General features: G+C 38.5%; 2 protein-coding genes across 2 annotated transcripts; both read left to right on the top strand.

Moving 5' to 3' along the window:
- Window positions 1-26,209: 26,209 nt before the first annotated feature.
- LOC149174071 (uncharacterized) lies at window positions 26,210-26,989 on the top strand. Its single transcript, XM_089420731.1, has one exon. The coding sequence runs from the start codon at window positions 26,210-26,212 to the stop codon at window positions 26,987-26,989; it is 780 nt and encodes a 259-aa protein (XP_089276857.1).
- Window positions 26,990-39,398: 12,409 nt separating this feature from the next.
- On the top strand, window positions 39,399-41,804 carry LOC149174072 (putative LRR receptor-like serine/threonine-protein kinase At3g47570). The gene is made up of 2 exons (XM_089422525.1): window positions 39,399-41,230; window positions 41,341-41,804. The coding sequence occupies exons 1-2, from the start codon at window positions 40,450-40,452 to the stop codon at window positions 41,787-41,789; spliced, it is 1,230 nt and encodes a 409-aa protein (XP_089278651.1). The 5' UTR covers window positions 39,399-40,449; the 3' UTR covers window positions 41,790-41,804.
- Window positions 41,805-72,089: the final 30,285 nt, after the last annotated feature.

Consider the following 72,089-nt stretch of genomic DNA (forward strand, 5'->3'; position numbering starts at 1 on the left):
AGAAGCTTGGCTCTCAAAAGCCTGCTCTATGAGTTATGAGATTCTATTTGTAACAAAGGGTGGGGTTACCCTTGACATTCCCCTTTGTGACTTTTGGACTACCCTCATGACTCTTCACATTACATAGTGACTGTTCACATTCCACTAGTGACACTTGGAATTTCACTTACAACATGTTTACAATAATATACATTTTCCACATGTACCCATGTGAGACAAAATGAGCTCAAGACAACCTAACAAGACAAAACAATGTGACTCTGAGGTTTGGGGAAATACCAACCCGACAACACCCACTTGATGCTTCTCAGTTATGTACTTATGCCAAGCTTGGTGTTGTGCTGTGATGTCCCAAAACTGCTTGATGTTATCTTGCTGAAAGCGGATTCTTGCCCCATGGCTTCTGGGCATGTGGTATTGGAACCTATGTCCATCTCATCTTGAAGTATGTGCTACATTGTCATGAGTAAGGCTAGACCACCGATGTGCTTCTTGATGTTGTCTATGCTTAGCTACAAGTCATCACTAGTGGCCGTGCACATCAACTACTCCATGTACCTATCGACATCTAACCGGACTTGGTTCTTATGCTTAGCTTTGGTAAGGGAACTTACATTTGTTCACTCTCTTCCTTAGTTGTTGGTTGTTTCGGATTATCCACATGTATTGTCATTGTTCGCTCCGTCATTGTGCCTTGCCTTTTGATACAGGAGCATTCATCAAGGTTATACGACCTAGGAGTCTTATCACACATTTACTAAAGGGATTCGGTTCCCTCAATTATTTTGTTTATGTTTCCTAAGTTTAGTTTGAAGTTCTAAAGAGATTTAATGTAATTTGATTAATGAAGAATATCTCGTGAGTGTAGAGATCTTAGGGATGAGTGAGTAATCTTAGGAAGAGTGAGGCTTTTGTGGAACTATAATATCTTATGAGTTTTTAAGGAGGATTTTGTGAATCTGAACCAGAATCTGGTATCAGAATCCTTTTCTTTAATAATGCAATTTGAGGAGAAAATGAGGGATTAGATAGGAGATAGAGGAGAGGTGTGTGTGCACGCTAGAGGCTTTAGAGCCAAGTATTGGCTTATAGCCAAAATGGGCAATTAATGTGAATCAGGCTGGATTGGCCTATGTAAATCTGTATGTTATTGATATGATATTGAATTCAATAAAGAATTCCAGTGGACTGATTACGTTAATGCCTATATGAATTTGAGATTAATGGACAAAGTTTTAATGGTTATATGATGAATTGCAAGTTTTCTATGTTCCATTTAATTGGTTGCTTTGTTAAACTGTAAAATTGTGAATAAGGGATCGGTAACAACGTTGGCAACTCAGGGAAAAGAACAGCAAGAGAATGTGCGAGGCATGCTAATTCTTTGCCAGAGTCATTAGTTGATTTAGGGTTGAAATGAACGGATTGCATGGAAGTTAATCTATTCTATTCTTTAGAGAATGCCACAGTGGAAATCTTACCAACGTGATCAAGGGTTGTTGGGAGAGGAGACCATCCACAGTTTCATTCATGTAAATGAATCTCCAGGGGACATTGAACTAGATTATTGTCATTGCAATTAGCTCAGGAATATGATAGCGCTAGAATCATAACAAGGGAGTCAAAATTCGTTCAGGGAAAGAGGCATTGCACAACAATGGGGTTTTTTCTTGTTGAAATCAGCTAAGGAAATGAGATTGCAAGACCTAAACTCATGATACAGAGCATGGTCTTGTGACGGTCTTCGTCATTGTTTCCTCTGAATAATGACAATGCAATTTATGAAAAACCAGTTATGAATTCCCATTGGGTGGGTGTTGTGGAGAAAATTCAATCTCTTTGGGAGTTAAATAGGTATTGAATTTAACATCCAATTACCAAGGGCAGCGCCGATCATTGAGTTAAGTGCTAGCGATCGAATATATTTGAGTTACTGCCTAAATTTTGAGTCTGTTGAAGATATGAGCCTGCCTTGAAAGGCAGAGTATGTTGAAGATATGAGCCTGCCCTGAAAGGCATTGGAGGAATACTCAGTTTTACCCTCTTTCTAGTAAACGAAAAGTTAGATTACCAGATTAGTGATAGAGGTTTTTATGTTAACGTTTTAGAGACCAGTCATCCTTGAGAACCTGTGTGTACATTCTATCAGAAAAGTCATCCTTCTCAATCCAATGTAGAGAAGAACGATGCAGCTTGAAATCAATGATTAAAGGTTGAGTAAAGTTAAGAAGTTATGTGAAGGAGATCTCCTACTCATTGGTGTTTTTAAAAGGTTTTATAACAAGCGGATTACGCGTTGAAGCACGTAGAAGGCTTTATAAGGAGAAAATAGCTTTCGTGATTATGGAAAAGTCGTGGGTAGAGAATTTGATTGTTGAATTGGGGAATTGTGGCCACATGGCTGCATCATTTTTGGTATCAGAGATTGACTAGTGCTCTTTGGGGTTTTTTTGTTGTTCAAAGACTAAATTTATTCTCAGTATTTGTAGAATTTGCATTGGTAATAGATCCATATGTAGAGGGTTATGATATGAAAGGAATTGGTCGTTGGGAGATCAGAACACAAAATATTTTATGAAAGGAAGAATCCTGAAATATTGTAGGCAATGAAGACTTCAACCATTCCATTCAAGGCAGACTGCGGAAAAAGGTTTGAGGAAGACAAGATCAGGGAGGGATCTTGTAGGTTTTAAAAACTTTAATGGTATATTTATGAGAATGCAAGTAGAAACAAGAAATTGTAGCCAGGGAGTTGTGACAGAGGACAAGGGAGCAAGTGAAGAAATTGTAGTAAGAGATGTTGTAAGGCAGTGAATAGAACATGGATATTCTCAGAAGGAAATGAAAATTAGCTGGAAGAAGAACTGAATTGCAGACAGTGAAAAGTAAAGCAACATGTTTATTGTCCAAGCCAGTGAAAGCTTAAGGAGATAAGATGATTGGAATATCTCTTAGGTATGAGTTATATTTGATATTTGGTCTAATTTGAATTATTTTCATAATGAAGAGAATAATAGCAGCAAGCACACAACAACAGACTGTGTAAAGGGAAGAGAAGTTATGTTAGTGGAAAATTCACCAAAGGAGATTGCTATAGAAAGAAGAGAATAACAGAATTTTCGAAACAAAGAGAGAGGCAGGTGAGCATTGGTTACATGATCCTGACAGCATTGAAAGCTGAGGAGAAGGAGTGCTCAAAAGAGGTTTTGTTGCAGAAACCCAAGGAAATATACCAAGATGATGACTTGGTGAAGGTGACAAGTAAAGACTTGTTACAAAGAAATGAGAGAGGATTATTGTAAGCTCACAGTGGGCAAAGGGAGTCCACATAAAGAAGCCAAGATGACTATTAGAAGTCATGAAAGAAGCCACAATAGAAGAAAGAAATATGCCAAGGAAAATGGAAAAGGAAAGAAGATGAGTTAAGAAGTACTTGACAAAGAAATTGCTAAATTGAAAGCAAGTATTGATGCAATAATAATGTTGCTTGAAGAGTGTGAAAGGGGCCAAAGGTATGGTTGGACTCTCAAAAGAAAGAAGATAAAATGGAATTTGTTACAGAAAGAGATAAAGAGGAGAATGTACATCAGATTAAGAGAGGAACTCAGAGCAGCTGAGTTAAAGGTGAAAGATGGCTATTGTAGACCTAAGCAAGAAGTTTACTTTGATGAGGAAGGAATTATTGATGATTTTTTGAATTGTTGGACAAGTTTAGATTAGTAGAGAGATATGATGATTAAGACATCAAAGGAAGAGGAACCTTGTATTTTTGAAACTGATGCTTTGTGTATGTTTGCAGGTGATGAACAATCTTTAGACGATGTGTTTATGCAAGTTGATGAAGAAATGAAGCTGTTAAAAGAGATGGTTGTAATAAAACAGTTCTTAATTGAACATGTGTTCAAAGACACTAAACATGGACAATTGTTGAAGACTACTGTGGAAGTTGAAGATGATGAATCTAGTAAGATTTGGCAAAAGGATGGTAGACAGTATGAAGACAAAAGGAAATTGTAGATTGCAAAAGAATAAGTAGAAAAGCGCTATGAAGATAGCCTTATGACAGGATCAAACAAGAGTATATGTACAGTCCAAACACTAGAGGTAATGGGATTATCTCTTCAATTTTTATTCAAAAATTCTGAACCTGTATTGATAGTTAATGGGCAAGAAATTGTCTCAAAAATACATAATGGAGCATTAATGGAAAGTGCTCTTGCTAAAGATTGCACTATGGAAGATGATAGAACAGAAATTTATAAGGAGAATTCAGTCCAAGGAGGTACAGTTAGTCCAGAAAAGGCTATGAAGAGGAAAGGAAAAGAGGATAGTCAAGAAATTAAGAATAGGTTGGCAAAGGCTGATGCACAACAGAAAATTGAAGACAATGTTATTTGTACAAATTGCAAAAAGAGTAAAAGTGAATGTAATCAGCAAACTGAAAAGAGACAAGCAATCTCAGAGGATGAAGGCAAGGATGCTTTCATGAACTATGCATTTGCAGTGAGCAACAAAGGGGTTCAATGGAATGTGATATTCATGGTGTTAACAATAATTTTTACTGTTGTAAAAGGGACGTTACATTGGAATGGAAAATTTGTTGCATATGGTGAAGTTGTTTCCTGTACAAAAACAAAGAGAACTTTAGCTTCTAAAATTAGAAATTGGCAGATTTTGATTGAAAAGAAAGAGAAATGGAAAAAGAAACTTAGTGGCTTACAAATTTGTAAGGAAGAAAAGGGAAGAATGAAAAGAAATATGAAAGGAAGGAAGGCCAAAGAGAAGAACAAAGAACATAATTTAGAAATTAGACAGCATTCTGAACAAAGTGAAGAAAAAGAAGAATTTTCTAAGACAAGACAACATGAAGGAGGATATGACAAGTTTGACATGTCATATGCACATCAAGAGGATGACAAATCAGAGAAAACTTGGAGCAGAGTTATTGAGGAAAGAGATGGAAAATGTAATATGTTTTCTGATTTTGAATTATTAACTGTTGAATGTGTTTTACAGGATGAAAGACAAATTGTTCTTGGAGATTTATTTGTCGATGCAAATATAAAGGAGTATGTAAGTTCTGGAAATGCAGAAAATCAGTTTTCCTTACGGAAACAAGAAGATGGGAGAAAGCAACTAGTTGGCTCAAAAGCTTGGAATAGAGGAAAGAGAGTTGATATAACTCTTATACAAGTCATTGCAGAAGAGAAAGAAGATTGCAAAAGGTGTGAAATTACATTCCATGAACAAATTTTGTTTTTGATACAAGGAAGATTTGAATGTCAAGAGTTTATCTTGAGTTTGCAATTGGAAAATTGGATGAACAGTTCAGTTAAATTTAATATGAATATGGAGACAATTGAACAAGGTTCAATAACTAAAAATTTTGCAGCTGATGGACCGTATTTAGTTGAAAATTCATATGTTCTTGTATCAAACAAGGAACAATCTTCTTTTGAAATTGAGAGGATTCTACTCAAGGTATTGGATAAGTGGATGATGAAAACAACAAAGGTGATAGGTATGAGAATTTCTCATAGTCAAGAAGTCAAGAAGAGATGGAAGGATATGCATTACAGTATAAAGATGAGGATGCTGATGATAGGGTTAGAAATCAAAATATACAGTCAGGTACAAGACAATGGAACTAGTGGAGAATACATGAAGTTGAAGTTCAATTTTGTTGAGATGATGACAAGTCAGCAACACACAAAGGTACAAAAATTTATGTTGCTTGAGGAGATGCTTATGTTGGATATCAGTATCAAAACACTATGCAGTGGAGATGCTCATGACAACAGAGCAAAAGGACATCCACAATACAGGGTTTGGCATCCAGGAGAAGGAGAGAATGCAGAAAATACACCTACAATTGGAAAAGGTCAGACAACCAGTTGGAAGATAAAATATGATGAAGTTAACAACAGAGGAAGTTGGAAAACTCATGAACAGGAGTCCATGAATTATTTCAACCTAAGGAGTCTGATGCAGGAGAATTCTTCAAGGTTTATAAGACCTAGGAGTCTTATCACACATTTACTAAAGGGAGTGGGTTCCCTTAATTATTTTGTTTATTTTTCCTAAGTTTAGTTTGAAGTTCTAAAGAGATTTAATGTAATTTGATTAATGAAGAATATCTCGTGAGTGTAGAGATCTTAGGGATGACTGAGTAATATTAGGAAGAGTGAGTATTTTTTGGAACTAGAATATCTTATGAGTTGTTAAGGAGGATTTTGTGAATCTGAACCAAAATCTAGTATCAAAATCCTTTTCTTTAATAATGCAATTTGAGGAGAAAACGAGGGATTAGATAGGAGATAGAGGAGAGGTGTGTGTGCATGTTAGAGGCTTTAGAACCAAGTACTTGCTTACATCCAGAATGGGAAATTAATGTGAATCAGGCTGAATTGTCCTCTGTAAATCTGTATGTTATTGATATGATGTTGAATTCAATAAATAATTCCAATGGACTGATTACGTTAATGCCTGTACGAATTTGAGAATAATGGACAAAGTTTTAATGTTTATATGATGAATTGCAAGTTTTATGTGTTCCATTTAATTGGTTTCTTTGTTAAACTTTAAAATTGTTGATAAGGGCTCAGTAATAGCGTTGGAAACTCAGGGAAAAGGACAGCAAGAGAATGTGCCAGGCATGCTAATCCTTGGCCAGAGTCACTAGTTGATTCAGGGTTGAAATGATCGGATTGCATGGAAGTTAATCCATTATGTTCTTTAGAGAATGCCACAGTGGAAATCTTAGCAGCATGATCAAGGGTCATTGGGAGTGGAGACCATCCACAGTTTCATTCATGTAAATGAATCTCCAGGGGACGTTGAACGAGATTCTTGTCATTGCAATTAGCTCGGGAATATGATAGTGCTGGAATCATAACAAGGGAGTCCAAATTCATTCGGGGAAAAAGGCATTGCGCAACAACAAGGTTTTGTCTTTTTGAAATCAGCTAAGGAAATGAGATTGCAAGACCTAAACTCATGATACAGAACATGGTCTTGTGACAGTCTTCGTCATTGTTTCCTCTAAATAACAACAATGTGATTTATGAAAAACCAGTTATGAATTCCCATTGGGTGGGCGTTGTGGAGCAAATTCAATCTATTTGGGAGTTAAATAGTTATTGAATTTAACATCCAATTACCAAGGGTCGCGCTGATCATTAAGTTAAGTGCTAGCTATCGAATATATTTGAGTTACTGCCTAAATTTCGAGTCTGTTGAAGATATAAGCCTACCTTGAAAGGCAGAGTTTGTTGAAGATATGAGCCTGCCTTGAAAGGAATTGAAGGAATAATCAGTTTTACCCTCTTTCTAGTCAACGGAAATTTAGATTACCAAATCAGTGATAGAGGTTTTTCTATTAATGTTTTGGAGACCAGTCATCCCTGAGAACCTGTGCATACATTCTATCAGAAAAGTCGTCCTTCTCAATCCAACGTAGAGAAGAATGATGCGTCTTGAAATAAATGATTAAAGGTTGAGTAAAGTTAAGAAGTTATGTGGAGGAGATCTCCTGCTCATTGGTGTTTTTAAAAGGTTTTATAACAAGAGGATTACGCTTTGAAGCATGCAGAAGGCTTTATAAGGAGGAAATAGCTTCTGTGATTATGGAAAAGTTGTGGGTAGAGTATTTTATTGTTGAATTGGGGAATTGTGGCCACATGGCTGCATCACCTTTTTTCTTCTTCTCGTTTCTTCCCGTCAATCATGGTCAACCATTGTCCAATATCACATTGTGACAAAAATTGTCTTAATATGAAAATCAACCATGCTCATCCATCCTCGACCATGGTAAATGATGGTCAATCATGGTCATATTCTAACGAAGATTGTCTCTTCATCCAACATCACATTATGACAACGATGGTCATCCATGGTCAACCATGGTCCAACTTCACATTGTGATAAATATTGTCTCACTACAAAAATAAACCATGGTCAACCATAGTCCAACATCACATTGTGACAAAGATTGTCTCAATATGAAAATCACTCATGGTCAACCATGGTCCAACGTCGCATTGTGACAAAGATTGTGTCAATATGAAAATGAACCATGGTCAACGATGGTCAACCATGTTTATTTTAGGGTTTATATACCTTAGGTTTAATATTATTCCCTTGGGTTTATATACCTTGGGTTTAATATTATTCCCTTGGGTTTATAATACCTTGGGCTTATTTGTCCCTTTGGTTTATAATATCAATTCCTTGGTTTTATTAGTCTAAGGGTTCATATTCTTAGGGTATAATATTATTCATATGGTTTATAAAATTAATCCTAGGGTTTAATATAAATCCCTTAGGTTTATAATCATGGTCAACCATGGCCCAATGTCACGTTGTGACAAAGATTGTCTCAATATGAAAATCAACCATCTTAAACTATCGTCATTCATGGTTAACCATGGTCCAACATCACATTGTAACAAATATTGTCTGAATATGAAAATCAAGCATGGTCAACCATATTCAATCATGGTCAACCATCTTCAATCATGGTAAACCATCTTCAATCATGGTCAACCATGGTCAAATGTCGCATTGTGACAAAGATTGTCTCAAAATGAAAATCAATCATGGTCAACCATGGTCAATCATGGCTAATGATCATCAATAGCCATGGTCACATTGTGACAAAGATTGTCTCATGGTCCAATGTCACATTATCACAACCATGGTCTACCATGGTTGAACGTTGCATTGTGACAAAGCTTGTATATATTAAAATCAACCATAGTCAATCATGGTCAACCATGGTCCAACGTCACATTATGACAAAGATTCTTTCAATATGAAAATCAATCATGGTCAACCATGGTCCAACATTGCATTGTGACAAACATTGTCTCAATATGAAAATCAACCATGGTCAACCATGTTTGTTTTAGGGTTTATAATATTTATCTTAGGGTTTAAATACCTTGGGTTTACAATATTAATCCTTTGGATTTTCAGTATTAATCCATTTTTTTATTAATTCCTTGTGTTTATAATATCAATCCCTTGGTTTTATTAATCTAAGGGTTCATATTCCTAAGGTAGAATATTATGATAGGGTTTATATATTAATCCTAAGGTTTAATATAAATCTCTTGGGTTTATAATCCATTGGGTTTATAATATAAATTCTTAGGGTTTATAATATTAATCATAGTGTTTATATTCCTTGGGTTTAATATTAAGCATAGGGTTTACAATATTAATCCCTTGGGTTTATGAGTTTTAGGGTTTATATTCCTAGGGTTTAATATTATTCCCTTGGGTTTAAAATTATTCTCTTAGGTTTATAATATTAATCCCTTAGGTTTATAAATTCCTAGGGTTTACAATATTAATCCCTAGGGTTTATTAGTTTTAGGAAATGGTCGAACATGGCATTGTGACAAAGCTTGTCAATCCTAAAATCAACCATGGTCAACCATGGTCAATCATGGTCAACCATGGTCCAATGTCACATTATGACAAGATTATTTCAATATTAAAATCAATCATCGTCAACCATGGTCCAACATCGCATTATGAAAAATATTGTCTCAATATGAAAATCAACCATGGTCAACCATGTTTGCTTTAGGGTTTATAATATTTATCTTAGGTTTATATACCTTGGGTTTACAATATTAATCCTTTGGATTTTCAGTATTAATCCTTTCTTTTTATTAATGCCTCGTGTTTATAATATCAATCCCTTGATTTTATTAATCCAAGGGTTCATATTCCTAGGGTAGAATATTATGATAGGGTTTATATATTAATCCTAAGGTTTAATATAAATCCCTTGGGTTTATAATATAAATTCTTAGGGTTTATAATATTAATCATAAGGTTTATATTCCTAGGGTTTAATATTAAGCCTAGGGTTTACAATATTAATCCCCTGTGTTTATGAGTTTTAGAGTTTATATTCCTAGGGTTTAATATTATTTCCTTGGGTTTAAAATTATTCCCTTAAGTTTATAATATTAATCCCTTGGGTTTAAAATTATTCCCCTCAGTTTATAATCCATTGAGTTTATAACATTATTCCCTTAGGTTTATAAATTTCTAGGGTTTACATTCATAGAATTTAATATTAAGCCTAGGGTTTACAATATTGATCCCTTCAGTTTATTAGTTTTAGGAAATGGTCGAACATCACATTGTGACAAAGCTTGTACATATTAAAATCAACCATGGTCCAACATCACATTGTGACAAAGATTCTTTCAATATGAAAATTAATCATGGTCCAACATCACATTGTGAAAAATATTGTCTCAATATGAAAATCAACCATGTTTGTTTTAGGGTTTATAGTATTTATCGTAGGGTTTATATACCTTTGGTTTATAATATTAATCCTTGTGTTTGTAATATCAATCCCTTGGGTTTATTTATCTAAGGGTTCGTATTCCTAGGGTATAATATTATGATAGGGTTTATATATTAATCCTACGGTTTAATATAAATCCCTTAGGTTTATAATATAAATTCTTAGGGTTTATAATATTAATCATAAGGTTTATATTCCTAGGGTTTAATATTATTCCCTTGGGTTAAATATTATTCCCTTAAGTTTATAATATTAATCCCTTGGGTTTAAAATTATTCCCCTTGGTTTATAATCCATTGAGTTTATAATATTAATCCCTTAGGTTTATAAATTCCCAGGGTTTAATATTAAGCCTAAGGTTTACAATATTAATCCCTTGGGTTTATTAGTTTTATGGTTTAATATTACCCCATTGGGTTTAAAAGTATTCCCTTGGATTTAAAATTATTCCCTTATGTTTATAATATCAATCCCTTAGTTTTATAAATTCCTTGGATTTATAGTATTAATCTCTTGGGTTTATAATATTTATCGTAAGGTTTATAACATTAATCTTAGAAAGTAAAATATTCCATAAAAATATTGCTCTGGGAAGCAGTTTCGAGATTGGAAGGCGAAAGAAAATGGCGGACTCGAGTTTCTGACAAACCCTTACACGGCGCAGAGACAGAGCAAGGAGCCTCTCAGGACCAAGCAGTATTGCTGCTAGTGTAGGTTTGTTGCATCTGGTAGCCAAAACCAATGAACACTCCGATGGGGGAGGCATCAGCGCCTCCCCCCAAAGACTGCAACAATGGAGACCAACCACTTGAAGGCAGAACTGAGAAGACTTCAAATGAGAATGCAGAGCAGCCAGCGGTACAGCCTGCGCAACAACAGGAGAAGGACGACCAAGTGGATCTGGAAAAAGAAATAGGAAATAACCCTGGAGCATCTGAGCAACTAAAGAAGGCATCGTCGTCCACCTGCAAACTCATTTCAATAGAACAACCCAAGATTGAGCTACCCAGTCACAGAATCAATGCACAAATACAATACATGAAAGACCATGCACTGATAGGCAAATTTATAAGCTATTGGCCAACCTAAAAAGCTTTGCAAGGATGGATTACCTCAAAGTGGAAGCCCAAAGGACATGTTACCCTACAGCTAGGCCCCAAAGGCTTCTTCACAACCATCTTTAACTACATTAAAGACAGAAATCACGTCCTAGATGGAGGACCCTATTTCTTTAACGCAGCAGGTCTCTATTTACGAGATTGGGTAGAAAGATTCAATCCAGACAAGGAAGACTTTAGCTAGGCGCCAGTTTGGATCCGCATGTACTCCTTACCGCTGGAATACTGGGATGAAGAATCACTTAAAGCCATTGGTAATGGGTTAGGAGAGTTCATAAAGATAGCAGAGGAAACAAAGCTTTGCTGGTACACCTCCTATGCTCATATCTGCGTTTACATGAAACTGGGCAAGGCGCTTACGGACTCGATAAGTCTCCTTCACAATGACTTTGAATGGATTCAACCCATAGACTATGAACATGTACCTTTCAGATGCAGGAGGTGCCATGCCCATGGACACCTATTCCGTGACTGTCCTTTAAACACTCCTCCTAAATCCACAGACAATGGGGAAAGTCTGATCCGAAAGGGTTTACCAAAGTTGCCAGTAGAAAGAAGCATACCAAAAAACCTCCCACAACACCAAAAAATGTTACTTCATTCTCCGATGTGCCATCCTCAAGCAATAGCTTTGACATTTTGTCAAACCTAGATATGCCTGAATCAGATCCCCCCTCGATAGCAAAGACAACCTCCTCTGCACCATCAACCAAACTTTTTTTTGCACCTATCCATAATGAAGCCAGTCAACCATCGATAGTTAACATCTCTAATCCGCAAACAACAACCATGCAACCTATCCCCAACCATGATCACCACAAAGTCCTCTAGTCCGCTAAAGTAATGGAGATTGATAATCTGTTGACAGACCCTCTTCAGTCAATACCCCACATGGAGGACAGCAGTCAACAAAGTTTAATGGAAGAAGAACCTGAAATCTTTGATCTAGGTGATATAGACATTTTTAGTCTAGAATAAGCATGCAAGAGGAAAGAGTTCGACACAATACCGGATAGGCAACTTGAAAATCTGGAAGTAGTACTATCAAGAGTGCATCAGCACAGCACACTGGGCATACAACAAGGAGGAAAATGGGATGGGAAACATATCACCAAATATGGGAAGAAGAGAGGGAGAAAGACAGATCTACAGCACACCATCCTCATTGGGGAAATGCTAGTGGAGTCCGGAAGATGCTCCAAGTTGACTAAATACTACCGTTCCTTACCCACAGGTCAACCATGAAGCTCATCTCATGGAATGTCAGAGGACTTAACGATCCTGGGAAATATAGGATGATAAAGAACATGATTCAGCAAGAACAACCACACATTCTATTTATGCATGAAACAAAACGTAATACTGTTACTTTAGCTTCCATATCATCTAAAGCCTGGGTGGAATGTCAAACTGTTATAGTAGATGAAACAGGTGCTTTAGGAGGGCTTTCCATAGCATGGAATACTCAGTACGTCTCCCTAACAGATTTCCATGCTTCACACCATTTTATACAAGCAACTTTCCACCTCATTGGAACCAACATACATGGCCACTTGACCAATGTATACTTCCCTCAAGATACAATGCAAAAGAATACGTTGCTAAAGACGTTGGAAATTCTCAATTCTACAAGAACTTATCCACTTTGGATCACAGGCGACGACTTCAACATGATCACTCGGCTGGAGGAAAAACTTGGAGGCAAAAGGAAGCTGGACAATGAAAGCAATAGCTTCAAAGAATACATTCAAAACAACTAGCTAATTGACTTACCATTTGATAATGGTACTTACACATGGAACAATAAATGGACGGGCTCTCAACAAATCTCCTCCAGGTTGGACAGATATCTAATCTCAGACAACTCTATTCATTTAGGTGGTGATATATGCGCCTCCATACTCCCCATTTCTGGCTTGGATCATTGGCCTATTTCCTTGCAATGGAAGAATCCTGGAAATTCAAACAGGAAACCATTTAAATTTGAAGCTTTTTGGCTCACTCACCCTGAGTTCAAAAATATGGTCAAATTAGCATGGGAGAGCTTCATTCCCAATGGCAGCTCAACTATGTATAAATTCCAGCAAAGACTGAAGCATATCAAAAGGAAAATCAAGACCTGGAATTACACTACATTCGGCAATATATTTCAAGAGCAAAAAGTCCTCGAGCAAAGTATGAAAGAGCTACAGCAGAAGATCATTACAGGAGGCAGAACAGAGGAACTAGCAAGTCAAGAACAAGTTCTACTAACACAATTGGAAGAAAGAAGGAGACAAGAGGAACTGCTCTGGACACAAAAGACAAGAATCAGATGGCTAAAAGAAGGTGAAAGAAATACCAAATTCTTTCACTGTACAACTATTCAAAGAAGAATGAATAATACCATCTCGCATATTCAAAATCCACAGGGAGACAAAATGGAGAAACAAGAATATATCGAGAAAGAGCTCACTAATCACTTCAAAACAGTACATCAAGAGCTGCCTACAGATAGATAGCCTGAAACAAACCAAATACTTTAGCATATTCCCAGAATTATAATAGAGGAGCATAATCAGCTTTTGCTAAGACTGGTCACTCTGACGGAGGTAGAAGAGGCTTCAAATCAATTGAAAGTTGGGAAAGCTCCAGGACCTGATGGTTTCACCTATAACTTTTACCATCACTTTTGGGACTTAATCAAACTAAAATTCTGGAATGTGGTAGAAGAATCCCAAGCTATGCATTGGCTACTTCCATCTCTCAATGTGACATTCATTGCACTCATTCCCAAAGAAGCTCAGCCAAGCACTCCAGAGAAGTTCAGGCCCATTGCACTATGCAACGTCATATACAAAATCATCTCGAAAGTAATTGCCAATCTCCTCAAACCGCTCCTCCCTCTTCTCATTTCACCAGAACAATCTGGATATGTTGAAGGACGTCAAATCTTGGATAGCATTATTCTGACTCATGAAATCATCCATTCCTTAAAGAGAAACAAACAGGTAGGTATGCTTCTGAAAATCGATCTCTCTAAAGCCTTTGACAAACTTAGCTGGTCCTATATAAAACATATGCTAACTACCTTCGGATTTAGTTCGACCTGGGTTAGATGGCTTATGAATCTCATAACCTCCCCCTTCTGCTCCGTTCTAGTTAATGGAATCCCCTCCAAACCCTACTCCCCTTCCAGAGGAATCCGTCAAGGTGACCCATTATCCCCATTCCTCTTTATTATTATGGCAGAAGGTCTGGGTCGTCTTATAAAGCAGGCTGTTCAATCTCATGACCTTAGAGGCATCTCTATCCATGGAACCTCTGCAATCACACATCAACAATTTGTTGATGACAATATGCTTTTTGGACACCCCTCTGTAAGTGAAGCCCGCACCTACAAAGCTCTTCTAGAAACTTTTTCAAAAGCCTCTGGAACCACTATAAATACTGCCAAATCACAAATATTCTTTTTCCACACTCCTGTAGCCACTCAAAGAATCATAGCCAGAATCATTGGATTCTCTCAAGCCAAACTCCCATCTCATTATTTGGGTACTCCACTGATAGACTCAGCCTTAAAGCATACATGCTGGCAACAACTCATTGAGAAAATTGAAAGCCGCCTATCGTCATGGACATACAAAACTCTTAACATGGCAAGAAGGCTTGTCCTAATAAAGGCAATCTTACAATCCATGCCCCTCTATCTCTTCTCGATTCTTGCTGCGCTGAAATAGGTGCTAAAAAAAATCAAAACTCTCCAACACAACTTATGGGGAACCACAGGGCAAAACAGAAAATGGGCGCTAGTAAAATGGGACATAGTTTGCACACCAAAAAAGCAGGGAGGTTTAGGATTACATGACCCACAACATAGCAACACATTAATGGGAGCACGAATATGGTGGCAATGGGTTTCAAGCCCACAAAAACCATGGGCACAACTTTGGACTGCAAAATGTGCAAACAATTGTCTGCAGCAAGAGCTGATAAGAATCACTACCACGACTACAGGATCTCTAATCTGGAATGCGGCAAAACAGCACGGAGAGATCATCCAAAAACACAGCTTTTGGGAGATACGTGAAGGGAGAACTGCATGTTTCTGGATGGATTCTTGGGAACATAGACCAAAAATTGCAGAAATTCTACCCTACACAAATTACAATGGAAACAACATCAACCAGACTGACCATGTAGCACAATTCTGGACTCACAGTACCAATCAGGGTTTCAGGCAATGGAAACCTACTACATAGATAACACAGCAAGAAACTGAAGCCTATAACTCGGAGCTACACAAAGAACTCACCAGCAGAAGAATCAGATGCAATACTAGAAAAGATGTTCTAAGATGGGGATATACACCGAAAGGAGTATACACAACAAAAGAAGCCTACCAGCTGATGCTCCAAACACAGGAACCAGTTGATCCTGCTTGGAATCACATATGGACTACAGGGATATGGCCAAAAATCTCTACTTTCACATGGCTGCTATATCATCAAAGAATTCTCACTTGGGACAACTTAATCAAGAGAGGATTCCAGGGACCCTCCTACTGTCCTAATTGTCAAAATCATGAAGAAAATATTCAGCACCTCATGGATTCCTGCCACATGGCTAACCAATTATGGGAAAAACTTACTTTCCGCTGTCAGTGACCATGCAGAATCTTAGGGGATATAAAGGGCACCATTCGCAACTGGACTCCAGAGCCATATAACAGCAAAATTCTCAATAAGCTATGGACAATTCTACCGGGCTTCATTTTCTAGACAATTTGGAAGGAAAGAAACAAAAGAATTTTCAAAAACCAAAGAACTACTTTAGAGATCATATGGACCAACTTATGTTAGAATATTCAAGAAACTCTAGCTCTCCAACAGTGGAGTGCTGAGGACTTTCCCACCCAGGCACAGGAACAGAGCATATGGGAAAATTGGAACTTCAAGCTCCAGCAGGCACAACTTGATCCCAATAGACTAAGCACTATCACCAAGCAGCTCTCACATTGGAACCCCCCACAAAAAAGGTGATAAAGCTAAATTTTGATGGGGCCTCCAAGGGCAACCCAAGTAAAGCAAGACATGGCGGCATATTTAGAGACCATGAAGGCAGACCTTTGCTAATATACTTCGGCTCCATTGGTTGGGACACGAACAATTTCGCAGAAATGGAAGGACTATGGCAAGGTATGAACTTAGCACACCAACATAATTTTCATCCCATCATAATAGAGGGGGACTCCCAAATTCTAATAAATATGGTTACTCAAATACAACAAGGAAGCACTGCTTCGAGAGTTGCTAAAAGTTGGAGACTAGTGGCCAGGCTTGAACTAATAGAGCAATGGATGAAAAATAGGAGAGCAACCACATTTATTCATGTCAAAAGGGACAACAACAAGGTAGCCAATCTCTTGGCAAATATAGGAGTTGAATAGGATCAAGTCCTACATTCTGGCACATTCAACATTCTAAATGACCAATCTCAATTACAAGCTTGCATTGACCTGGTGCACAAGGACGCCCATCTCTAGGATGCAGGTGACAATCAAGGATAGTAAGGTGGCAGCCAACTGGGTTGGCGGGTGGCGAGACCACATGGCCTCCCGCAGGTTGGCACAGTGGTCCAAAAATGGCATTTACAATTGCCATAAATGCACCTTATGCGAGCGCTGCCTCCAATCTGTTAACCGCCATCAACCTCGGCTCAGTGCAAACATGAATTCTCGGGAGAATTTCACCTCTGCTTCTGCCCATCAACCTCTGCAACCTCTGCCACTACAATGCCTCTGCCCTCAAGCCATGACTGTACCCAGCTCCCACACAACCACTGGGAGACGCTGCCACCTCCTTTGTTGCATTGATTTCGGCCCATGCATCCACTTCACCCATAGCCTAGATTGTCATTTTATCTTCCCTTCGGCCTTGGCTGCTCATCCCTCTACTGAGCAATCCACAAGCTCAATTGTGTCGTTGCACCCCATTGTGCCCAATTCTGGAAGAAATTCTCATATGCCTGCAGACAGTATCGTGCTAAACCGTATGCGTAGCTATAGGGGCGGGAGCCGAGGGAGCCTGAGTCGCCCCCAACACTCTCCTGCTTTGGATACCACTTCCTCTCTGGCTGAGCAAATCCCTGGATGTTACCCAAATACACACAGTGGAAGAGGTCGCCTCCACTCGGTGGCCTCTGCCTTGCCTCCCAGCAGCTTCCCTTCCATTTCTGCCTCGTCTCCTAGAGGCACTCCACCCCTTCCTCAACTGCATTCCCAGAATGCCCAATTCACCTTCTGCTCCACCCTGAACAAGCCCCTCATCACGACCACCATAACCATTCTCTTTCACAAGATGGAGCAAATCAATGAGGAGTAGGACACAGAGGTTGGTGGACGCACCAATGTAATTAAGGAGCAAGGAATGATGGGGGGTGGCAGCACCAGGGCAATTGGGGTATCGGACATTGCTGGTGGTGGGCGCACCACAGCAGGGTGCAGCCACACCAAAGCCATACCAGAACTGGCTCAGACGAGCATCCAAGGAGCAGGGGAGCGAAACCAGGAGCAGAAGACAAGATGTGCAGGGAAGGAGGTGAACGAGGCTCAGCATATAGACGAGGTAATGGACCCTTACTGTTGTCTCGTCGAGGAAGAACACTTGGCATTGCAGGCTGGCAACACGGAGACCTCGCTTCTGGCAGGTGGTGACATGGAGGAGTATAGGTGCTTCATCATGGAGGAACACCCTCCGTCTCTGCCACGTCCCTAGTCTGCCACCTTGATGCCACGTGTCCGCCTCATTGTCTGCCACCTTGCTACCACTCAGCGCACCACGCGTCCGCCACACAGTCTGCCACTCAGCATGCTACGTGTCTCAGGTTTTTTGGGACTCTGTTTTTTAGTTTTTTGTTTCAATGGGGTTTTGGTGAAAAAACTATGAGTTTTCGGCTCTTTAGTTGGTTTTTTTTGTCTCATTAGATACAATGATAACAAACTAGATGCTTTGTTGGTTTCCCCTGCATGGGTAGCAAGCTAATTCTCTGAACTCTTTTCTGTTACGGACTGGTTTCCCTTCTGGGCAGTTCAGATCTAGACTTTGCTGGTTGTTGCCATTCCTCTGGCATGGTTAAGTACAGGCTAAGGCCTCAGTGTATGATATCTTTTTTTCATTAATAGAATTAGTATAACTTAGAAAAAAAAAAAAACATTAATCTTAGGGTTTTTATTCCTAGGATTTAATATTAATCATAGGCTCTAATGTTATTCCATTGGGTTTATAATCCTTTTGGTTTTTAATATTAATCCAATGGGTTTATTAATCTCTTAGATTTATAATATTGATCCTAAAGTTTCTAATATTAATCATAGGGTTTATATTCTAAGGGTTTAATATTAAACCTATGGTTTATAATATTAATCTTAGGGTTTAATATTAATCTCTTTAGTTTTTAATCCCTTTGGTTTATAATATTAATCTTAGGGTTTAATATTAATCCCTTTAGTTTTTAACCCCTTGGGTTTATAATATTAATCCGTTCAGTTTATCAATATTAGTGTTTATGTTCCTAGGATTTAATATTAAACCTAAGGTTTAATGTTATGTCAACTGTGGTCCAATGTCGCATTGTGACAAAGATTGTTAATATTAAAACCGACCATGGTCAATCATGGTCAACCATGGTCCAACGTCACATTATGACAATGATTCTTTCAATATGAAAATGAGTCATGGTCAACCATGGTCCAACATTACATTGTGACAAATATTGTCTCAATATAGAAATCAATCATGGTCAACCACATTTGTTTTAGGGTTTATAATCCATTGGGTTTATAATATAAATTCTTTGAGTTTATAATATTAATCATAGGGTTGAATATTAAGCCTAGGGTTTACAATATTAATCCATTGGGTATATTAGTTTTAGGGTTTATATTTCTAGGGTTTAATATTCATGCTAGGGTTTAATATTATTCCCTTGGGTTTATAATATTAATCCCTTGGGTTTATAATATTAATCTTAGAGTTTATATTCCTAGGGTTTAATATTAATCCTAGGCTCTAATGTTATTCTCTTGGGTTTATAATCCTTCTGGTTTTTAATATTAATACGATGTGTTTATTAATCTCTTAGGTTTATAATATTGATCCTAGGGTTTCTAATACTAATCATAGGGTTTATATTGCGAAGGTTCTGTCAGTCCAAGAGGTAACTCCTCAAATGAATTATGTTTATTCATTAAGATTATTCATGGTTATATACATGAGGGAGTGACTCTTGGGCTTCACCTCCCGATGACTCTTCATTTTCCATTATTTACTATTTACATTATTTACAAGTGTTCACCCAATCCCAATGATTAGGTGTGAACATTCCCCCCCTAATCTGAATGGATGTTGGTGAGTCCAAGCATCGTTCTGAATCTTTCAAAATTTTCTCTTCCAAGAGCTTTGGTGAAGATGTTTGCAATCTACTCATTAGTGGAACAATGGCATAGATGGATTGTCTTGGCCTCAACATGATGTCAAATCATATGGTATTTTGTATTGATGTGGTTCATTCGATCATGGAACTTTGGGTTCTTGGCCAACTTTATTGCAGAGGTGTTGTCAATAATGAGTGGAGTTGAATGTACTTGTTTTACCTGCAAATCTTCTAGAAGTTTCCTGAGCCATATAATTTCTTTTGTTGCCTCAACTGCTGCCACATATTCTGCCTCTGTTGTGGAATCTACTGGAACTGATTGTTTGCGTGATCTCCAGGAGACAACTCCTGATCCAAGACTCATAGCATAACCTAAAGTAGATACCCTAGTTTCTTTGTCCTCATCGAAGTCTTAATCAGAGTATCCAGTCAAGATGAAGTCGCCCACCTATGTATACTTGAGTCCAAAGTCTTGGGTTCCCTTCAAGTAGTTTAGAACTCTCTTTGCATCAGACCAATGTCCCTCACAAGGCTTTTGCATAAACCTGGAGAGGATTCCAACAACAAACAAAATGTCTGGTCTGTTAGTAGTCAGGGAATTGAGACTTCCTACAAGTTATTTATACTTTGTTGCATCCTCAAATTCTTTTTCTTCAATGGATGTGAGCTTTAAGTTTTTTTCTGTTGGAGTAGTCAGAGAATTGTACTCAGCAATGCCTCACCTGTTCAGAAGATCTCCAATGTACTTCTTTTGAGAGAGGAATATAGACTCCAGATGTTGAGTTACTTCAATACCAAGATAGTAGTGAACATAGCCCAAGTCAGTCATTCCAAAATCTTTCCTCAATTCCTTTTTATGGATGAAATGTAGCTCTAATTATTCCCTGTCATCAAAATATCATCTATATATACCAAAATATATACAACTATTTTCCCAACTTTATTGACAAACGAAGTTGCATCATTAGGATCATAATGTTTGAAGTTGAGTTTCAGAAGATGCTCAATTAAATTTTCATACCAGGCTCGCAGTGCTTACTTGAAACCATACAAGGATTTCACAAGTTTGCATACTTTATGTTCATGTCCCTTCACAACAAATCCTTTTGGCTAGGACATAAAAACATTTTCTTTCAGATCTCCATTCAAGAAAGCAGTTTCTACATCCATTTGATGGACTTTCCAACCGTTCTGAGTTGCTAAAGTAATGAGTGTCTGAATGGTAGCCCATTTTTCTATGGGGGAAAAGTCTCCTCATAATTGACCCCTTCCTTATGTGCAAAATGATTTTCCACAAGCCTGGCTTTGTGCTTGTCAAGTGAGCCATCAGCTTTATACTTGTTCTTGCAGACCCACTTGCAGCGAATTGGTTTGGCTCCCAGTGGAGGATCAACCAACTTCCAAGTGCCATTCTTTATGAAGGCATCATACTTCTTTTGCATCACTTCATTCCATTCATCATGAGAAGTGGCTTCTTTGAAGGAAGTTGGTTCAAAATCTATAGACAAATTCAGTTCACAATCATAAGAAACATCCATATCAATAGGTGAATCAGAATCATCTACATCACCTCCATTTTTCCTGGTTGAATTTCTTGTTCCTGTCTTTCCAACCTCATCAAGATGAACACTTTCAAGTGTCTTTGTCAGCCACTTTGGGGGACCTTTCTGAGATGGTCTAGGTTGCTCAGTTGACAGAGTTGGGACTGAATCAAGATTGAGTCTCCCAATTATGTCAATCACATCACTCAAAGTATCATCAGTGGTTGGAGTTTCATGTGGGGGAGAGAGTGATTCAGAATAAGATTCCACATATTGATCTAGTATAGAAATCCCCCCTTCAAGATGTGGAATCTGATTATCAAATTCTTGAAATGATTTTTCATGTCCGAATCTATCCAAGCGATCAATTTTTCACTCAATAACATTGTCATGTTTGGGATATTCAAGAAAGATTACATCTCTAGATACAACAAACCTTTTATTAACTTCATCACAAAGATTTTATGCTTTGGAGGTATTTGAATACCCCAAGAAGATACACTTACGACTCCTTGCACCAAGTTTGTTTCTATGTACCTGTGGTATCAAGGCATAATAGGTGGAACCAAAGGCCTTGAGATGCTTTACTGAAGGAATGTGGCCATAGCACATTTCATAAGGAGTCTTGTTTCTAGTAGCATTAAATGGACATCTATTCTTTAATTCTCAGGTCATGGTGCGTTCAGGGCACAACGGATAGTGAAAATATAATACATCAGTTATTAAAAAAATACCATAGGGATAGTATGACAGAGATCGCAGAGAGCGGTAGAGAATAGAGGGACAAAATATGGCAGAAAACTGATCCCATGAGTTACACAAAAGATAATTTTAGGAGTTGGCTCTGATACCATGTTAGGCAAGGAGGTAACTCCTCAAATGAATTATGTGTATTTATTAAGATTACTCATGGTTATATATATGAGGGAGTGACTCTTGGGCTTCACCTCCTGATGACTCTTCATTTTCCATTATTTACAAGTGTTCACACAATCCCAATGATTAGGTGTCAACAAGTTCAATATTAATCTATGGATTATAATATTAATCTTAGGGCTTAATATTAATCCTTTTAGTTTAAAACCCCTTTGGTTTATATTATTAATCCCTTAGGTTTATTAATATTAGGGTTTATATTCCTAGGATTTAATATTAATCCTAAGTTTTAATGTTATTCCCTTGTATTTAAAATTCTTTGGGTTTTTAATATTAATCCCTTAGTGTTTTAATATTAATGCCTTGTGTTTATAATATCAATCCGTTGGGTTTATTTATCTAAGGGTTCATATTACTAGGGTAGAATATTATGATAGGGTTTATATATTAATCCTAAGGTTTAATATAAATCCCTTAGGTTTATAATCCATTGGGTTTATAATATAAATTCTTAGGGTTTACAATATTAATCATATGGTTTATATTCCTAGGGTTTAATATCAAGCCTAGGGTTTACAATATTACTCCCTTGGGTTTAAAATTATTCCCTTAGGTTTATAATATTAATCCCTTGGGTTTAAAAATTATTCCCCTGGGTTTAAAAATTATTCCTCTTGGTTTATAATCCATTGAAATTATAATATTAATCCCTTATGTTTATAAATTCCTAGGGTTTACATTCTTAGGGTTTAATATTAAGCTTAGGGTTTACAATATTAATCCCTTGGGTTTATTAGTTTTAGAGTTTATATTCCGAGGGTTTAATATTATCCCCTTGGATTTAAAATCCCATGGGCTTAAAATTATTCCCTTAGGTTTATAATATTAATCCCTTGCGTTTAAAATTATTCCCCTCGGATTATAATCAATTGAGTTTATAATATTAATCCCTTATGTTTATAAATTCGTTGGATTTATAATATGAATGTCTTGGGTTTATAATATTAATCCTAATGTTTATAATATTAATCTTATGGTTTACAGTCCTAGGATTTAATATTAATCATAGGCTCTAATGTTATTCCATTGGATTTATAATCCCCTGGGTTTTTAATATTAATCCAATGGATTTATTAATCTCTTAGGTTTATAATATTGATCCTAGTGTCTCCAATATTAATCATAGGGTTTATATTCTAAGGGTTTAATATTAAGCCTATGGTTTATAATATTAATCCATTTAGTTTTTAGCCCCTTGGGTTTATAATATTAATCCCTTCGGTTTATTGATCCCAGTGTTTATGTTCCTTGGATTTAATATTAAACCTAAAGTTTAATGTTATGTCAACCATGGTCCAACATCGCATTGTGACAAATATTGTCAATACTAAAACCAACCTTGGTCAATCATGGTCAACCATGGTCCAATGTCACATTGTAACAATGATTCTTTCAATATGAAAATCAATCACGATCAACCATGGTCCAACATTGCATTGTGACAAATATTGTGTCAATATGAAAATCAATCATGGTCAACCATGCTTGTTTTAGGGTTTATAATATTTACCTTAAGGTTTATATACCTTGGGTTTATAATATCAATCCCTAGGGTTTATTAATATGAAGGTTCATATTCTTATGGTATAATATTATGATAGGGTTTATATGTTAATCCTAAAGTTTAATATAATTCCCTTGGGTTTATAATTTGTAATATTAATCTCTTGGATTTATAACTTCTAATATTAGGGTTTATAATACTAATCCCTTGGGTTTATAATATTAATATGTTGATTTTATTAATCCCTTCACTTTATAATGCTAATAATTAGTTGAGTTCATTAATCCCTTGGGTTTTTAATCCCTAGGGTTTATAATATTAATCCCTTGGGTTTCTAATATTAACAATTAGTTGGGGTTATTAAAAATTTTGTGCGCGCTCTGCTCTGCTCTGCGGCGTTGGGATTGGGTCTGCAGCCGCCGTCGAGCTCTGACGCTGCCATGAGCGGTCCTGGGGGTGGGGAGTCCACTCCCACCCCACCATCATCTGCTGAAGACGCATTACGTAGCCTATTAACGCAGAAAGGGAAGAAACGCCAGATCTCTGAAGTGCCGAAATTCATAAAAACGCTCGAAGAAATACCAGAGATTGCACTTCCAGAGGAACAACTGATTAAAATCGCTCTTGCTCTGGTTGACAAAGGCCTGGTAGGGCAGTTTATGGGCCGCTGGCTTTCCACAAAATCCACGGACGATTGGATTCAGCAAAACTGGAGACCTCAGCTGAAAAATAACGTGATTTTTTATGCTGCTGGAAGAGGCTATTTCATTTTTGAATTTACCTCCAAAGAAGATCGTGATCTGGTGTTCAGAAACGGACCGTATTTTATGGGAAATCAGGGACTGTATCTTAACAAATGGAGCCCCGATTTCGATCCCTCTGTCGATGTCCCTAAGGAGGCGCCGGTCTGGGTTCGTCTCCCTAACCTCCCGATACACTGCTGGAGCTATCAATCCCTGCAGAAGATTGGTAATGGGCTGGGTCGTTTCATTGACAAAGCTGATCACAAGGGCCAATATACCTGCGCTAGAATCTGCGTGGAAGTCGATCTGGAAGCCGGTCTGCCAGAAGCGGTCAAACTTACAGTTGGAGAATGGCAGCATTACCAGAAGTTGGACTACGAGCAGTTGCCTTTCAAATGCCGAACCTGTCATGAGCATGGACACTTCCAGCGAAACTGCCCAAAAGCTCCAACAGGGAACACGGTTGAAGAAGAAGGATGGAAAGAAATTAAAAAGGGAAAGGCTGTTCCAAAGCCACCGGGGCAGAATAACTCCGTACCATTGGGGAAGCCACAATCTAATACAAAGGCCACTGCTACTTCTAAAGATGGCTCCTCCTCAGGAGAAAAGGTGGATGTCATGGAGACCCAAGAGGAAACAGAAAATAAGTTGAAGCAAGTGAAAGAAACTGAAGTCGAATCAACTGTTCCACCAGTTGATGATTGTCAGAGGGGAAATGAAGGCAACGAAGAGCACATCAGTCTCGCCTCCGATTCTGAGGGAGAATCAGAAGAGAGAGATTCTGAAACTGATAACTCGCAAGTCACTCCTATCAAGACGACTAGGGGTCGGAAGTCCAAGAAGAAACAGAGAGAGGAAAAAACTTATCTAGATGTCCTCCAAGGCTCCCAAAAAACCCTCAAAGGAATGATGAATACCAGATCTGGGCGCAAGAGTAACAGGGCTCCAAAAGGAGCCTCAACCCCCCAAGTCAGTAAATAATGAAATACGTCTCCTGGAATTGCAGAGGTTTAGGTAGCAGGTTGAAAGAGGAAGCCTTGAAAGACATAGTGAGAATATACTCGCCTGAAATCCTCCTCATCCAGGAGACAAAGCTGGAGGATCTTCTTCTCCTCCAATCTAGTAAAGTTTTTTGGCAAAAAGGTCATGGAAGAGCGGTTAGTGCAAGAGGCGCTTCTGGTGGAATAGCCACCTTTTGGAACAGCGCCATATATGATCTTATTCAAGAAAAAAGTAGCCCCCATTGGCTCTTCACTCAGCTCCTCCACAAAGATTCTGGTCAACAAGTAAGTATGTTTAATCTTTATGCTCTGGTATTGCCAAGCGAGAAAAAAATTTGTTGGAATTCGCTTCAATCCTTTCTTTCAGAGCAAAATCCAGGAAATATCATTATTGCAGGTGACCTGAATGTCACCCTTGCTCTTGATGAGAAAAAGGGAGGCTCCATTGTCAGGGACCCTGCCAGAGAATGGGTTGAAGATATTATGTTGGGCTGGGATCTGGAGGATATTAAACCTTCTTCAGGGAAATACACCTGGTCCAACAAAAGATTAGCCCCCAATCACATTGTTGCCCGTTTGGACAGATTCCTTGTCCACTCTTCTTTCCTGACATGCGGTCTTATGGCCACTTCTAAAATTCTACCAAATCTCACTTCTGATCATAAGCCCATCCTCCTCGAGCTTTCCCTGGATGGTAATCTAGGCCCCATCCCTTTTCGTTTCAGTCCTCTGTGGATTCAGCAAGAAGGATTCCAAGAGGTGGTTTCTGAAGTCTGGAATAGGCCTGTCCATGGTTCTCCATTCTTTGTGTGGGAAGAGAAAATCAGGGGCCTAAAAAGAAGTCTTAAGGAGTGGGCTAAAAGATTGAAAACCCCTTCTGCCAAAAGAAAAGAATCTATTAATAGTCTTGCTGCTCATCAATTAGCTATGGAGCATAGTCCTGTAACACAAAGTCTTCTCCAAAAAGAAGTCGAGCTGCAAAAAGAGGTTCACAGATCTAGCAGGGAGGAGGAAGAATTCTGGAGACAGAAGTCTAGGAATCTATGGTTACAGTCCGGAGATAAAAACACCAGTTTCTTTCATAAGCAAGCCGAAGCTCGAAAGCATTTCAAATCAGTTTCTGAGATACATTACCAAAACACTGTGGTTAAGGATTTCGATGGCATTAAGAGAGCTGCTTACTCCTACTTCAAAGATCTTTATTCGGCTCCTGAAGAACCCCCTATTGATCCTCATGCCTACCCGATTGACTTAATTCCCAAGTGCGTTCAGGAATCGGATGCTCCGATCAGTATGGACGAGCTTAAGAAAGTTCTGGATTGCATGGAGCCTGATAAAGCCCCAAGCCCTGATGGGTTCTCTGTCAGGTTTCTCTTGACTTGCTGGTCAACGATCTTTTGAGAATGGTCAGAAAGTCCCAGAATTGTGAAAGCTGGGCGGTGGCATCAACTCAGCCTTTCTAGCCTTGATCCCAAAAGAGAAAGGCGCCATCGACTTCAGCAGATTTAGGCCCATTTCCTTGTGCAATTCCAGTTACAAGCTGGTCTCCAAAATAATTGCCAACAGGCTTAAGAACATATTGCCAGCCATCATTCCTGAAAATTAAGGCGGATTCATAAAAGGAAGAAAGATATTGGACAACATTGTGCTGGTGCAAGAAGCAGTTCATTCTAGCTGCCAAAGAAACGAGAAAGGTATGGTGATTAAGCTCGATCTGGCTAACGCATTTGATAGGGTGAGACATGAATTTTTGTTCATTGTGATGAAGAAGTTAGGCTTCTCAATAGCCTTCATAAACTGGGTGAATGCCTGTATTGCCTCGCCATGGATCGCGCCACTGGTCAATGGCCGTTCTACTGACTTCTTCCAAGCCTCTAGGGGCCTTAGACAAGGATGTCCTTTGTCTCCACTCCTCTATGCTGTTCAGGCCTCGGTGCTCAGTTTCCAACTCGATCATAACCAGCAGATTCAAACCCTGCCTGGCCTCAGAACGACTCACAAGGTGAAAGACATTAATCATGCCCAGTTCGCCGACGACACCTTGCTGCTTGGAGGAGCCAGCATAATCTCTGCCAGATCCTTCAAGAAGGAGCTGGACATTTACAGGTTGTTCTCGGGCAGCAAAATTAACTATCGAAAATGTTCTATCTATGGCTGGAACTGCTCGATAAAGGAGCTGTCAGATATTGCAAGGCTTTTAGAAATGGATGGAATTTGAAATTGGGAGTCATTTAAATATCTAGGGATCCCAATCTTCAAATCCAAGCCCAAAGTTGCTCATTGGCTGCCACTGCTCGATAAGCTAAAGAACAGAATCCAAGCTTGGGGAGCCTCTTGGCTGAATAATGCAGGGAAACTCATCCTTATGAAATCGGTCCTTATAAGTATGCCTCTATATCAACACTCCGTTCTCCTTGCCCCCAAAACCTTTCTCAGTAAAATGGACAGTCTGTTGAGAAGATTCCTGTGGGAAGGTGGGAACAACAATGATAGAAGGCTCCATTTAGTGAATTGGGAGACTCTCAAGAGACCTCTTCTGGAAGGAGGCCTCCATCTGCGTAACTTGGCTGCTCAAAACCTTGCTTTGGGATCCAAGATCCTGTGGAATTTAGTCTCTGGAAATTCTAGCTGGAGTAAAAGAGTCATTTGGAAGAAATACTTCCAAGGGCAACGCCTGAGATGCTTGGATAAGCCCCCAAGATCTTTAAAAGGATCTCCGATCTTCAATCTTTGCAGTTCTGCTATGGAGCAATTCAGCCATTATCTCTACTGGATCCCTGGTAATGGGAGAAAAATCAAAATCTGGGAAGACTCGATTCTGGGTGATCAACCTTTGATTCAAGTGGAAGGTCTAGCAAATATCAAAGCTTGGCTTCAGTCCTGCAATTTGTACACTCTGTGGGATATATCTAACTGGAAGGATGATCCCGATAGACTCTGGGATTGTTGGAATCTGGGGGAGGTTCCCCTTATGTTGCAGGGGGAAGCTTCATTACTGTTAGATCTGCTTCAAGGAAAATCTCCCTCAAAGGCCACTTCTAAAGACAAAAGAGGCTGGGGCTCCCTATCAGGCTCTTACACTGCTTCCGAAGGTTATAAAAGAATGATGGTTGTCCCATATGCTCCTCCTGACCCAGCTCAATGGAAATTTATATGGGATTTCCCCTCTCTCCCCAAAATTGACTTCTTCTGTTGGACTGTTGCGCACCAAAGCATTCTTACCAGAGATAATTTGCGTAGACGAGGGATGGAAGGGCCTTCCAGGTGCCCTCTTTGCTTGTCTGATGAAGAAACTGCCAATCATCTGCTGTTGCTTTGCCCCTTTGCTCTGGTAGTCTGGAGGGGAGTTCTGATGTTAGGTCCAGCTAAACTTGACCTCCCAGACAGCATTCCTTCTCTGCTCCGAACTTGGGCCAGCTTATCTCCCTTTTGCCTTACAAAAAAAAGTCTTCTTAAAACAAGTTGGATGTGGATCCCTAAATTCATCTGCTGGAAGCTGTGGTTGGAGAGGAATAATAGAATTTTCAGAGGGGAAAGCTGCACTTCTACAAGAGTTATTTCTAAAATCAAAGCTTTGCTGGGCGAGGCTTTGGAAGCCAATACTTCCTCAAGGAACGAAATGAGTCTGGTCAAAGAGGAGGAGCATTGGCTTAAAGAACTGGTTCCGAATCTGAAGGAAAGGTCCATTCCTCCTGCATTGGCCCATGCCAACTGGGAGATTAGGCTGGAGGAACTGGAGTTTATCAAGTGGAGATCGGCCTTGGATGATCACTGTTTATTCTTCGATGGGGCCTCTAAAGGAAACCCTGGGGTTGTTGGCAGTGGTGGGGTTCTTCTGCGTCCTGGAGGTTCATCGGAATTGCGGTTCCATTGGGGTCTGGGCATCGAATCCAATAACAGAGCGGAGGCTCTCGCACTGTGGCAGGGGCTGAATCTGGCGATTAATAGAAATATCCTCTCTCTCTCTGTCTTTGGAGATTCTAGACTTATCATCCAGGCGTTGACCTCTCATAAGACCTCCCATCAGGTTCATTTAGCCACTATTATCAAAAAAATCCGGCTCTTATTGCCCAAGTTCAGTAAAATCTCCTTCTTCCACATATTAAGGAATCTCAACTCTCAAGCTGATATGGAGGCCAATCTTGGCTCCCTCTGTAAACGGAGATCTCTGGTGGTCAATTCGATTGAATCCTCCTGTTCCATTCCTTAATGTTTCTGCTGATCGAACTTCCTTTCCTAATTGATCCTAGGGCTATCACTCTACTCCTCAATACCCTGCTCTTCGGGATCTCACCTCATTGTAATTTCAATCTATTTAAAACTGTGGTCTCAGGCCTGTTCTCATCTCCTGTGTGTCTTCCTTTCAATGGCCTCTGTTTCCTGTCGGTGGCCTATTTTACAAGCGTCCACAAAGAACCTTCAAGATGCCATCTCAGTTCCAGTATTGACTTTTACTCTGCTCTCAAATCTGAAGCCCATTTACATTATTATCACAGTTTCTCATCTCCGAAAGGCTGCAATCTCGACATGTATTTCTGTGCGAAGCAAAAATTGGGCCCTGCGCTGGAGCTTCTCCTCTACAGTAGCAGCATCTCCAAAGTAGACGCGGATCATCACTACTTTCTACCAATCAATTGCACCGTTGATCCTATGTATTGCACGAACATGAAATGCCCAGGGAAGTCTTCTGGCCCTTGTGCGATGCTTCGCCCATTGCCCTACAGCACCTCACTCAGCTTTGAGGGACATTCTCCTGTCAAAATAGGCGAAGCGAGGCGAACCTTTCTCTGCTATCTGTCTTCTGGTTTCTTTGACAGCAATTCCAAACAGCTATCCACGAGAATCTATCTCTGTCATCGCTGTAATGTAAGAGCATGCGGCAGCTAGTTTGCCGCCCTAAATAAAAATAACCGTTATTGTCAAAAAAAAAAACAATTAGTTGGGGTTATTAATCCCTTGGGTTTATAATGTTAATCCCTTGGGTTTATTGATCGCTTGTGTTCATAATCCCCAAAGTTTATAATATCAATCCTTGTGTTTATTATTCCCTTAGGCTTTTAATATTAATCCATTGGGTTTTAAATATGTTTGGTTTTTAATATGAATAATCCCTTGAGTTTATTAATCCCTTTGTTTTATAATATTCATCTTTAGGTTTATAGTATCAATCCATTCGGTTTATAATATTTATCCCTTTTACGAACAATAATTATAGTAATTATTGATAATAAATATTTAATAATTATTAATTATTAATAATTAATAATTAATAATACTAATTTTAGGATTATTCATTTTTAATATCAATATTTATATTATTTTTTATTTTTTATTTTTTATTTTAATTATAAATATTTATATTTATAATTAGGTGATTAATACCAATGTCATATTATCGCATTTATAAAATTAATTCCTTCGGTTTATAATAGTAGGGTTTATAATACTAATCTTGGATCTAACACTAGGGTTTATAATCTTGGGTCTATAATATTAATTCCTTGAGTTTATTTCCCCTTGGGTTTATAATATTAATCCTTTGAGTTTATAATATTGGGGTTTTTAATATTGGATTTATAATATCGCATCTAGTGTAAGGGTTTCAAATGTTGGATTTTTTATACTAGGGTTTATAATATTGAATTTTATAATTTTAGGGTTTATAATATTAATATTAATATTAATCCTTTAGGTTTATTAATCTATTGGATTTACTAATCCTAAAGGTTTATAATATTAACCCATTGGGTCTATTATTCCCAAGGGTTTATTTTTTATCAATCTTAAGGTTTAATATTCTCTTAAGGCTTATAATCATAGGGTTTATATATTAGTCCCTTGGATTTCAAATATTAATCCCTTAGGTTTATAATCTTAAGGTTTATAATTGTAGGGTTTATAATATTAATCCTACGGTTTTTAATCTCTTGGATTTATAATATTAATGCTAAAGTTTATAATGATTTGTGCTTACAATATAAATCTTAGGGTTTAATATTGTTCCCTTGGGTTTGTTAGAAATATTTAGGAAAAAAAATTTTCACGGAGGGGCAGAGAGTTATGATTTTCCCAAAGCTACTTTCGCACACCGCGGAGCTAATTTCGTGCAACTACCTTCGTGCACCGTGGAGCTATTTCACAGACTTGGATTTCGCAGACCTGGAGTTCGTGGAGCTATTACACATACTCAAAGATAAACAAGATAAGGTTGAAGCAACACAATAAAAACTTAGTATTGAATTCTAAAACATGAAAATACATTCATATGAGGTTGCGGCTCATTCACCAAGTAAAAACAAAAATTTCATGCGAAATAACAGACAGCAAAATACAGTAACTGTTGTTTTCACGCGCCCACCAAAATTTGCTCCACCATTTTCTCCTCAGAGACTTGCACTCTTTTTTTTCCAACTCTCTTACTCTCTAACCTGTCAAAATGAATTTTTACATTCATATTTAACTCAACATACAATTTTACATTTAATTCATGACAGAGCGAAATTAATATGATGTTGTTGTTGAGTGTGATCAGAATCGCATAGGTGTTTCTGGAGTGTGGGAAATAGTCTCTGAATGAATGCTTGCCCATATCTATTTACCAAATTACATTGACTGCTTTAAATTCCTTGTTGAGTTTCAAAATGGTTCATGTCTGGCTTCAGTCGTTCCATCTTCAAACAGAAACGCAACTTGCAAAAATACGTCTGACAAGTATGGCTTCTGTCAGGCTGTTTATTGCGGTGGTTGGGATTATTATTTCCAACACTTCGCCTTAATCACAATTGCACCATTAACAATTCCCAAATAGTTTCTAAGATAAACAAAACTTTCACATGCCAATGGCTTTGTGAAGATGTCAGCAAATTGTTCCTGTGACCTACAGTGTTGCAACACAGTTTCATCATTGTTAATCAACTCTCTAATAAAATTATATTTAGCATCAATATGCTTGGTCCTCTTGCGGAAGACAGAATTATTTGACAATGCAATTGTTGAGGTGTTGTCGCAGAAAATAGTTGTCTCTCCCTCTTGGTCATGACGAAGATCCCTCAACATCCTTCTCATCGAAACTGCCTCACATGCTACTGTTGTTGCTGCGACATATTCAGCTTCTGTTGTTGATAGTGACACTATTGGCTGCTTCTTGGAGGCCCATGAAATGGCTCTAGAACCCAAATGAAAAACATATCCTGACGTGCTCTTTCTATCATCGACATTGCCTGCCCAATCACTGTCAGTGTAACCAACCAGCCTGAAATCACTTGTTGTTGTGTACAAAACGCCATACTGTTTTGCCCATTGACATACCTCAGGATCCTTTTCGCTGCTTGCCAATGTGTCTCCTTGGGTGCCTCCATGAACCTTGACACCAAACTTACTGCATACATTATATCTGGTCTAGTGGCGGTCAAATACATCAAGCAACCTATCATGCTTTTGTATAATGTCGGATTGACATTATTGCTAGAATCTTCTTTGCTCAACTTCAACCCTATGACAGTTGGAGTTGGTGCGCGGAATTGTTGTTCTACATTTTAAACCTCTCCAAAATGTCTGCCACATACTTCACTTGAGAGATAAAAATGCCATTTTCCATTTGCTTCACTTCTATGCCCAAAAAATATCTTAACAGCCCCAAGTCAGTCATTTCAAATTCACTCTTCATGACTTGTTTGAAATCAATGATGAGGAAATCATCACTGCCTGTAAAAATCAAATCATCTACATATAAGACGATAATGAGAATCTTACCTTCGATCTCTTTGATGTAGAGAGCAGGCTCACCGTCACATTTGTCGAAACCATTGTCCAACAAGTAGGCATCTATCCTGCTGTACCATGCACGCGGTGCTTGCTTCAATCCATAAAGAGCTTTCCTCAACCGATACACTTTGTCTTCTTGGCCTTCAACCTCATAACGAGGCGGTTGCGCGACATACACTTCCTCTTTCAGCACTCCATTCAAGAACGTGATTTTACGTCCATCTGATACACTGTCCATTTATGCTGCGCGACAATCGCCACAACTGTGTGCACTGTCTCCATACCCTCGACTGGCGCGAACGTCTTCGCGTAATCTCTTCCATGTTGCTGCTTGTATCCTTTGGCAACTAGTCTTTCGTTGTGCCTTTCAATCTTTCCCTCAATGTTGCTTTTGGTCTTATAGACCTACTTCACTCCAATGACATGTTTTCCTTTCGAAAGGCTCACTAACTCCCATGTGTCATTCCTTTCTATTGCTTCTACTTCTTCCTCCATTGCCGCAACCCATTTTTCTTCTTTGACTGCATATTCAAAGTGGATTGGATCATCTACATGACAAAATAATGCAAATAAGGAATTCAGACCTGCGCTACTATCAACTTCATCACGCTCATAAATTTCATTTAAATTTCTAAATTTTGGTCTTCTTGTGCTTGTTGAAGATGGGCTTGACATGTCACTTGGTGTCGCACTTCACAGTGTTCTTGGAGAAGCACTTGCTTGGCTGCACAAAACTGTCCTATTATTTGTTGATGGCGTTGCTTACTGCCTGCTTTGTTGTGCTTGAATAGGAGTAGAGGGAGTCACTGTTGAGGAATTACTTGCTGCTGTTAATTCCTCTTTGTCCTCATGTGGTATACATGCTTTGACATTGACTGTCTTTTCTAAACTTCCATCCCATGCTTCCTCTTCTACGAACTGCACATCTCTGTTGATTATGACTTTCTTGGTTAATGGATTGTAGAGTTTGTATGCCTTGGACTCATCACTATATCCAACAAATATGCATTTCTCCCCCTTGTTGTCCAACTTCTTTCTCAACTCATCCGGGACATGTGCGTAAGCCACACATCCAAAAATTCTAATGTGAGTGACACGATGCTTTCTTCCACTCCATGCTTCTTCAGGAACTATGTTCTGGACACTTTTGGTTGGACATTTATTCAAGATATACGCTACACAAGCGACAGATTTAGCCCAATAATCATTTGGCAAATGCTTTGCCTTCAACATACTCCTCGCCATTTCCATAATGGTCCTATTCTTTCTTTCTACCACACCATTTTGTTGCAGTGTATATCTTGTTGTAAATTGCTTATGAATTCCATGCTCCCTACAAAAACGAAGGAAATCATTTGAGATGTATTCTCCACCTCTGTCAGTCCTAAGGACTTTGATGTAATGTCCGCTTTGCTTCTCAACAAGAGCCTTGTATTGTCGAAAGCGCTCAAACACTTCACTTTTCTATTTTAGGAGAAAGACCCATGTCTTCCTTGTGTAGTCATCTATGAAGGTCAATACATAGTGACTGCCACCAATTGATGGTGTCTGCATTGTTCCACATAAATCTGAGTGGACAATCTCCAAAGGTGCCTTTTCCCTCACTGACTTTCCTACTGGAAATGTCTCTCTATGTTGCTTGCCCAAGATACATCCTTCACATATGTTGTCTGGTTTTTCTATGAGTGGTACACCCTTCACCATGCCTTTCCTATGCAGCAAATTCAAACCCCCAAAGTTGAGGTTTCCAAATCTCAAATGCCATAACCAGTCTTCATCTTTTACCTCTGCTTGAAAGTTTACTTGTATGACAACTGCCTCTTTTCGCGCAGCTTCTTGTGAGTTCATTGAGAGTTGTGCTTGTGCACCTTCTTTCTGCAAATCTGATATTATTTTTAAGGGAAACATTCTATTGATTGTCATTTGAACCTTTGCAATCAACTATCTGCTTGGAGGCCTATCCAAAATTATGCATACATCATTCTTAAAGAAGACATTGTAGCCCTTTTGCATGAGTTATCCAATGCTCATGAGATTATGTTTTAGACCGGGGACAAAGTAACCATCCAAGATGTATTTCTTCTCCCCCTTCTTTGTTAGGATATTAACTCTTCCTTTTCCCATGATAGATACTTTGCTATCAGTCCCTAATGTCACTTCAAATTTCACACTTTCATCTAGATCATAAAACATTTCTATGTTTCCTGACATGTGGTTGCTACACCCTGAATCTAGATACCATATATCACTCTGCTTTTTTTGCTACATTAGAAGCTAAAAACATGCTATCATGGTTCTGATTTTCTCTTGTGAAATTTACACTTGGTTTGTTACTAATATCATATTGCTTCTTTTTACATTCATTTGCATAATGACCATACTTCTTACAGTAATGACATTGAACTTGAGATTTATCATACCTCTGACCTTGTGCTTGATTTTGGCTTGGGCCTTGACTTGGATTTTGATTGCTGCCTCTTCCATTTGAGCTTGAAGGGCTGCTTCTTCCACCTATGTGTGGGCTTCTTCCTCTTCCTCTAGCGTATGATTTTCCTCTGCCTCATCCTTGACCAAATGATACTTGTGTCTTGAAGGAATGCTCCAATGAGGAGCTTGCTGCTCTATTCAATCTATGTTCATGAGAAATCAGTGATGCATTAAGCTCATCCACTCAGAATTGTGAGAGATCCTTTGTCTCTTCTATGGCCACAACAATGGCCTCAAACCTTGCTGGAAAACTTATCAAAAATTTCTCAACTATTCTTCTTTCCTCAAGTATCTCACCATGAGACCTGATTTGAGTAACCAACCCACTTATATGTGTAAAAAACGAGTCTATATTTTTAGACTCTTTCATACAAAGTGTTTCAAAATTTCTCCTTAACATTTGCAGCTTTGATGTCTTGACTTTTGTCATGCCTTGGTAGGCTGTCTAGAGAGTGTTCCATGCTTGCTTGGACTTCGTTGTTGCTGCAACCCTTGGGAAAATACTTTCATGAACTGCTTGGAAAATATAAAACAGGACTTTTGAATCCTTCTTCCTGTTGTCCCTTAACACATATTTTTCTTGTTGAGATAAGGCATTGTATGTTGTTGCATCTGTTGGTTCTTGAAAACCATTCTCCACCAAATCCCAAATGTCTTAGAAGAAAACAGGACCTTCATTGTAATAGCCCAATAATCATAATTTTTGCCATTAAACTGAGTTATTTGAGGATTAGTCAAGCTTGTGCTTGATGTTGCCATTTCTGAGCATAAAAAAAAAACTTTCTACTTGTTGGTAAATATGCTAAAAACATTCTGCCCTCAAAACAATTCTTATTGCTAGTAAAAACACTTGTTTTTACACTAACAATATTTAACCCCCTCTGATACCATGTTAGAAATACCATGTTAGAAATATTTAGGAAATTTAATTTTTGCAGAGGGGCAGAGAGTTATGATTTTTGCGAAGCTACTTTCGCGCACCGCGGAGCTGATTTCACCCAGCTACCTTCGTGGACGTGGAGCTATTTCATAGACTTGGATTTCGGGGACCTGGATTTTGCAGAGCTATTACACAAACTCAAAAATAAACAAGATAAGGTTGGAGCAACACAATAAAAACTTAGTATTGAACTCTAAAACATGAAAATACATTCATATGAGGTTGCAGCTCATTCACCAAGCAAAAACAAAAATTTCGCACGAAATAACACACAGTAAAATACAGTAACTGTGGTTTTCACTTGCCCACCAAAATTTGTTCCATGATTTTCTTCTTACAGACTTGCACTCTTTTTTTTTTCCAACTCTCTTACTCTCTAACCTGTCAAAATGAATTTTTACATTCATATTTAACTCAACATACAATTTTACATTTAATTCATGACAGAGCGAAATTAATATGATGTTGTTGTTGAGTGTGATGTGTTTCTAGAGTTTGGGCAATAGTCTCTGAATGAATGCTTGTCCATATATTGACTGCTTTAAATTCTTTGTTGTGTTTCAGAATGGCTCAAGTCTGGCTTCAGCACCCTGCAAAAATACGTCTCACAAGTATGGCTGCTATTAGGCTGTTTATTGCGGTGGTTGGGATTATTATTTCCACCAGGGTTTATAATATTAATCTGTTGAGTTTATAATATTATTGGACCTTCGGTTTATTAATCTCTATTAATATAATTAATATTATTAATATACTATATTATTTATATATGGGTCAATATTATTAACATTGTGATTATAATCTAAGTATATATAAAGAATATTGATAGTTATATTAATATGTTAATAAATGTATATTAATCATTAGGATAATGATGAGAAATAAATAAGTACTATTAATAATAACTGTACACTATTATTATATTATGTTAATTTTGTTATTGTTAAATATATAAATGTTTGTTTATATATATATATATATATAAAGGTTGTTACTATTTATATAATTATTAATAAGTATGAATAGTCATTTTCTAATAAGCAAATTAACACTATACATCTAATAATTATTAATGTAATTGATAAATATCTAGAAAACTATATAATTACTTTTAATTGATTTTCTTAAAAAGCAATCTTTTTGCTCACTACTTCTGAGAATGCTTTTTAATTTATTCAAACTTCCAAAAGACGGCAAGATTTAATTAATCTCTTGAGTGCGGTCTTTCTTTTTGAAAATGAGAATGCTTTTTCATTTATTCAAACTTCAAACAGGTGACAAGATTTAATTAATCTAAGTGAGGTCTTTCTTTTTGATAATGAAAATGCGGTCTTTCTTTTTTAAAATTACCAGCGGAGAAAAGATTTTTGATAATGCAAGGACGGTCTTTTCGTCACTAAATTTACTCCCGTGGTGATTAATTTTATTTTATTAGTGATATTCTTTCTTACTTTTGCGGAAACTGGGTATTTACCATCATTGTTTATAAGTCACTGCCTACTTTATTCAAACTTCCACACAAAACTGGGTATTTACCGTCATTGTTACCCAAAAATTCGACGGACTGGACGATTTCGAGACAACTTTATTCCAAGTTCGAATTTCTATGAATTCTAAATTCAAAGTTACAAATGTATCTATGCGTCTATATAAACAATCACAATTTGGTTTTCTGAAGCATTGTGATTGTTTGTGTTTCACAGAAGGAAATGATGGATACCTGTTACGTCCCTTCTCTTTTCTGGTGCTGCCAGCTTTTCCTCTTTTATTCCATTCTCTTTTTCAATCCTCCTTTTGTCTTTTCCACACCCATCGCCCATTTCCCTCACCATCCTCCTCGTCTCACCAATGCTTCCGATCAACACGCTCTGCTTGCATTCAAGTCTGCAATCACATATGATCCGTACCAGTCCTTAGCCACGTCTTGGATGCCAAATGTTTCATTCTGCCAGTGGAGGGGCATCATATGCAGCAGGCGCAGGCAGAGAGTCGTTTCCCTAAATGTTTCAAGCATGGGATTACAAGGTACAATCTCTCCCCTTCTCGCCAATCTCTCCTTTCTTAGAGTACTTAGCCTTTGCAATAACAGTTTCCACGGCTACATTCCCTATCAATTGGGAACCCTCTCTCGCTTAAAGATGCTTCGCCTGTCTCTCAATCAACTCCAGGGTTCCATTCCGCCCACTCTGGGTAGCTGCCACAGTTTACTGAACAGGAAACATTCCCCCACAACTATGTGTTCTCCCCAGGCTAATAACCATGTTCTTGGGTGAAAACAATTTGATGGGAACAATCCCGGACTGCTTGGGAAACATATCCTCTCTGCAGTACTTAGACTTGTCTCGAAACAACCTTCAGGGCAGTGTTCCTTCTGAATTGGGTATGCTAAGCCAGCTCATCGCTTTCACGGCAGTGTTCCTTCCGAATTGGGTAAAAACCATCTGACGGGACGCATTCCGTCTTCGTTGTCTAACTGCACCAATCTTGAAGTATTGCAAATATCTTTTAACCGATTAGTTGGCCACATTCCGTCGGAATTGTGTAGCAAGAAGACCACCCAGTTAATGGGACTCCATCTAAGTGCTAATCAGCTAAGTGGCAGCGTTCCTTCATCCCTCTTCAATTGTACCAAGCTACAATTGATTGAGTTAGTAGGGAACCAGCTGAGCGGAATAGTGCCTATGGAGTTGGGTAAATTGACACATCTGCGGGGCTTCTGTTGGGCGGCAATTACCTTATTAGCGGCAACACCACGACATGCCCCATTCTTACTGCTCTTAGTAACTGTTCCGATCTACAAGAAGTAGACTTGGATGAGAATAACTTCACTGGGCAATTGCCGTTTTCTATAGGCCACCTCTCTACAAAACTCTACTACTTAGACTTGGGTACCAACGAATTCGCTGGGGAAATACCTCCGGCTATTGGAAATTTAAGTAGCTTAACATTCCTTAGTTTAGAAGGTAATTCTTTTACAGGGTCAATCCCTTCTTCAGTTAGTATGCTTCAGAAGTTGGAGAGGTTATATATGGATTCCAATAATTTACAAGGAAACATTCCAATGGAAATTGGGCAGCTAAAGAGCTTAGGTCTTTTATATCTCTTTGGAAACAATTTGTCTGGAAAAATACCTGATTCTGTGGCCAACCTCCAACAATTAAGATATTTAGATCTTAATCATATCAGGAAACATACCTGCAAGTGTAGGGAAATGTGTGAACTTACTAGTGCTAGATCTATCGTACAACAAGCTTAGTGGGCACATACCTCCAGAGGTTTCAGGCCTTGCAAATTTAGCCTTCTATTTCAACTTGTCAAACAATTATTACATGGCCATGTGCCTTTAACACTAGGAAAGTTCAATAAGCTTCAAGCTATAGATATTTCTGCAAATCAAATAACTGGCTACATTCCAAGTAGCCTTGGAAGCTGCCAAGAAGTAGAATATCTGAATCTTTCTAATAATGCACTTGAAGGTCCAATTCCAGTGTCAATCAATGAACTTCTAAGTCTTCAAGACCTAGATCTCTCCTCCAACAATTTGTTAGGGGGAATACCCGTATCACTAGCAAATCTCACATTGCTCCACCACTTGAATTTTTCTTTCAACAAGCTATCAGGAGAAGTCCCTAAAGGTGGAGTTTTCAAAAAGATTGGCACCACAGCATTTATGGGAAATCTTGGTCTATGTGGACCTTGGGTAAATCTACCACCATGCTATGCTCATAAACATAAAACTGTTTCGAATCTCAAAAGAGTTATCATACCTATTGTTGTTGTAGCAATTGTTGTATTGTGTTTGTTTCTTGCAATCTTGTGGAGACGGAATTGCAGGAGAAATATTCAGAGAGAGATCGGTCCATCATTAAATGTGGGGCATCGAAGAATCTCCTATGCAGAGCTCGCCATTGCAACAAATGAATTTAGTGATGCAAACTTGTTAGGAATTGGTAGTTTTGGAAAAGTGTACAAAGGGATTTTGAATGATGGCACAATGGTTGCTGTCAAGCTTCTCAATCTACAAAATGAAGGGGCTCAAAAGAGTTTCGATAAAGAGTGCAAAGTTTTGGGTAGAGTTAGACACCGAAATTTGATTCGGGTCATAACTTGTTATTCAGATCTCCAAATCAAAGCTTTGATATTTCCATTAATGCCAAATGGAAGCTTAGAAAAGTGGTTATATCCCGATGATGGAGAACAAAGTAGTTTGAATTTGATTCAAAGGTTGAATATAGCAATAGATGTCGCCCAAGGCATGACATATCTCCATCACCATTGTTTTGTGCAAGTGATTCATTGTGATTTGAAACCCAACAATGTGTTGTTGGGTGAAGATATGACTGCATATTTAATAGACTTTGGCATTGCTACTGTATGTTTTGCAAATAATGAAGATGGGGATATCACTTCCACAAATGCACTCAAAGGATCTACAGGGTACATTCCTCCAGGTATTATTTAAACTACATACCATATTTTAATTAATCTTGTGATTTTTTTTTCTAAATTTTTATTAACCATTGTGAATTAAAAACCTTAAGATGATGATCTATGAATGCAGAATATGGAGTGGGTGGACAAGTCACAACAAATGGTGATGTTTATAGTTATGGAATAGTGCTATTGGAAATGCTCACTGGAAAGAAGCCCACCCACGACATGTTTGTCGAAGGAATGAACTTGCAAAAATGGGTGGGTAGCAGTTTTCCAAACCGACTAATGGATGTGGTGGACTTGGGTTTACTAAGGAGGATGGGTAGTTGTACTGAGGAAGATAATGATCTCAATTGTCTTAGTTCATTAATAAATGTGGGATTGCTTTGCACAAATGAATCTCCTAAAGGACGTCCTACTATGATGGTCATTCTAGGCATGCTGCAAAACATCAGAGACACTTTTTTGAGCCCTGGTGCCATTCCCAAATTGCAATCAAATATAACACATTTATTGGGTAGTACAAGCACTACTCTCAACAACATTTGTGAAGGTCAAATTTCTTCAACATCTTAGTCTATTGTAATAAACTTGTAGTTGTGTAGCTAAGCCATGAAGTAAATTGAATCTTATTTCCATTTCCTTCTTTGTACATAAATTGTTGTTGTTAATTACATGTCATTCCCAAATTCCAATAAAATATAGCACATTCGCTGGGTAGTACAAGCACTATTCTCAACAACATTTGTGAAGGTCAAAGTTCTTCAACATCTTAGTCTATTGTAACAAACTGGTAGTTGTGTAGCTAAACCATGAAGTAATTTGAATCTTATATCTCTTTTTTTTTACTGTGCATAAATCGTTGTTGTTAATTACATGCAAACATGAACAACAAAGTTAGATCCACTATGAATGCATCCCGTCTGGTTGTATTTTTGTTTTTGGTTAAAAAAATTTGACTTTTAATTTTGAAGTTTTGAAAAAAATAAATATGAAACTGAATATTTTGAAAATTAGAATTTAATTTTAAAAATTTTTAAATTTGAATTTCTGTTTTCTGATTAAATAATTAATTTTATGTAATTTAAAAGTGAATGTTCAGAATTTTTTTTATTTAAAAATAAAAAATATCTATATGCTACCAAATTTCATAACAATTATTAAACAATACACCTATCAAATCCGAATATTCTCATATGATTTTCTATATACAAAGAACGATTTGTGTCATTAATTGTCCGCTACTGGCAGTGTAGAGAGATACATACACAAACCGATTGATTGCTTGAAGAAATTAATGCTATGTAACAGATCTCAGATCTCATTTATGACATAGGAGGTATGGACTGTGAAGGAGATTTGGTTCTCCTTAATTGCCTCCACCTATTTACTAAATCACTTGGCAGATTCTGTGCATTACCCAATCCAAGAACAAATAATAATAGATTTTGTGCCTGTGTGTGGTTTCAATGTTTTTCGCCACTATTATGGCAGGGACGAGGCCATGGACAGCCGTAGGGGCACCATGACTGGTGTTGTAACTGAATCTTGTAAGCCTGAAATTTCAAAACTTCTCTTAGACAAACTTGTATTAAAAAAAAATTCACTTGCAAAAACCTGCTTGTCAGCTTAATATAAACCTGCACTTGCAAAAAGATCTTTTATTCCTTATCAAATGTGTAGTCTGTCCAACTGTAGGTTGTCAATATTTCTGGTCATTTCAAATTGGGTCGGTATACTTCTATTGAAGCTGTAGGTACAGTTGTAGAGACTGCTTTGTTGACTGAGATTTCAAACAAGGATCATAACATTATTGATGAACTTCATGTCATGGAAAATGAAGCATTTTAAAAAAACGCAGAGTTATTCAGACAGCGAGTTTTAAATGAACATTCTGAACAAATGGAGTAGAAATTTAAAAACCTGCGACATGGGTTTTTTTGGCAAAGCGATCCCAATTGTTGTCATAGCGGGCAGATTCGAAAAATTGCACACCATTTGAGGGATTTTGCTGGTTCTCCCAAGGGGCGATACGGAAGCCAAACGTAAAGTGATTTGGAAATGAAGCCAAAAAAGGATTTCGATGGTAAAAGGAAAACCTCAAGGGAATAAGCATATTTTCGATCTCACCTTTATTTTCCGCGGCAATGCATGCTACAGGTGACATATAAAAAACTTGCAGACTTTCTCCATTAAAATATGGGAGAGCACCCATTTCATTTGCCAAGGCCGCGAATTGAACAGAGGCAGGGAATTTTATTTGTATATACTTCTAGTTCTCTGTCGAAAACCATCATGATCAATTGAGTGGGTGTTCCATTTCCTCTTCTACTCCTAAAATCTGCCAGAGTGTCTTTCTTCCGTAATAACATAAAATCCAGAGACCTTGGGACACTGTTTGAAGCCAAAATTGTCTGCTCAACAATACTTTTTCAATGTTAATATTCAAGTCGGTCTTGCGGAATTTGGGCAATTGTTACATAAGATGCTACAGGTTGTAAAGCCTTCCTCGAACTATGATCACAAAGCATGTACATTTCTTTTTTGGGGAGAGGATGAGGTTTCAAAGATGAAGAAGTAACAAAAATGGTGATTGTTGTCAAATGTGAAGTTGAATTGAAATTTTCGGCGCCACTTTGCCGTCTATGGCGAAAGTTAGGGCAGTTTGCAGCTGAATCTACCACACATGACTTTTACATCTAGCTAATTTTTATCAGCTTTGTGCTCATCTATAAAGAAAGCCAAGGCCAGACCTTCCATTAATGAAAAAGCTTATATTGTGTGTTCTCCATTTTTATTTGTGATCTCTATCTTCTTGTCCATTTGTCTGTGCTCCTCTGCTATGTTTGTCTATGCTTCTATGCTCACCTCTAATCCCATCAACTAGTATCAGAGCTAACGAAAGCGCTGTGAGGGATCGAACCCTGTCCACAAAACTTTCTGTCTATTGGCTTCCATAAAGGGTAATTCCCGGTATTCTTCTAATTTCACACCTGTAAGGAATAGTTGACACCCCTCTTTCCAATTCAGGGAAGGGATGTACCTCTGGTCTCGGATGTTGCTGTCTACAAATTTGGTGTAATTTTGCCCTGGAAACATTTCAATCACGCGGAACAAAAGCCTGCAATATTTTTTCGGCAACCAAGACGTAGAGTCCACCAAATGTCAGAGGCTATTCGCAATGGCCCCTGGCCATATCTAATAGACCTGACTACTTGCTCATATGAAATGTTTCACCTTTTCCACGATTGAGTAACATTGGGATATTAGGGAATGGCATTAGACCTTAGTCATTGTATTTGTTTTCTACCCCATTTGCGCTTTCTTAGATTAGATTTATCTTTCGAAATTGGAATTAATCTCTAGCACATATAGTGCAAGTATGCCTTGCAAGTCCATGGACCCCAGGTTGATAATTTATGTTAGTAATCTAATGGAAATTATTTTGCTCAACAATTACCACTCCTCAAACTATCAAGATAGAAGAACATATCAAGAAGAAAAAGTTAATAGTGTTGATTGATTCAGGAAGTACCCATAATTTTATTCATTGTAAGATAGCCAAGGAATTGAATTGCTTCCTATATCCAACACCAGAGTGTTAAGTGATGGTTGCAAGTGGAGGAACCATAAATTACTTTGGAAAATGCCATAATATCAAACTATCCATGGGAGAATATGTATTAAATAACCTAATGCTTTTCATTCCAATGGGTGGTGTTAATGTTGTACTAGGAGTCCAATGGCTACAATCCTTGGGTACAATAGCTTTTAATTTTCAAGAACTTTTCATGAAATTTTGTGCGGAAGGAAAGGAAGTTGAATTAAGAGGTATTGCAAGGAAACCAGAAAAGATAATTAGCTCTAACGGTATGACAAAGCTTCTAAAGAAGGAACAACGAGGCGTAATTGCACAATTATGTTCACTAGAGGTTCCCACATCGAAATCATCTATTTCTCCAGATCTCCAAAACGTCTTGGACAATCATTCCAAGGTATTTGAGACTTCCAAAGGCCTCCCACCTATTCATGATCATGATCATTCTATTCATTTGAGTCCAGGAAGTGTTCCTCCAAACGTTAGGACATACATATATCCCTATGCCCAAAAGAGTGAAATTGAACGTATGGTTGCAGAAATGCTAGAGGCTGGTATAATTCAACCTAGTCAAAGTTCTTTCTCTGCTCCAATAGTATTGGTGCACAAGAAGGATAGATCATGACGAATGTGTCTAGATTATAGGGAGCTCAACAAGCTCAGTATTAAAGATAAATTTCTTATTCATGTCATTGATGAATTATTGGATGAATTGCATGGATCAATTTACTTCACCAAGTTGGATCTTCGTTCAGGATATCATCAAATCAGAATGAAGACTGAAGACATTCCGAAAACAACATTTAGAACTCATGAGGGTCATTATGAATTTTTGGTCATGCCTTTTGGTCTTACCAATGCACTTTCTACATTTCAAGGTTTGATGAATTCCATTTTCAAACCCTTCCTCAGAAAATTTGTGTTAGTATTTTTTGATGATATACTAATCTACAACAAGTCTTGGAAGGATCATGTTGAACATGTTGACAGGGTGCTCAAACTATTGAAGGAGAAACAATTATATGCAAAAAGCTCCAAATGTTTCTTTGAAGTACAGGAGGTGGAATATCTGGGTCATATTGTATCTCATGAAGGTGTTAAGGTAGACCTTAGCAAAATTAAAGCCATTAAGGAATGGAAAATCCCCACATCCATAAAGCATCTGCGAGGATTTCTCGGGTTGACAGGGTATTATCGCAAGTTTGTTAAGAATTATGGGAAAATAGCAACACCTCTAACAATATTATTGAAGAAAGATGCATTTTCATGAACTCCAAAAGCAACAAAGGCCTTCAAACATCTTAAAGAGGCAATGTGCCAAGCACCAGTCTTAGCTATGTCGAACTTCACAAAAACCTTTATTGTGGAATGTGATGCTTCAGGAAATGGAATTGGTGTTGTTTTAATGCAAGATGAAAGATCCATTGCTTTCGAAAGTCGTCCAATCAAAGGAAAGTATTTACACAAAGCTATTTATGAGAAGGAAATGTTGGCAATACTACATGCACTTAAGAAATGGCGACCCTACCTAATGGGAACACACTTCAAGGTAAAAACGGATTACGATAGTCTTAAATACTTTTTAAAACAAAGATTATCCTCTAAAGAGCAACAAAAATGGGTCACAAAGATGTTGGGTTATGACTTTGAAATCATCTACAAAAAAGGGAAGCAAATGTTGTGGCAAATGCACTCTCAAGAAAGGATGAGGATGTGGAAGCATTGTTGTGCACCATTTCTATTATCCAGCTAAATTGGATAAACGAAGCAAGGGATGAATGGAAGAATGACGAAGAAGTGTGGGCACTCATCCAAAAGTTACAACAATATCCCAGTGCATTTGATACATTTAGCTGGAAAAATGATTCGTTGTGGTACAAAGATCGCTTATACCTATGTAAGAATTCCCAACTCAAACAAAATATTCTTATGGAATTGCACACTTCTCCCTTAGGAGGGCACTTAGGATTTTTAAAAACTTACCACAGGGTTAAGAAGGAATTTTTTTGGGATGGCCTTAAATCTGATATTCAAAAGTTTGTGGTGGAATGTTTGGTTTGCCAACAAAATAAAGTTGAAAAAATTAAGACCTCAGGTCTATTACAACCTTTATCCATTCCAAGCCAATGTTGGGAGGAGGTTCCAATGGATTTTATCATAGGTTTACCCAAGTCCGAAGGAAAGAGTGTCATCATGGTGGTAGTTGATAGACTTACCAAGTATGCACACTTTTGTGCATTATTACATCTATTTAAAGCTAGTACAGTTTCTACTGCATTTATGGAAACAATTCAAAAGCTACATGGAAACCCAAAGATTATTGTAAGCGACAGAGATCCCATTTTTACTGGAAATTTTTGGACATAATTATTTTCTTATCTCAGCACTCAGTTAACTCATAGCTCATCTTATCATACTCAATCTGATTGGAAAACTGAGATAGTAAACAAATGTTTGGAAGGATATCTTCGTTGCTTTGTATCTGATAAACAAACACAATGGGTCAAATGGTTGCCTCTAGCTGAATGGTGGTATAACGCTTCCTTCCATACTTCAGAAAAAATGACCCCATTTATGGGACTTTATGAATATCATCCACCATCCATCACATCATATTTAAGAGAAAATTCTAAGGTTCAAGCAGTGGAACATCACATTGAGCATCAACAACAAGTTCTCCAACTCTTAAAGAATAACCTCACATTGGCGCATAATAGAATGAAACAACAGGCAGATCAACATCGCAGTGAAAGAAGTTTTGATGTAGGTGACTGGATATTCCTATGGCTACAACCATATAAACAAATGTCCCTCAAGCAAGCTAGGAAGGATAATAAATTATCACCAAAGCATTATGGTGCGTACAAGGTGTTGCAAAAGATTGGTACTATGGCATACAAATTGGAGCTTCCTACAACTTCCCGAGTGCACCCAGTTTTCCATGTTTCATGTTTAAAGAAGGTTATAGGTGACAAGCTCCCAGTTCAAACAATATTGCCAGAACTTGATGAGGAAGGAAAAATCATATTGTAACCGGAAGCAGTGACAGAAACAAGAACTCGACAGCTACGAAATCGATCAATTTCGGAGTATCTCATCAAGTGGAAGAACTTATCCGCTGAAGATTCCACATGGGAGGATGAGAATTTTATACAGAAGCATCTAGAACTACTCAAGCATTGAGGACAATGCTTTTCGGAAGAAGAGGGGCATGTTAGGTCCCTATAATACTAATGATTCCCCCATTACTATCATCCAAGAATTGTTCATTTGTGTAATGTAAAAGAGGTTGCCCCCTCGAAGAGGCTGAATTCTAAAGCGTTGATCTATCTTTTCTATCTTTTTGTGAGCTAGTTTCCTAACATAGGCAATGTGCACAGCCACGTGTGAGGCTATTTGGTTGAGGAGACTTCTCCATGATGCTAAAGAAGAACAAAAAGATGAAATAGAAATTAGATGTGACAATCAAAGCTCAATCAAGCTAGCGAACCCTGTGTTTCACAAAAACACAAAACATATTGATACTTAGTTTAATTTTGTTAGAGAGAAGGTTCAAACTAAAGAAAGTTTTATTGAATATTTTAATACTTGTGATAATGCAACATATATTTTTACTAAGCCCCTTGGGAGGATTAAATTTGACATGTTTAGGGAGATGTTAGGAGTATAGATGAACCCTTTCTCCATTAAGGGGGAGTGTTGAAATTAATGGAGAATATGTATTATTGGAGAGAATTTGTTTCACAGTTGAGCGTGTGTCATAGATTAGGATTAGTTCCTATTTTCTAGGTGTTAGTTCGAATTCTCTCTATTATGGTGTAAACTTATATATTCTGATTTTAATGATTAATTGAAATAACAGTTCTGCTTGGGCAGTATCCAGGTGCAGTGTGCTCACTTGAGAGCTGCTTGTTTTCATCTACCCAAATCTATAATGTCCAAAGAGGATATGTTTACCAAGCAGGCCGAGATTGTACCAGTGATATTGTTATCTTCTAAGTTAAGGAATCATAAATTAAAGAGAACACATAGTTCAGAGGGAATGTTTCCTATGAGATGGTTAGTGGTCATAGATAAGTTTTTTAAACTACGACATATAGGAAGAGTGGGGGGAATATAACCTTGGAGTTGATTCATAGACATAAAAAGCATATTCAAGCGAAACAAATTTCCCAATCAATAGGGAATGTGATCATGAAAACTATTATTGCTCAAGTCAAGTATTCTAAGAAAGGAGAGATTGTCGAGAAGAGGAGAGATTGTACCTCGCAATCCCATGATTAAAACATTGAGTGAAACCACTCTCTATCTGCGCCGGCTGCATCTGATCCTCTCCACTCATAGAGAAAAACATTAGGTTTCCAAGAAGTGGTTAATGAGTGTTATGGATCATATGTGATTGTAAATATGAATCCAAACATAACCTCTCTATGAGAAGCATTACTGAGATGACGATGATGCTAACGATTAGATGATTGAAGTGCAGAAGGCCCAAAAGGAATGACAAAGAGATTCAAATAAAATAATGTCATAATATATGAGAAAAGAGAATAGATTTCCATTACCGCTGCAAGAGAATAGTCTCTCAAGGATAACAATCGAGAGGATGGAGTTTCTTCATACTCCGTGTAGTTAGATAGCAACATGGATTATTCATGTGGAAGAAATTTGAACTTTGAAATACTCAAGTCGCTTAGTTGTCTGTAAATATTTTCAATCTGGCGCCTACCAACACTATCGAGATCTGAATTCACCGCTTCTATTATTGCGTCGAGAGGCGCATTCTACAACCTAGTATGACCCCGATGTGTAAGTATGTCACTTCTTCAAAAAATAATAAAAATAATTTTATTAATGTCGGCCAAAACATTAGTTTGAATCTTAAATTATATATATAACTTGAATCTTTAGATTATATATAACTTTTTGATTTTATTAATGGATTAAGTTTAATCATTAAAATACAACTATGTATTATTATATATAATTTGAATGGATAGTAAATTATCTCATGCGTTTAATAGTTCCTTTTATCATATATGTGAATTTGAATGGATGATAAATTTATCTTTAACAAAAAAAGTTACCACATTGATGTAGGAGCATCCAGCTAAGGGCACCATGACCGGGTGTTGGTCTCCGCCAAGGTGGAAAGTTTATCAGTGTTTGGTTTCTTTATGTTTAATTATTCAAAACAGAATGTAGGGACTTGTTGTTTTCTTTTTAATTTCATGATTAGTTAGGGAACAATACAGTTAGTTAGGGTCACTGTCACAATTGTTTGTCTTTTAGTGAGTAATTGTCTTATAACTGTTTCTTCCATTTTAGAAAAAAAAAAGACAATCATGTCAAATGTAAAATCTTGCAGCGCAAGAAGAACCAAATGAATTAACAATTATGTAACTAATAGAATAAACAACTGAAAAGTAACTATGCACAGTTTAGATAACTGTGGACAAACAAGTACAAATACAAAATGTAAATCATTCTGAGGGGTTCAGCATACGAGTACAGTAATAGAAGACAGAGAAAATTTTTCTTTCATTTCAAATCCATCTGTAATAGTCATTGACATGTTTATCTACGTTTTCCTAGTCATTGAATAACCCATAATAAGCAGATACAGTGCATGCATATTCTTTCATTTATTTTCTCTTCTAAAGAACAAAAGGCAGACAAGGGAAATTGCACGAGAACTCCTAACACAAAGGCTGGCAAACAACAAACGGAGTCGACGACCGAAAGAACCAGGCATGTTTCGAACAAGTTCAATCCAGAACGAGAAAATAAATGCCAAGTAACCACATTCAGAACAGAGGTAACAAATACAATTGAATTCCACTGTAATTCCTTTCATTCCAAAAATGAAATGTTTGTATACATATGACAAAGTCCAGGTATAACCTAACGAACAACCAAAGAACCAAATGAACCCGCAGAACCCTAGGTGAGGGTTTCAGATGGCCTAACTTCTATACAGGACTTGAAAATTCCAGAACTGCGAAATACAACCAAGGGCTTGTACCAAGATCCAAAACAGTGTTTAACCATTACACAACTGTGGATTGCAAACGAGGGTTTGTACCAAACTAGTCGGGTCGCATAGCGACAACACAACAGTTCCAAGTAGACAAGAACTGGGACTCGGTCCACAGAAACGACAGAACCTATTAATAAAAACAAGTTGAAACACTTGTAGAGCCTACCGGAAAAGGAGCCGTGGCGCTCACACCAACCACGTCAAGGAGCAAGCCCCTGACCTATGAAATCAAAACAGAGCAAGACTGTTGTAGGAATTTACAGGGTAAGTTCCACAGAAGAATACCAAAAGGACACCGCTCACAACCAGATCTCAAATCAATACACCAGTATTTTTGACGTGGTTAAAACCCTCAGAGTGCAAGGAGGGAAACAGTCCACGGCCTGTCCCAACGTGGGTACAGACAATTTATTAATCAAAGAATGAAAATTTACATAAGCTTCTCTCATGCACGGATGACCCGAACAATGACCCTCCATGCGCTTTAAATAGAACTCATGGACCAATCGGGTGTCAAGCCACGGATCAAGTGTCGGTAATACCGAGGTGAGAGTGAACCGTCGGATCACTACATATCGTGACCGTCGGATTGTAAGTTACAAAATGTACAACGGTAAAGAAACACACTTTACCTAACTCTAACCTAACTCTATACTAGACCAAGATGAACTTAACTATATCCTATGTGTCGGAATATCCTAACATCCCCCCTTAAGAACAACTTGGGATAGGATTGAAGGATTTACAAATATGACACAATAGGAGAAGGAAGGAGGCACTAGAGCCTATCCCCCCTTAGTGACAACTTCCTGAACTCCAAGCATATATCGAAGTTTAGTGAACTTCGCCTCTGTGAGAGCCTTTGTGAAGATGTCTGCAACCTGATCATCCGTTGGACAATATTGCACTTCAAGAACATGGTCAAGAATGAGCTTTCTGATGAAGTGCATGTGTAGTTCAATGTGTTTGCTGCGCTGATGCTGGACTGGATCTTTGCATAGCTGAATGGCACTTTGATTATCACACCAAAGTGTGGTTGGATGCTGCTGCTCAAAGCCAAACTCTGATAGGATCTGACGAAGCCACAAGGCTTCCTTACTAGCTTCCACGGCACCACGATACTCTGCTTCTGCTGACAAAAGAGAAATGGCAGCCTGTTTCTTACAAGCCCATGTAATAGGTCCTGAACCAAGAGTGAAGACATAACCGGCAGTAGACTTCCGATCATCAAGGTCACCAGCCCAATCAGAATCAGTGAAACCAACTAACAGAGGAGCTGCTTTGGCACTGTAATGAATCCCAAACTGTATTGTACCTCGAACATAACGAAGTATTCTTTTAGCTGCTTTCCAATGACTTTCACGGGGGTTTTGCATAAAACGAGCAACAAGGCCAACAACAAAGGAAAGATCAGGACGAGTATGGGTTAAATACAAGAGTTTTCCGACAAGTTGACGGTATAAGGTAGCATCAACTTCAGGAGAAGTACAAGAGACTGAAAGTTTGACTCCAGACTGAAAGGGAGAAGGGGCTGGCTTACAGTCTTCCATGTGAAAATGACGAAGAATATCACAAGCATACTTGGACTGGGAAAGGAAAATACCCTCTTGGGATTGCAAGACTTGAAGACCGAGAAAATAGTGTAAGTGTCCTAAGTCTGTCATTTCAAATTTCTTTTTAAGGCTGGACTTCACATGGTTTATAAGGTTGGGATCACTACCAGTAAGAATAAGATCATCAACATAAAGAACAAGGATGATGAGAGAGTTGCCCACTTTCTTGGTGTAGACAGTATTGTCAGAATGACACCTAGAAAAGCCAGATTCTAAAAGAAAGCTATCCATTTTGGCATACCAAGCTCGAGGAGCTTGCTTGAGGCCATAAAGGGATTTCTTAAGGCGACAAACGAGGCTGGAGTCTGTTTGTATGAAGCCAATGGGTTGTTCCATATAGATTTCTTCCTGCAAGTCCCCATGCAAGAAGGCAGATTTAACATCCATTTGATGTACTTCCCATTTTAAAGAGGCAGCAAGGGAAAGAACAAGGCGGATAGAGTTCATTTTGGCAACTGGAGAGAAGGTTTCAGTGTAGTCAATGCCTTCAACCTGTGAAAAGCCCTTAGCAACTAGACGAGCTTTATGTTTATTAACTTTCCCATCTGGTCCATACTTGGTTCTGTAAACCCATTTGCATCTAACAAGTTTGCGTCCCTTTGGTAGAGGAACAAGATCCCATGTATCATTTGTCATCAATGAATGATATTCTTCATTCATAGCTGTTTCCCAATGTGGATGGCCTGAAGCTTCTGCAAAAGTGTCAGGATCATGATTCACTGGAGCTTGAGCCAGTAAAGAAGAGGCTCTTTCAAACTGAGAACGTGTACGTCGCTGATCTGTAGGATCACCGGCAAGATCACCTGCTGCATCCCGAGTAGCACGGACCCATCTTGGAAGTTGAGGATCCTGAGAAGGTGGGGAAGGATTATCATCCTCGCTTTCATCATCAGAAGAAGAAATGTTCTCAAAGATAGAAGAGATGGGAAGAGGTGGCACATCCGCCGGACTAGGCTCGCAGGCCGATTTATTTTCATCAAATTTTACATCTCTTCTAATGATAACATTTTTGGACTTAAATGGAATAAGTCTATAGCCTTTTACATCTTCAGAATATCCAACAAAAGTACATTTCTCACTCTTAGGTTCTAAGGCTTTATGCTTTTCATCTGGAATATGGGCCCATGCTTCACTTCCAAACACACGAAAGTGACTTACATCTGGTTTAATGGAACTCCAAGCTTCTTCTGGAGTGATATTCTCTAGAACCTTAGTAGGAGTGCGATTGATTATATAATTTGCACAATTAATTGCTTCGGCCCAAAAACTAAGACTGAGTCCTTTAGATTGCAGCATACAATTAGCCATTTCCTTTAAAGTGCGATTTTTCCTTTCAGCTACACCATTTTGTTGTGGAGTGTATGGAACAGTATGTTGCATTTGAATTCCATTTTCGGTGCAAAAGGTGATGAATGCATTTTTAACATATTCTCCACCATTATCAGTTCTTAGCTTAAGAATTTGATGTCCAGATTGTTTTTCAACGAATGCTTTGAAGGCCAAAAAGGTGGTAAATACTTCGCTCTTGAGTTTTAAGAAGTATACCCAAGTGCGTCTAGAGAAATCATCAATGAAAGTTAAGAAGTACTTGCAGCCAGAGAATGAAGCAACAGGAAGAGGACCACATAAATCACTGTGCACAAGCTGTAAAGGGGCTGAGGCGTGCCAAGAGGCACGTTTGTCAAAACTGTCCCGATGATGTTTTCCGAGTACACATCCGGAACAAACACCATCTTTGCAAGATACCATAGGAAGACCTGTCACCATGTTTTCTTTACATAGATGCTGAAGGGAGCGATAGTTTAAATGACCATACCGCTCATGCCAAAGTTTGCTCACTTCATCATTATGAGCAACAAATACTGAGGGAAGATGGGATGACCCAAAGTTGTGAAACTTATACAACCTTTTGGAATCATCAGCAAGACCAGTAGCTAGAATCTGTTTAGGATCTTTTAGATCCTTGATTACAACATCATGAGGTGAAAATTCAACGATTTTACCTTCACCTGAATGAGTTATCTGATAGACAGATAGAAGGTTGCAGGATAAGTTTGGAACACATAATACATCATTGAACTGACCATTGTCTAGATGAACAGTTCCAGTCCCTACAACATTAAGAGATCTATCATCACCAACATATATATTTTTGGTGTTACAATCATTTAAAGAAGAAAACATGGCTTGGTTTTTGGCCATGTGACAAGAGGCTCCAGAATCAATGAGCCACTCATGAGAATGAGAAGAAGAAGAAGATACATTTAATGCATAACTAGACTGAGATGATTGACGATGCATGCAGAAAATGCCGTTCCGGAAGTTGAAGTTGAAGTAGGCTCCAAATGGATGTTATGTTTCTTCATTGCGGCTTCCAAGGCTTCCATCTTCTTAAAGCATTTAGATTCTAAGTGGCCATCTCGATTACAAAAGTTACAATGTCTTTCAGTCTTCTTCCATTTGTTTTTATTGGGCTTATCATATTGCTGAAATGATCTTTCATCTTGAGGCTGAGTTGGTTTAGGACCATTCCTTTGAGGATAAGACTTCTTAGGATTCTTTGAATTTGGATACTGCTGGGCGGCTAACGCTTTTGTGGAAGAGTTTCCAAGATTAAGAAGACCAAGGTGTAAGAGTTTTTCTTGTTCTCTTATTAAGGAATCACAAAAGGAGTCAAAGGAAGGGGGCTTGTAGTCTTTGCCTTGACAAATGAAAGCTTCCCTGGTAGAATGGAAAGTGGAAACAAATACAGAGTAGGCTGGCCCTAACTTAGTGAGGATGGAATAAATAAGGTTACCATCATCTTTCTTAACTTTAACACCTTCCAAGAGATATCTAAGGTTCTTGAATTTTGACAAGAAATCTTCAATGCAAGAAAAATTATTAGGATCCAAAGTAAGCAGCTCATTTTCAAGTTGATGGGATCTAATTTCATTTTTAATCCCAAAAACTTTAGCAAGTTTTTCTAATGCTTCATGAGGAGTTTCAATTTCTGCAATGTGGAATCTAAGATCAGGAGAGACAGACATTCCTATCAAGCCACGTGCTTGATCTTGTCGATTTTCCCATTTTTCGGCCTTGTCTTCATCTTTGGGTTTCTTCTCTTGGTCTGTGGCTATTCTGAAGAGACCTTTACTTCTAAGTAAATCTCCCATGTAGGCGACCCATTGGAAGTAGTTAGTGCTGTCAAGAATGACTTGGCATGGACTTTCCATTTTTTAAAAACAACTGAAGCTAAAGATGCTGAAAGTGAGTGGTCCAATGGATAGATCTCGAAAAAATAGGCGGTTTTAAAAAAAAACGGCTCTGAAAAAGGCTTCCGGATGAAGAAGTTATGGCTTTTTGAAAAAAAATTGTTGACGTTGCCGGCAAAGTGCGCGAATGTGCGGGAATGAAAAAATCCGCCCCCACAAAATGGAGACTTGAACCCAAGACCTCTACTCTCTTAAAAGGTCTTTGAACCAATTGATCTATACAAAAGATTTGAGAGAGAGAGAGAGAGAGAGAGAGAGAGAGAGAGAGAGAGGGGGGGGGGGGGCCTCGATTTGCGTGCTTGCCTTGGGAAGACTCTTTTCCCCTACAAAACACAAAACACAAAACCCAACACGAATATCCAAAGAAAAACGAACCTTACGGCTCGAAGTTAGCTTTAGCCAAAAAACTAGAAATTTTAAAAAAAATCTCAAAGTTAGCTTTTAGCCGAAAAACTAAATATTTTCCTCAATGTTTCTGATTTTCCGAGATCACACTAAGGTGCAGGGAAAAGAGCATACGCATGAGAAAAATCCTTTCTTTCTGTTTCTGATTTGCCCAGATCGCACAGAGTCGCAGGGCAAAGAGCATACGCAGAAATGAAAGGTATAGATCCGGGAAAAAAAAATAGGCTAAATAAACCGAAACCGAAATAAGCAGAGAGAAAATGACAGTAAACTGCAAAAAAAACACTGTATACCTCCCGATCTGAAAAATGACGCAGCTAGGGCTACCGGAAACCTTTTCGCGTGAAACGAAAGGGGTTCCTCACTGAAACAGATGCTCCGAATGCAACAGAGCAGTCCTCTCGGCCCGAAAGCAGTCAGAAACAGCAGATCTAGGAAACGACAGCCGCATGCAGTTCTACCGGCTTCAGATTTGGATCACCAACGGACGCGGCCCTCAAATAGCTCTGATACCATGTAGGAATTTACAGGGTAAGTTCCACAGAAGAATACCAAAAGGACACCGCTCACAACCAGATCTCAAATCAATACACCAGTATTTTTGACGTGGTTAAAACCCTCAGAGTGCAAGGAGGGAAACAGTCCACGGCCTGTCCCAACGTGGGTACAGACAATTTATTAATCAAAGAATGAAAATTTACATAAGCTTCTCTCATGCACGGATGACCCGAACAATGACCCTCCATGCGCTTTAAATAGAACTCATGGACCAATCGGGTGTCAAGCCACGGATCAAGTGTCGGTAATACCGAGGTGAGAGTGAACCGTCGGATCACTACATATCGTGACCGTCGGATTGTAAGTTACAAAATGTACAACGGTAAAGAAACACACTTTACCTAACTCTAACCTAACTCTATACTAGACCAAGATGAACTTAACTATATCCTATGTGTCGGAATATCCTAACAACTGTCAGCCCGACTGTCGACAGTGAAAGGCAAACGAAGGGTGATGAACTGTATACATAGTGGAAGATATTTACCTGGAGGTTTAGCTGCACAAGAAGAATGAAATCCAACTGAGCCACAAACCATGGTGACAACCTGAGACCAAGGAACAAATTTTGTTAGATCCGGAAAAAAGACAAGGAGGAAAATAAATCATGGAGTGAAAGTTTACCTGGAGCAAATTACGAGCAGGAGGAGGCCACCGCAGCTGCGCCCTGTAGCATGCACACCATTAGTCAAACTTAACAAGCAGTAGAACCACAAAGAAACGAGACAGCAGAACAAATATCAGTTGAATAGCTGAACAGACAATTACAGTGGTCATTTTTTTTTACACGAACGAACAAACCACCATTATGTGCCAAGGAGCCGAGCAAACCAGTGACCAGAACAAGCAACAAAGCCACACCAGCAAGTAGCAGAGCCCATAGCCGGCGCAGGCAGAGCCTGTGGCTCATTTCCAACCATCCACAGCCAAAAATTCACTTACAGACCAAACCCTCAGTGCAGCAAAGTTACAAATGCAAAAATGAACAAATGACATGGTAAATAGGGTTTTGGCGTAGACTAAGGAGCGGGAGAACAATAACCAAGGCAAGGACCGCCAACACAGTGAGAGTTAATGCTATTCATAAATGCCACCCAAACGAAGTCTAGAACCATCCAACAATTAACCACTAATCACCATTGTTAAGCCATAAAATCACTGTTTAATCATTTACTTATTGATTAGTGCATTATTGTGCTATTGATTAACATTATTGCGTGGAACTACGGGCTAGTCCCATCATAGTGGTATCAGAGCAGGATTTAGTGTTTTCCTGAGAAATGGAAGTTGGAAGACGAGGACGTGGAAGAGGTGCTTGGAGAGCAACAGATGAAGGATTGAGAGAGGAGATCAGGATCCTTACTGCCCGTTTGGAGGCAGTTGAAGTAGGAAGGAGAAGGGATCCAGAGGTAGGAGATGATAGCGAAGAAGAAGTCGTAGTGACAACAGATGGATCGGATGAAGAAGGGCCGGAAATGAGACTGTTGAGGTCAGTCCTATTGGCGAGCAGCAAGCCTAAACCAGAAATCCCAAATTATGACGGCAGCTTGTCCACAGAGGTTCTGTTGGACTAGATCAGCGAGCTGGATAAGTATTTCGAGTGTGAAGAGATAAGTGAAGATTAGAGAGTTAAGTTCGTTGCAACAAAGCTGAAGGGCTACGCAGCCCTGTGGTGGGACAGTGTCCAAACAGAGAGAAGGAGTTTGAACAAGTTGTCAATCAAGAAATGGCCAAGGATGGTGGCCAAGTTGAAAGGCAGATTTATGCCTAAGGATTATCCGATTGCACTGCATCGGCAAGTGCAGAATCTGAAACAGAAATGGATGACAGTAAGAGAGTACACTGAAGAATTCTACCGGGTAAATTTAAGAGTCGGTTATACGAAGGACACCCTGGAGAAAACAACAAGGTATGTGAATGGTTTAAGGTTAGAAATATTAGATGAAATTAGCATTCTTTCCCCGAAAAACATCGAAGAAGCATATCAGAGTGCTATGAAAGCAGAGGAGAAGATTGCCAGAAAACAAAGTGCTAGGAGAGGACGAGGAACCGGCAGAGGAAGAGGACAGTGTTATGATAGAGGACGAACTGCCAGCAGTAATGAAGAAGGCAACAGTTCAAAAACTTCTGGGACAGTAGAGAAAGGTGACAACACGAGAGGTGGCAGGCCATATCAGCGAGGCAAGGGAAATGGCCGAGGCAGAGGAGCTAGTTATCAATGTTACAGGTGCCACAAGTGGGGGCACAGATCTTTTGAGTGTCCTGAGACGGAACAAGCTGGACAGAGGGGTGCGTATGTCGCACAGCCAGAGGAAGTAGAGGCACCTCCCCAAGAAGTAGAAAATGTGCCGGAAACAGGGGAAGCCTTAGTTTTGAACAAGGTGTTGCTAAAACCAGCCAAAGAAATAGCTGAACAAACTCAAAGGAAAGCTTTGTTCTAGACTATTTGTAAGTCACACGGCAAGTGTTGTAAGCTGATTATCGATAGCGGGAGCACAGACAACCTGGTTGCCACGGAGATGGTGGAGAAGTTGGGGTTGAAGCGATTGAAGCACCCCACTCCTTACAAGGTATCATGGCTGCAAAAAGGCCATCAGCTATTGGTAGATGAGCAATGCGAAGTGGAGTTCCATATCGACAGGTATAAGGATAAGGTCATTTGTGACATAATGCCGATGGATGTATGTCACATACTGCTGGGTAGGCCATGGCAGTATGATAGGAAAGTAGTACATGACGGGAAGACAAACTGTTATAAGTTTGTCAAAGATGGGATCAAGCACACGCTTGTGCCCATCAAGGAGGAAGAGACAGCGGAAACAAGTGGGATGAGAGTGTTATTAATGGGCAGAAAACAGTTTTTGAAGCAGATTGAAGACAGTGAAGTGAGCTATGCTGTTGTAAGAAGAGCAAAGACAGTGCTACTACACACAGAGGTGTCAGATTTGCCCACAAAAATTCAGCAGATGTTGCAGTAGTTTAGTGATATAGTAGTGGATGACATGCCAGATAAACTGCCCCCTAAAAGAAGTATAAGTCATCATATTGACTTTATACCCAGAGCAAGTTTGTCGAATAAGGCGGCATATCGGATGAGCCCCAAAGACAATGAGGAGATCAAAAAACAGGTGCAGGAATTGCTAGATAAAGGGCTGATAAGGGAGAGTTTGAGCCCTTGTGTAGTTCCAACAGTTCTCGCTCCCAAGAAAGGAGGAGAATGGCGAATGTGCACAGATTTGAGGGCCATCAACAATATTACCATCTGGTACAGGTTTCCACTGCCACGAATGGATGACATGATGGACTGCCTGAGCAGGGTAGCATATTTTTCCAAGATTGATTTAAAGAGTGGGTATCATCAGATTCGAATCCGAGAAGGGGATGAGTGGAAGACAGCCTTCAAGACTAATGAGGGACTGTATGAGTGGCTGGTAATGCCATTCAGACTGAGCAATGCACCCAGTACCTTTATGCGATTAATGAATGAAATGCTGAAAGAATACATTGGGAAGTTTGTAATAGTGTACCTGGACGACATATTAATTTTTAGCAAGACGAGGGAGGAACACTTTCGACATGTTCAAAAAGTGTTGGAAAAATTGCAGTAGAATAAGCTGTTGATAAATCTAAAAAAGTGTACTTTTCTGCAAAAAGAATTAGTTTATTTGGGTTTTGTGATTGCAGAAAATGAGTTGAAGATGGACCCAGAGAAGATTGCAGTGATAGTCAACTGGCCATCCCTGAAAAGTCTGTTTGAGGTACGTAGTTTTCATGGGCTGGCAAGTTTTTACCGAAAATTTATAAGAAATTTTAGTGAAATCTGCGCACCTATGTTGGACACTATAAAGAAGGCAAGTCAGCCTTTTCGTTGGACCGAGGCAGCAGAGAGGAGTTTTCAGCTACTGAAGAAGAAGATCACAGAGAGACCGATCCTGAGATTGCTAGATTTTAAAAAGCTTTTTCAGGTTTGCTGTGATGCAAGTGGTACGGCCATTGGAGCTGTACTTAGCCAAGAAGACAAACTTGTTGCGTTTTTCAGTGAGAAGTTGAACGAAAGCAGGCAGAAGTATTCATCCTACGACAAGGAATTCTATGCTGTCATCCAAGCATTGAAGCATTGGAGACACTATCTACTAGGGAATGAGTTTGTTTTATTCTCGGATAATTCTGCACTGCAGTATGTGATGCAACAGCACAAGCTGAATCACAAACATGCTAAGTGGGTTGAGTATTTGCAGAGTTTCACCTTTTTGTTGAAACACATCAGCGGGCAAGCCAACAATTGAGTAGAAGAGCCCTAATATTGCGGGAGAGTACTATACAAGTGCTGGGCTTTGAGCACTTGAAAGATTTGTATCAGACTGACACGGATTTTAAGGAGGCTTACGAAGCGTGTCAGAATCCTTTGGTGAGAGACAATAGTCCATGGTTGGACTATAATTTGCAGGAGAAGTTGTTGTTTAGAGGAGGATAGTTATGCATTCCTGACTGCTCAATGAGAGAGAATATCATTTGGGAGAAGCACAGTGGAGGTCTAGCCGGACATTTCGGCATAGACAAGACATTAGAGCAGCTCAACCATTTTTATTATTGGCCAAAAATGCGAAGGGATGTGCAGAGATTTGTGACCAAATGTAAAGTGTGTCAGTTGGCAAAGGGACACAGTCAAAATATGGGACTTTACACACCATTGCCCATTCCAAGTAGACCGTGGGACTCAGTCAGCTTGGACTTCGTCTTGGGTCTACCAAGGACACAGCGGGGTTATGATTCGGTGATGGTAGTAGTAGACCGATTTTCGAAGATGGTACATTTCATCCCTTGCAAAAAGACCAACGATGCCACTCACGTGGCCCACTTGTTCTTTACAGAGATCGTCAGGCTACACGGTCTACCTAAGTCCATTCTCTCTGACAGGGACGTGAAGTTTACAAGGCACTTTTGGCACACCCTATGGAAGAAGATGGATACGCAGTTAAGTTTTAGCTCTGCTTATCACTCGCAGACCAACGGGAAAACAGAGGTGGTAAACAGAAGTCTGGGGAATCTGCTACGGAGTTTGATTGGTGAAAATTCGCGGATGTGGGATTGAGTACTTGCCCAGGCAGAGTTCGCTTACAACGACTCGCCTAATCGCAGCACGGGTTGCAGTCCTTTTCAGATCTTGTATGGCATGCATCCTCGTGGAGTGCATGAGTTGCGAGATCTAGGATAGTAGGAAAGACGGAGTGCTGATGGGGAAGATTTCGCTAATGCGATGAAAGATTTGCACGAGCAGGTGAAAATCAAGTTGCAGGACAGCAGTCAAAAATATAAACAGCAAGCAGATTTGAAACGGAGAGAAGTGCAGTTTAATGTAGGGGATGAAGTCCTTGCGCATTTGCGCAAGGAGTGTTTCCCTAGAGGCGCGTATAACAAATTGAAGTACAAGAAGATAGGCCCTTGCAAAGTCCTCTAGAAATTTTCAGCAAATGCCTATGAAATACAGTTGCCACCAGGAATAGGCATTTCGCCCATCTTTAATGTGGCAGACCTGTTTCCATACACTGCTGATCCAGAAGAAGATAGTACAGCATGACCTACACAGGACACCCAGGATGGAGGTAAGACTTGGATGAGACAAATGCCTTATGTTCAGCATCCCGAGATCGAGAGGATCCTCGACACTCAAGTGGCTAAGCGAACTCGACGGAAAGAGTATCTGCAATATCTGGTCAAGTGGAAGAACCGTCCTATTGAGGACAGTTCGTGGCTTGACACCAGGCAGATAGAGCAGGCGGGTTATTCAGTCGAGAAGCTCATGGACCGGAGTCATGATTTCTTTTTACCCCGGGAGCCTGATGCAGGAGCATCCAGCTAAGGGCACCATGACCGGGTGTTGGTCTCCGCCAAGGTGGAAAGTTTATCAGCGTTTGGTTTCTTTATGTTTACTTATTCAAAGTAGAATGTAGGGACTTCTTGTTTTCTTTTTAATTTCATGATTAGTTAGGGAACAATACAGTTAGTTAGGGTTACTGTCACAATTGTCTGTCTTTTAGTGAGTAATTATCTTATAATTGTTTCTTCCATTTTAGAAAAAAAAAAGACAATCATGTCAAATGTAGAATCTTGCAGTGCAAGAAGAATCGAATGAATTAACAGTTATGTAACTAATAGAATAAACAACTGAAAAGTAACTATGCACAGTTTAGATAACTGTGGACAAACAAGTACAAATACAAAATTTAAATCATTCTGAGGGGTTCAACATATGAATACAGTAATAGAAGACAGAAAATTTTTCTTTCATTTCCAATCCATCTGTAATAGTCACTGACATGTTTATCTACATTTTCCTAATCATTGAATAACCCATAATAAGCAGATACAGTGCATGCATATTCTTTCATTTACTTTCTCTTCTAAAGAACAGAAGGCAGACAAGGGAAATTACATGAGAACTCCCAGCACGAAGGCTGGCAAACAACAAACGGAGTCCACGATCGAAAGAACCGGGTATGTTTCGAACAAGTTCAATCCAGAATGAGAAAATAAATGTCGAGTAACCACATTCAGAACAGAGGTAACAAATACAATCGAATTCCACTGTAATTCCTTTCATTCCAAAAACGAAATGTTTGTATACATATGACAGAGTCCAGGTATAACCTAACAAACAGCCAAAGAACCAAATGAACCCGCAGAACCCTAGGCGAGGGTTTCGAATGGCCTAACTTCTATACAAGACTTGACAATTCCAGAACTGCGAAATACAACCAAGGGCTTGTACCAAGCTCCAAAACAGTATTTAACCATTACACAACTGTGGATTGCAAATGAGGGTTTGTACCAAACTAGCCGGGTCGCATAGCGACAACACAACAGTTCCAAGTAGACAAGAACCGGGACTCGGTCCATAGAAACGATAGAACCTATTAATAAAAACAAGTTGAAACAGTGGCAGAGCCTACCGGAAAAGGAGCTGTGGCATTCACACCAACCATGTCAAGGAGCAAACCCCCGACCTACAAAATCAAAACAGAGCAAGACTGTCAGCTCTACTGTTGACAGTGAAAGGCAAACGAAGGGTGATGAACTGTATACATAGTGGAAGATATTTACCTAGAGGTTTAGCCGCGCAAGAAGAATGCAAGCCAACTAAGCCACAAACCACAGCGACAACCTGAGACCGAGGAACAATTTTTGTTAGAACCGGAAAAAAAACAAGGAGGAAAATAAATCATGGAGTGAAAGTTTACCTGGAGCAAATTGCGAGCAGGAGGAGGCCACCGCAGCTGTGAACTGTAGCATGAACACCATTAGTCAAACTTAACAAGTAGGAGAACCACAAAGAAACGAGACAACGGAACAAATATTAGTTGAATAGCTGAACAGACAATTACAGTGGTAATTTTTTCTTACACGAACGAAAAAAACCACCATTTTGTGCCAAGGAGCCGAGCAAACCAGTCACCAGAACAAGCGATAGAGCCACACCAGCAAGTAGCAGAGCCCATAGCCGGTGCAGGTAGAGCCTGTGGCTCATTTCCAACCATCCACAGCCAAAAATTTACTTATAGACCAAACCCTCAGCACAGCAAAGTTACAAATGCGAAAATGAACAAATGACATGGTAAATAGGGTTTTGGCGTAGACCAAGGAGCGGGAGAACAATAACCAAGGCAAGGACTGCTAGCACAGCGAGAGTTAATGCTAGTCATAAATGCCACCCAAACGAAGTCCAGAACCATCCAACAATTAACCACTAATCACCATTGTTAAGCCATAAAATCACTGTTTAATTATTTACTTATTGATTAGTGCATTATTGTGCTATTGATTAATATTATTGCGTGGAACTACGGGCTGGTCCCATCACACATTAACATTCCAAATTAGGTAAAATATTAATAATCTTTACTCAGATCTAGTAAAGCCAGTACCATCTCTTAAATCAAAGGAAAAAGGTTAATTCAACACAAAGAATCAAAAATCTTGCTCCAATTTTTTTTAATATTTCTTTTAATTAAATATTTGTAAAATGAATCTTTAAAGGGAAAAACCATATATTATGGATATAATAAAGTCTTTAAAGACATAAATATTTCCACATCAAAGTTCCAATATTTAAAAATATTAATTTGATGTAGTTTTATTATAAATTTTGTTATCATGCCATAAAAAACATTATTAAATCTAATATTAATATTATTAAATTTAATAACTTTGGATTAACACAATATTAAATTTAATATGATATTAAATTTGTTATATTATAATATATATTAATATATCATGATATATATTAACTCTAGATATATATATGGAGGGAAGAACAAAGACATAAAGTGATAGAGGTGGAGAGATAGAGGGAGTGACAAGGGAGAGATGGAGATAAAATAAAGGAGAGGGGAGAGGAGGAATGAAGAGAGAGAGAGTGAGAAAGAGAGGAGTGAAAGAGGAAGAGAAGGGTAAGAGAGAGAGAGAGAGAGAGAGAGAGAGATGGAGAGGGGAGAGAGGGGGAGAGAGGGACAAGGTTGGAGAGAAGAGAGAGAGCGAGGGGGAGATGGGAAGAGAGAAAGGGAGGTAGGAGAGAAAAGGAGAGAGGGGAAGAGAGGTAAGGATGGAGAGGGAGGGATAAAGAGATGGAGTTGGAGGGGGAGAGAGGGAGTGAATAAGAAAGACATAGAGAGAGAAAAGTGGAGAGAGAGAGAGAGAGGGAGTGACAAGGGAGAGATGGAGAGAGAGTGTGTATATTTTGGGGTGAGATAGAGAGACAAATAAGGAGATATGGAAGGAAGGGAGAAGAGAAGGAGAGAGGGAGGGATATATTGAAAAATTTGGAGGGTCAAGAGAGAGAGGGGGGGGGAGACAAATGGAGGTGAGAGAGAAAGGGAGAGAGAGGAAGGAAGAGAGAGATAACGTGAGAGAGAGGAGAGAGGAGAGAGGAGAGAGAAAGGGAGAGAGAGGAAGGAAGAGAGAGATAACGTGAGAGAGAGGAGAGAGGAGAGAGAAAGGGAGAGAGAGGAAGGAAGAGAGAGATAACGTGAGAGAGAGGAGAGAGGAGAGAGAAAGGGAGAGAGAGGAAGGAAGAGAGAGATAACGTGAGAGAGAGGAGAGAGGAGAGAGAAAGGGAGAGAGAGATGGAGTTGGAGGGAAAGGGACAGGGAGGTAAGAAAAAATACATAGAGTGAGAAAGGTGGAGAGAGAGAGAAGGAGTGATAAGGGAGATAGAGAGAGAGGGTGAGAGGAGAGTAGGAGGGAAGAGAGATAGAAGGGAGAGAGAGAAAGAGTGAAGGGGAAGAGAGAGGGAGAGAAAGAGGGAGGGAGAGATATATAGATATGGAAAAAGAGTGTGTATGTTTTGGGGGTGATATAAAGAGACAAAGGAGAGGCAGAGGGAGATAGAAATAGAGATGGGAGGTGAAAAGAGGGAAGAAGAGAGAGATAGAGAAAGAGAGGGAGAGATATATAGATATGGAGACTGTGTGTGTGTGTGTTTGGTGGGGAAGGCAAGGTGAGATAGAGAGACAAGAAAGGAGAGATGGATGGATATATAGATACAGATGGAGGGGGAGAGAGGGAAGAATATTTCTTGTACTATATGCATTGATTTCAGTGTAGATGATGATTTCTAATCCTATTTGATTTCTTTCACTAGATGCATTGATTTCAGTGCAGATGTTGATTTCTAATTATATTTGATTGCTTGCACTAGATGCATTGATTTCAGTTTAGATGTTGATTTCTAATCCTATTTGATTGCTTGCTCTAGATGCATTGATTTTAGCATAGATGGTGATTTCTAATATTATTTGATTTCTTGCACTAGATGCATTGATTTTAGTGTAGATGTTGATTTCTAATTATATTTGATTGCTTGCACTAGATGCATTGATTTCAGTGTAGATGTTGGTTTCTAATCTTATTTGATTGCTTGCATTATATGCATTGATTTTAGTGTAGATGTTGCTTTTTAATCCTATTTGATTTCTTGCATTATATGGATTAACTATTTTTAATATTGAGACTGTAAATTATTAAAAATATTTTTCAAGATTAGATGGATGGGGGAGAGAGGGAAGAAAATTTCTTGCACTAGATGCATTGATTTCAGTGTAGATGATGATTTCTAATCCTATTTGATTGCTTGCACTAGATGCATTGATTTTAGTGTAGATGTTGATTTCTAATTATATTGGATTGTGTTATCACTTAAGAATTCTAATGCCAAAATTTCTCATACTAGCTTGATGATAAAGGTCGGTGCTAGTCTAAGTTTGATTTTGTTTTTCCTTAGAGTCTGAGTCTTAGGGGGGTCTTGAGTCAAGTATGCATTCTCATTCATCACTGGTCATTCTCATTCATCACTGGTCTCATAGCCATGTGTCAGTTTGGTTTAAAAAATTACTATGTGCCACAAAGCCTTTTAGGTGATTTTGTAGCGCATGTAACCATTTTAAAGTATTTTCGCGGCGCATAAATCCTTTTAAGCAGTTTCGCAGCGCAAAGGTCCTTTAGGTGATTTCGCAGCGCATAATTCAAAATTTACACTGACCGCGCTACGAAATCAGAGATTCGTGCATTCTGCAGCGAATCTTTCCCAACTGTCAAATCTGTCAAGTTAATCTATGGTTGCGTCATTCATTGTCAGTTTATGCACTCCACATATCATGTCTAACCGCTTATCTCCATTATTACAACCACTAGGTACGTTGGTACACACGGAATACAAGTTCCAAGAAAAGCCAGGTATGCATAGTCTTAATGATGATTGTATGTCTTGCATGAGAAACAAGTCTGCAAGATTTCAATTTGAAAACATTGTCATCAAGCGAGGTAGCCATTCAAGCGAGGCAGCCATTCAAGCGAGGCAGAGATTGGAGTTTGAGCAGCGCTAGCATTTCCAGCCTCCATTACACTAAATCTTCATGGAGGGATCGATAGAAAGGAAAGACCACAGATCAGGCAAATGTTTGAGAAATGAGCCTGAAGGTTTAGACATAACCTTGAAGAACAGAGAAGTCGAGCAGGCATTTAAACAAGCTGGATGTTGGAATTTTTGCAAGAAGCTCCAGGGAGGTCATGCACAAGTTACTAAGGAATTTGCCCTGAATTTTACAGGACTAAACTCAAAGGTTGGTATGCTGGAATTGCAGGTCTCACCAGACATGATATCCATAGTTACGGAGATTCCAAGAGGGCAAGAAAGTTGGTTCAAGAATTTCAAATTCGATATGAACCCATGCAAAGAATTTCTAAAGCAGGAGTTCATTAACTCAGATTTAAGCAAGTCTGTTCCTAGAAGTTATGTCAAAGAATCATATGCCCATTTGCTTACCTGTATACAGAAGTACCTGACCTGTGAAGGGAGATATAACAAAGTGTATTCATACCATTTTAAACTTCTGTTGCATTTCACAGGGAAGACATCTATTGATCTACCTTTTTACTTATTCCGCAGCTTAAGTAAAATGTGTGACAAGGTGCAACTAAGAAAAGAAGCCTGTGAGACTTCATTGTTCCACCATGGCTTGATCAAGTTGATTGTTCTGCATGAACTTCAGAGGGTAGGCAAAGAGTAGGACACATTCATATTCATGTCTGGTTTCAAGAGCAAGACCGGTCTCAGCCCTCAAGCTGCAAAAGATCTTTCAACAACAACTGGTCCTCAGAGAGAAACAAGATCCAAGAGGTTTTCAAAGTTAAAGGCAAGGAAACAAGTAAGAGAATCTACCAGGTCACTGACTATTCAGGATACACCCTAGCAGTCCATTAAAGAGAAAACTCAGGTCAAAGAAACTGCACATGAATCAAGCACAGGTGAAGGAGTTCAAAGAAGAAGGACTAGGAGCCAGGTGGCAAAAGAAAAAGGTAAGTCAGTGGCTATTGAAGAAAGCCCTATTTCAAAGGGAGACTTAAATGACTTATTGCAAGCCATTGACATTGAAGAGTCCCCACTAGTTCAAGCTGATTTGATAGAGTCAGGAAAAGAGAAGGCTAAGAGGGTCAAAGCCTCGAAAAAACTAAAGTTTGATGATCAGGTTGAGCAATTTGTTTTTAAGCCCAGGAGACCCATAACAAGGAAGTTCAAACAAGTACAGGAGGTACCGCCAAGAGCAGATGAAATAGGGGAGGTGACACGGCATCATGAAAGAAAGGATAAAGGCAAAGCAGTTGCCATTCAAAAAGAAGATAGTGTGGAAGACTTGAAAAAGAGATTGGAATCTGCCAACTTTGAAATTGCTAGATTGAAGAAAGCTGCCAGGAAATTTGCAGTTAAGGAGGCTTATTTTAACCAAATGCAAGCTCGGTGGGAGGACCAAACATTTCAAATTCCCGAGGTGGTTGATTTTAGTGTTCAATTCCGTAGCTGGACTACTCCTGCAATAAAGGAAGCTCAATTTATCAGAAAGGTCAATACAAACCTCAGATCTGGAATCAAGGTCATGAAGAAACAAATTGAAGATTTAAAAATACAGTTAAGCCAGCTGAAGGAATCTCCTTAAAGAAATCCCACTTCAAGTAAGGCTATGTTTCAAATTTTGATGATTTTGCTTGGTATAATCTTTCTTGAAAATTCCTACATTTCCATTCAGTTTTGGAAGGCCTAGGAGCAGTTGAAAGAATGTTTAAACAGCAAAAGGCTCAAATAGCAAAATTTTGGGTTGAAACTGTGATTTTTGAAATAACACAGCAGTTTCGTAGCGCGCTACGAAACTACTGAAGGTGATGACTAAAGCTCAGCAGTTTCGTAGCGCGCTACGAAACTGCTGAAGCTAAACAATCTAATATCAGTCAACCGGTTTTGAAATACAAGCGGGAATTTTGAAAAGGGAATATCTACAAGGGATCATTTGAAGCTATCAGCTCCCAACAAGATCAAGATAGGTGGAGGAAACATGAATTCGAATCCAAACTATAAACTTTGGTCATAAAGTGAGCACATTTACTACAGTCCAAGATATGTCAGACCGCATGAAAGAGCTTTTGCCTTTACACATAAAAGAGGTGGACAACACATCAAGGACATGGCCATCTGTTATATTTGGGATAATCAAAGATAAAGGACATGCTTCTTTGGATTCGAACATTTTGAGGCAAACCAAAGACCGATAAACAAGGGTAGTTTCCTATGTTTCAGGGCAATGGAGAAGATGTGACATTGAAGACCAGCATGGAGTTTTGAACATTCACCACAGCCAAACTAAAAAGGGACCAGATGTCAAAGAACGAGAATGATTGTAATCAAGGCTATTATTAGCATAATAAGGAGTTAGACTCCTACTTGATTTAGATCTCTAGAAAGTCTAGTTACAGTTTGTTACATTTAATAGGCAGTTAAAAGTTGAACAGGTGTCATTAGAAATAGATTTCGAGTTTCCCTCAGGTTTGGGGAGGAATCTCAGTCAGGTAGAAGAACTTTTTAAATAGGAGAAAAGGAAATGTAATTGGGGTTGGAAGTTTATGTAAAAAGCTCTGTTATTAAGCTTATGTAAAAACTTTGTTTCTTTGGTAATACAGTACTGGCTTCTGCTGCTCAAGAATCATAGAGATTTCAATGTATGTGTTCTTGTTGTTGTCTTTTCATGTGGTTTACAGTATTATGAGTATTTGATTACTTAGAAATCACTTGCAGTGTTCTAATTTCCTTCATATACTCATAGACTGTCCTTTTGTGTTTGGTGTACTCTGTTTATATTGAAATCTGAATGCCTTGATTTTATTGCAAAGCCAATTCTATTGTTAATGCTAAATGACATATGACTCCATAAGCCCAATGGATGCTTGTTAATTTTGATTTCACCAGCCTCATTCCTATTTGTCTCATAAAGAGTTAGCCATCTTAATCATAATCACAAACCCTTTAATCCTTTGAGAGAGCCCTCTTAGGCTAAGGAGGCTAAGCCTTAGCTAAAAGATTGGTTTGAAACAGTTACTTGAAGTCTTCCTGGTCTGCAGCCTTCCAGGCCCTGATTTTGAGATAACAGATTGCTTGCAATAGATGCATTGATTTCAGTGTAGATGTGGATTTCTAATCCTATTTGATTGCTTGCACTAGATGCATGGATTTTAGTGTAGATGTGGATTTCTAATCCTATTTGATTATTTTCAATAGATGCATTGATTTAATTGTATATGTTGATTTCTAATCTCAATTGATTACTTTCATTAGATGCATTGATTTCAGTGTAGATGTTGTTTTCTAATCTTATTTGATTGTTTGCATTAGATGTTAATCTTGAGGCTGTAGATTATTTAAAAAAATATTTTTCAATATATGTTTAGTAATAGGTAGAGGAATACTATTAAGAAATAATTAGATGTCAAAAGTTGTGATACCTAGAATTAAAATGAAAAAGATATGTAGAAAAAGTGCAAATTAATCCTTCACAAGATTGTCTCCCTTATTCATCACCAACTAATTACTAATAGACAATTATATATATATATATATATATATATATATATATATATATATATATATATATTCAAAATTACTAATAGAGTAATTGCATACACGAATGTAGTCAAAATATTTATAAGAGGAAAATGTATATTTATAAACATCAAAACAAATCAAACTATTCAAGAAGGAGATGTGATAACTGTTTGGAAAAACAAATAATGTAAATATTTTACAAATTGTCATTCATTAAAAAAAATTGAAAAACACATTATTTCTTGACTTTGCAAAATAGACTATATATAAAAAAAATCATCAAAATATTCTTGAAGAAAAAAAATTATTTCAAACATAAACAAAGAAAAAAATTATTTCAAGAGTAATCTTGATGCAATAAATTATTAAAACTACTCTTCAAGATATATTTTGTAATATTTGGAGGAACATTATTTAGAATTACTTAGTTGTCAAAAGTTTTGATACCTAAAATTAAATGCAATAAATGTGCAATATCAATCTTCCTACAAACTATTGACAACATTGTCTCCCTTCTTCATCACCAACTAATTACTAGTAAACAATTACATACACATATAAAAATATAACACAACAACTGTAATGTTTACAAACATTACCATCCAAATCTAAACACATAAACACAAAAACCACTCAAAGCATACAAACACAAAAGTACAAACCATTCAAGGAAAGCAACATAGACCAAAATAAAGAAGAGAATGATATGGTCATGCCAAGCAAATAAAACTAAATGTGAATTTTGAATTTTATCTCAAACATAGAAAAAATAATAATAATCTAAAAATGTGACATTGTTGCACTCAACTGGAACCAACTTAGATCCATCTAACACCGGATCTATCATGTGCCGAGAGGGATCAAATCCCTCAAGGTGCAAACCTGTAGAACTTGAGGAAAGGTTTTCACCTCGAGGGATTTGATCCCTCTCGGTGCATGATACATCCGGTGCTAGATGGATATAGGCTAGTTTAATTATTCAATAA

This window comes from Pinus tabuliformis, chromosome 4_1 (assembly GCF_031772625.1).
Source record: "Pinus tabuliformis cultivar Carrire ecotype Pingquan chromosome 4_1, CPIR1, whole genome shotgun sequence".
Lineage (NCBI taxonomy): Eukaryota > Viridiplantae > Streptophyta > Pinopsida > Pinales > Pinaceae > Pinus > Pinus tabuliformis.

What these genes read in the sequence shown, in the direction of transcription:
- LOC149174071 (XM_089420731.1), top strand. Translation starts at nt 26,210, where the DNA reads ATGGCCACTTCTAAAATTCTACCAAATCTCACTTCTGATCATAAGCCC.
- LOC149174072 (XM_089422525.1), top strand. Translation starts at nt 40,450, where the DNA reads ATGGGAAATCTTGGTCTATGTGGACCTTGGGTAAATCTACCACCATGC. An exon ending in TACAGGGTACATTCCTCCAG is followed by an intron (nt 41,231 to 41,340) that starts GTATTATTTAAA and finishes CTATGAATGCAG; the next exon opens with AATATGGAGTGGGTGGACAA.